Source organism: Pecten maximus, chromosome 15, assembly GCF_902652985.1.
Source record: "Pecten maximus chromosome 15, xPecMax1.1, whole genome shotgun sequence".
In the NCBI taxonomy this organism is placed as follows: domain Eukaryota; kingdom Metazoa; phylum Mollusca; class Bivalvia; order Pectinida; family Pectinidae; genus Pecten; species Pecten maximus.
The window spans coordinates 18,462,330-18,523,277 of NC_047029.1; the positions used below are offsets into that span (position 1 = coordinate 18,462,330).

The 60,948-nt window shown below is 37.4% G+C and overlaps 3 protein-coding genes across 3 annotated transcripts; 2 read left to right on the plus strand and 1 right to left on the minus strand.

Moving 5' to 3' along the window:
* Positions 1-5,208: 5,208 nt before the first annotated feature.
* On the plus strand, positions 5,209-6,891 carry LOC117343098 (serine/threonine-protein phosphatase 6 regulatory ankyrin repeat subunit B-like). Its single transcript, XM_033905408.1, has one exon. It carries the CDS (start codon positions 5,579-5,581, stop codon positions 6,869-6,871), a length of 1,293 nt encoding a protein of 430 aa, XP_033761299.1. The 5' UTR covers positions 5,209-5,578; the 3' UTR covers positions 6,872-6,891.
* Positions 6,892-28,841: 21,950 nt separating this feature from the next.
* LOC117343102 (26S proteasome non-ATPase regulatory subunit 11-like) lies at positions 28,842-45,981 on the minus strand. Its single transcript, XM_033905411.1, is given in 13 exon segments — positions 28,842-30,130; positions 30,500-30,551; positions 32,173-32,208; positions 35,834-35,959; positions 36,486-36,609; positions 37,021-37,165; positions 37,784-37,850; positions 38,280-38,407; positions 39,325-39,382; positions 40,977-41,048; positions 42,798-42,922; positions 44,021-44,122; positions 45,879-45,981. Coding segments are annotated over 13 exon segments (1,257 nt in total). The 5' UTR covers positions 45,958-45,981; the 3' UTR covers positions 28,842-29,987.
* A 362-nt stretch (positions 45,982-46,343) lies between these two features.
* LOC117343101 (isopentenyl-diphosphate Delta-isomerase 1-like) lies at positions 46,344-56,511 on the plus strand. Its single transcript, XM_033905410.1, has 6 exons — positions 46,344-46,453; positions 50,068-50,240; positions 50,576-50,668; positions 51,496-51,626; positions 54,579-54,771; positions 55,579-56,511. The coding sequence occupies exons 1-6, from the start codon at positions 46,365-46,367 to the stop codon at positions 55,716-55,718; spliced, it is 819 nt and encodes a 272-aa protein (XP_033761301.1). The 5' UTR covers positions 46,344-46,364; the 3' UTR covers positions 55,719-56,511.
* Positions 56,512-60,948: the final 4,437 nt, after the last annotated feature.

Genomic DNA, 60,948 nt, shown 5'->3' on the forward strand with positions numbered 1-60,948 from the left:
TATACAACGACTGGTATTTATAAAATCGTTACGTAAAAATTACTCTGTGCCCGAAAAGTCACCTTCCTCCTGTATGTGCTTCCGGTTGAAAACGGACATGTGCATTGGTTGTCGTGTGTGTGTTGAAAAACCGCGCGATGCAAAAGTTTTAACACAACTGCAACACACATTACACGAAAATCCTCAATGCAACACTTTTATTCTTTCTTTTTGAAGCCTTCAATATATTCTGTAGATCTTGTAATCAAGACCATTACAGACTCCGAAATATCAGACGTTTTCTTTGATATTTGCTTACAACGTTACAGATAAGACCAGCTCACAAATGACCTGTGTGATAAGCGTGATTATTTCAATTAAAAAAATTGGTATCCCGCTTCTTGTTACTTATATCTCTACTTCCTAGCTATGGTGTTTACACGACGCAGCAAATTCGTTAATCAAGTAATCGTTCGCATTGAAATATAATAAATTATTTTAAAATTTAGTTAAAATATATCAGATTTTATATCCAAATATTCCTAGTTCTGTTCTTTAATATTACAAATATTTGACCTTTGGCACCAACTCTGTTTACCTGTTGACGTGGTTGATCTGATGTTAACAGTACATGTTCTACATGGTTATGTTATATTGTCTCAGGCGATATGACAGACGTCGTCTGTGTTATCATGTATCAATCAATTATAACTGTATACTTAGGACTATATAAGGCTACATATTTTTGTACTATTTTGTGAAAGAAGAGAGAAAAGTCATTTCATTATACCATTATCACGATTTCCAAGATAAATGTCGACTACTGACAAAATTGCAACAAGGTTTCGTGAGATGTACGTTGATGAAGACCGAAGGAAAGTTGTTGAGTGTTTGATACTTGGTGATATGTCCACGGATATGAAGTTTGACGTGTTTGATACTTTGTGATATGTCCACTGGTATGACGTTTGACGTGTTTGATACTTGGTGATATGTCCACTGGTATGACGTTTGACGTGTTTGATACTTGGTGATATGTCCACTGGTATGACGTTTGACGTGTTTGATACTTGGTGATATGTCCACTGGTATGAAGTTTGACGTGTTTGATACTTGGTGATATGTCCACTGGTATGAAGTTTGACGTGTTTGATACTTGGTGATATGTCCACTGGTATGAAGTTTGACGTGTTTGATACTTGGTGATATGTCCACTGGTATGACGTTTGACGTGTTTGATACTTGGTGATATGTCCACTGGTATGACGTTTGACGTGTTTGATACTTGGTGATATGTCCACGGATATGAAGTTTGAGTGTTTTATACTTGGTGATATGTCCACTGGTATGACGTTTGACGTGTTTGATACTTGGTGATATGTCCACTGGTATGAAGTTTGACGTGTTTGATACTTGGTGATATGTCCACTGGTATGGAGTTTGACGTGTTTGATACTTGGTGATATGTCCACTGGTATGACGTTTGACGTGTTTGATACTTGGTGATATGTCCACTGGTATGACGTTTGAAGTGTTTGATACTTGGTGATATGTCCACTGGTATGACGTTTGACGTGTTTGATACTTGGTGATATGTCCACTGGTATGACGTTTGACGTGTTTGATACTTGGTGATATGTCCACTGGTATGACGTTCGACGTGTTTGATACTTGGTGATATGTCCACTGGTATGACGTTTGACGTGTTTGATACTTGGTGATATGTCCACTGGTATGACGTTTGACGTGTTTGATACTTGGTGATATGTCCACGGATATGAAGTTTGACGTGTTTGATACTTGGTGATATGTCCACTGGTATGACGTTTGACGTGTTTGATACTTGGTGATATGTCCACTGGTATGAAGTTTGACGTGTTTGATACTTGGTGATATGTCCACTGGTATGACGTTTGACGTGTTTGATACTTGTTTTTGTTTTGTTTTCCACTTATTCAGGCTCAAAACTGAACGGATTCAACAAGGGGCCCTTTAACAAAGGACCCTTAACTTGGCCATTCACAACAAGGGTGTCGTCTTGTTTATTTTACTAAAATAAGTGAACGTTCACATTGTAGGATATCAAAACTAAGTTTTGCGTGTTATTAAGAATTTTATTCAACTTCTCATGTATACATATATCTTGCAAATTTTGTATATAAAATGCATAAATTTGGCATTGATCTTTTATGTTCCTGAATGTTCTAATTAGAACCATCACCTAGCTAGGGACAGCATTAATAATTTGTCTATAGATAAACTCATATAAATAACAGAGCTTTTTGTTTCTTTGTTTTTTCTTTTATTTTGTTTGTTTGTTTCAGTAGGAGTGTATATTTTTGTTTTCTGAGATATAGTAACAGACATACAGTGGCCGTTTACTATTACTATTACTATCAATATATATTATACATAATGTACAAACGGCAAGCCAGTTTATGCCGTGGTGCGGCTTCCGTCTGTCTGTCCGTCTTCTCAAAAACCAAGAGGCACAAAGACAGAATGGATATTGCTCATGCTTGGGTGAAGGGCTAACAAGTTTGTTCGAATGAATGACCTTGACCAAAATTCAAGGTTAGTGGAGTTCAATATGTAAACATTTTTAAACGATTTCTTCTTTAAACTAACCAAGATGTCCATGGACTTAATATTTGGCCGGTAGCAAGCTTGTGTTAAGGGGTACCATGTACCTGTTCTGATAAGGGCTCTGTTACCTGTTCTGACAAGGTCTGTGTTATCTGTTCTGACAAGGTCTGTGTTATCTGTTCTGACAAGGTCTGTGTTATCTGTTCTGATAAGGGCTCTGTTACCTGTTCTGACAAGGTCTGTGTTACCTGTTCTGACAAGGTCTGTGTTACCTGTTCTGACAAGGTCTGTGTTATCTGTTCTAACAAGGTATCTGTTACCTGTTCTGACAAGGTCTGTGTTACCTGTTCTTACAAGGTCTTTGTTACCTGTTCTGTCAAGGTCTGTGTTACCTGTTCCAACTAGGTCTCTGTTACCTGTTCTGACAAGGTCTGTATTACCTGTTCTGACAAGGTCTGTGTTACCTGTTCTGACAAGGTCTGTGGTACCTGTTCTGACAAGGTCTGCATGTGTTACCTGTTCTGACAAGGTCTGTGTTACCTGTTCCAACTAGGTCTCTGTTACCTGTTCTGACAGGGTCTGTGTTACCTGTTCTGACAAGGTCTCTGTTACCTGTTCTGACAAGGTCTGTGTTACCTGTTCCAACTAGGTCTCTGTTACCTGTTCTGACAAGGTCTGTGTTACCTGTTCTGACAAGGTCTCTGTTACCTGTTCCAACAAGGTCTGTGTTACCTGTTCCAACTAGGTCTATGTTACCTTTTCTTACAAGGTCTCTGTTACCTGTTCTGATAAAGTATCGCGGCGTGATTCCAAATTAGTTATTGCTCATAATGAATTATCAAACCAGCCTGATGGTTACTGTCAGAAAGACTCCCCAATGACACACAAGTAATGTTTACGCTCACTGCCCTATAAAAATACAACAATAAAGGTCAATAATTTTGTATTACGGATTAGTCTCCCAAACAACGTATCGTCACATCGTACATGGTGTGACTTTGCTTGGTTTTGGTTTGGTTTGTTTTTGTTTAACGTCCTATTAACAGCCAGGGTCATTTAAGGACGTGCCTGGTTTTGGAGGTGGATGAAAGCCGGAGTACCCCGGGTAAAACCACCGGCCTACGGTCAGTACCTGGCAACTTCCCCACGTAGGTTTCAAACTCGCAACCCAGAGGTGGAGGGCTAGTGTTAAAGTGTCGGGACACCTTAACCACTCGGCTACCGCGGCCCCTTAAAGACTTTGCGCACTACTGTAATTGGAGATACAGTATAGATTTATTGTGACATTTTGTGATTTCCAGATGTTCGCTAGATTCTGAACGAATAAGGAATTTCAATAGTAGCCATTATTGTAACCAATTCGTAACATTTTCGATTGATTTTGCTACAGAAGACGAATCTGTATAGAAAACAAACTTATTTTCCTTTGTTTTTAAATAGGGCTGTGCGTATACACCTTATACTGCTTAAAAGCGGATATCATTGTCTTTCTGACAATTTAAACGTAGATACATTATTTTGAGTTTTGATAATTCAACAGTAAAACTCATGGCGAATCACACCTCGATGCCGAGTTTAAGTTTAGGAGCAACTCTGTGCTGGATTCACAGTTGTTAAGGAACTAACCATTCTCCGATAAATCAGAGATCTATGTATAAAAGGAAGGAGTGACGAACGTGCCGGGTTTCGAACTAGCGACCTTACGCTCTGAAGGCAAGCATCCTTCCACTAGGCTAACGGGAAATTCCCACTAGTCTTAACTAGTAAGGTGACCTAATACTCTCTACTTTACAATACTCCCTCCTTCACAAAGTCTTCGCCCCCCAAAGACGATCACAACCCAGGTTCTTTAGCTCCATGGAAGCCTCTCAATCTCCTATTACTTTCACTTGGAATTGTTAACGGCACCGAATCTGTAATAGGAAGGAGGAATGAAAAATGCCCTGCCACGAGGCTGAAGGGAAATCCCCACTCGTCTGAGCTACATGTAGTAAGGTAGCCTAATACCCTCTATACCTTATACTTTATACTTGTAACACTAGTATATTATAGGTCTTTAGATAATGTTGTTATATATTCTTAAATATTTCTAAGTTAAGACTTCGAACTTTTTCGGCATAGCCGTATAATATTCTTTTGGCCTCGGATATGACGGGACAGGTGGCGTTACTGGTCAAGTTAAAGTATGTGATTGGTCAATGTAGCGGTAAATGCAAAATGCAGGAATGCAGTTAATAATGAAATAAAGTTAAGATTGAATGCAAGCTGAATAAGTGGATGTATCTTTACAAATGACACATAAATAAAATTATTTTCCTGATTCAAATGCAAAAATGATTCAAACTGATATAATAGTTCACCAGCAGTTTTAGATTATAACCACCAGCATTAAAACTATGTCGTTTATCTTTTTAAAAGATATTTCTTGTTTCGTCAGGTTTTTCTTTAAAAAAAAAGTGATTTTGTAGCTTAAAGTGCACCACTACCTTCTGTGATTAACTCGGCCCGCCATCTTAGAAAGACCATTCATAGTCTTGGGAAGTAGTATTGGAAGGGGGACAACTCCAACTTCTTTGTAACTTCCAAAAATCAATATTATTCATTGATCCAGCTACTGCTTTGAACTGTGTGTAGACCGCAAGAGTTGTTTTTCTTTGCTGCGTGGGAAACACTGAGCGCCCTCTGTCGGCCGAATTACCTATCTACGATTATTATAATTTATGTGTCCGACTCCTATGTGCGTCAGTAATGCTGGCGATGTAGTGAAAGACAAAAAAACGTCATGTAATTTTCTGTTAACAGCCGCCATAACAGATCCAGGAGAGGAGACAACTAGGAAAGGTTTTCAGCCCTGGTCTATCACCATGACACGGGTTACAAACGATTGTAAGCAGCGGAGCTAGAGGAGGAAACGGTGAGCTATATTTCTGGTACTGTTTACATCCTGTGTGTTAAACAGAGGGCATATAGATTTCTTATACACACGCGTGCGCGCCCTAACAAAACAGGCTCAATGCTGCTCCGAACACAAATCGTTGGTGTCGAGTTCTACGATGCCGTATTGAACAATGAACTACAGCTACTGAAACGTTTGGTAACCCAGCATAAGATAGACCTTAATGCTAAATTCATTGAGGTGAGAAAGAAAAACCACGCTGATTTATGTCCCATACATCTTGCCTCGTATCGAGGTTACACGTACATGTTACAGTATCTCATTGAATCCAAGTGTGACGTCAACCAAACAACAACTACCTTAAGAAGGACAGCCCTTCATTTCGCTGTCTTGCGACACAAGATGGCGTGCATGTTGTTATTAATTGCAGCAGGGGCACAACTGGACGCGAAGGACACGTTCAGTAACTCGCCTTGCCATTACGCAGCAGACGATGGGTACTGTCAAATGTTGGATGTTTTGATACGAAGGGGAGTCAATGTTGACACTTTAGATATAACATCAAAGACGCCATTGATGAAAGCGGTGAGAAATAATAAAACTGATGCAGTTCTGAGACTGCTGAGGGCTCAGTGTAATATTAATATTACTGACAGGAACAGCGATATGGCCCTTCACTATGCCGCTAGGAATGGCTGTGCCGACGTCCTCGACATCCTGATTTCCGCCGGAAGTCTAATAGATGTCCAAAATTATTGGGGACGAACACCTCTGATGGAGACGGTCTGTTATAACCACAAAGATGCTGTTGCTCGTCTGCTCAAAGCCAGCTGTGATCTAAATAGGCGGGAATTTAAAACTGGTGACACCGCCCTGCATATTGCCATTAAGCGGAATTACACAGAGGTCGTGGGTCTTCTTCTTGCCGCAGGCAGTAGACACGATATATACAATCACCAAGGGGAAACAGCTGCATATGACGCGGTTGTTAGCAACAAGGTCGAAATTATCCGCCTTATGGTTATTCATAATTGTGACCTAGAACAACCAGGGAAGTACTTTTCTGATGGGGTGTACAAATCTCTTTTCCAAATTGCAGCAGAAAAGGGTCATTTCGATATCTGCCGTCTTCTAGCTTCATTTGGTTACGTTGACTTCAGAGCACGTGGGTATATTTACATGAATTATATCCCTCCGCGTCTTGTCACAGAGCAGGAGGATGTCGTGCAATGGTTACGACGTAAGATGCAGACTCCTACCTCTTTACAGCTACTCTGCAGGAAGTGCATCCGCAAACGACTTGGACACAAAATAGTCCACACAGTCGAGTGTTTACCAATACCAAGAGCTTTGAAAGAATTTGTGCTGATAAAAGATATGGACGAGGAAGAAGAAAAGAATCTGCGGTGATCGGATATAATTGTACAATAGCGAGTTAAATGCTATTATTTCTTTTCGAAGTTTTGATAGAATTATTTTGTAAACAAAAACAAATACCTAAAAATAAGCGTGTTTAAACAAAAGACCATTTTCAGATTGAAGTATAAGACTGTAAGTCACAACTGTGACTTGACTTATTTAGATAAGGTTCCCTTTCTCATAAAATAAAATTTCATATCAAACTATAGAAAACGATATTCAGAAAAGACACGAACTTAATTAATGTAAATTAAATTGCAATTTCGAAATTATCACAATTTTCGAATAGCGTATTATTATATCTTTGATCCAGACACACTTGAAAGTTAGTCCGTGTTTATGATATTTTCAATGTGGACATCTCACAATCTCGTTCATTATAGATTCACTAGATGTCCATAGCCAGACAAAAAAGGCATATTTCTTAACGGACGCCTCTTTTGTTCCTTTTTTATTCGTCAAAGCTTCGAAGATCAGTCATGGCATTAAAGCTCGTGTGAGAATTTTTGAACAACTTATTTTCTTGTATTGTTCTTATAAATGTTAATTGGTGATCCGTTCAAGGTATCGCTGTTAGGTGAACATTCCACTTAGTAACTTGTTGATAGTGAACACTTCATTCACGGTGATTGGTTCACAATGAAATTTCATCTATTTTAGTGATAATTTCAAGTTTTTTAATGAGTGAATTTGCGACATTGTGACCAGTTTACGGTTTTTCTTCTTAGTGCGTGTCACTTAAAATTTAGAGATCGGTTCAGAATGTTGTTACCTCGTGAATATGTCGCTAAAAATTGTGACTTGTGCACGGTTCTGTCAATAGGTGAACATGTTGATCGATTCACGGTTTTGTTATTGTGAACAGGGATACCTGTTGGCGGTTTTGTTACGGGTTGAACATGTCAGTGAGCTGTTGGCGTACGATCTCGTTACTGTGAACATGTCGCATAGATCTGGGTTCTATGTGAACATGTTGCGTGGATCTCGGTTCTGTTTGAACATGTCGCGTAGATCTGGGTTCTTTGTGAACATGTCGCGTAATTCTGGGTTCTATGTGAACATGTCACGTAGATCTGGGTTCTATGTGAACATGTCACGTAGATCTGGGTTCTATGTGAACATGTCACGTAGATCTGGGTTCTTTGTGAACATGTCGCGTAGATCTGGGTTCTATGTGAACATGTCACGTAATTCTGGGTTCTATGTGAACATGTCACATAGATCTGGGTTCTATGTGAACATGTCGCATAGATCTGGGTTCTATGTGAACATGTCACGTAATTCTGGGTTCTATGTGAACATGTTGCGTGGATCTCGGTTCTATTTGAACATCTCGCGTAGATCTGGGTTCTATGTGAACATGTCACGTAGATATGGGTTCTATGTGAACATGTCACATAGATCTGGGTTCTGTTTGAACATGTCACATAGATCTGGGTTCTTTGTGAACATGTCACATAGATCTGGGTTCTTTGTGAACATGTCACGTAGATCTGGGTTCTATGTGAACATGTCACGTAGATCTGGGTTCAACGTGAACATGTCACGTAGATCTGGGTTCTTGTGAACATGTCGCATAGATCTGGGTTCTTTGTGAACATGTCGCGTGGATCTGGGTTCTATGTGAACATGTCACGTAGATCTGGGTTCTTTGTGAACATGTCGCATAGATCTGGGTTCTTTGTGAACATGTCACGTAGATCTGGGTTCTATGTCAACATGTCGCGTGGATCTGGGTTCTATGTGAACATGTCACGTAGATCTTGGTTCTTTGTGAACATGTCACGTAGATCTGGGTTCTATGTGAACATGTCACGTAGATCTGGGTTCTATGTGAACATGTCACGTAGATCTGGGTTCTATGTGAACATGTCACGTAGATCTGGGTTCAACGTGAACATGTCACGTAGATCTGGGTTCTATGTGAACATGTCGCGTAGATCTGGGTTCTTGTGAACATGTCACATAGATCTGGGTTCTTTGTGAACATGTCACGTAGATCTGGGTTCTATGTGAACATGTCGCGTGGATCTGGGTTCTATGTGAACATGTCACGTAGATCTGGGTTCTTTGTGAACATGTCACGTAGATCTGGGTTCTATGTGAACATGTCACGTAGATCTGGGTTCTATGTGAACATGTCGCGTGGATCTGGGTTCTTTGTGAACATGTCACATAGATCTGGGTTCTTTGTGAACATGTCACGTAGATCTGGGTTCTATGTGAACATGTCACGTAGATCTGGGTTATTTGTGAACATGTCACGTAGATCTGGGTTCTATGTGAACATGTCACGTAGATCTGGGTTCAACGTGAACATGTCACGTAGATCTGGGTTCTATGTGAACATGTCGCGTAGATCTGGGTTCTTGTGAACATGTCACATAGATCTGGGTTCTTTGTGAACATGTCACGTAGATCTGGGTTCTATGTGAACATGTCACGTAGATCTGGGTTATATGTGAACATGTCACGTAGATCTGGGTTCTATGTGAACATGTCACTTAGATCTGGGTTCTATGTGAACATGTCACGTAGATCTGGGTTCTATGTGAACATGTCGCGTGGATCTGGGTTCTATGTGAACATGTCACGTAGATCTGGGTTCTTTGTGAACATGTCACGTAGATCTGGGTTCTATGTGAACATGTCACGTAGATCTGGGTTCTATGTGAACATGTCACGTAGATCTGGGTTCTATGTGAACATGTCACGTAGATCTGGGTTCTATGTGAACATGTCACGTAGATCTGGGTTCAACGTGAACATGTCACGTAGATCTTGGTTCTATGTGAACATGTCGCGTGGATCTGGGTTCTATGTGAACATGTCACGTAGATCTGGGTTATTTGTGAACATGTCACGTAGATCTGGGTTCTTTGTGAACATGTCACGTAGATCTGGGTTCTTTGTGAACATGTCACGTAGATCTGGGTTCTATGTGAACATCTCACGTAGATCTGGGTTCTATGTGAACATGTCACATAGATCTGGGTTCTATGTGAACATGTCACGTAGATCTGGGTTCTATGTGAACATGTCACGTAGATCTGGGTTCAACGTGAACATGTCACGTAGATCTGGGTTCTATGTGAACATGTCGCGTAGATCTGGGTTCTTGTGAACATGTCACATAGATCTGGGTTCTATGTGAACATGTCGCGTGGATCTGGGTTCTATGTGAACATGTCACGTAGATCTGGGTTCTTTGTGAACATGTCACGTAGATCTGGGTTCTATGTGAACATGTCACGTAGATCTGGGTTCTATGTGAACATGTCGCGTGGATCTGGGTTCTTTGTGAACATGTCACATAGATCTGGGTTCTTTGTGAACATGTCACGTAGATCTGGGTTCTATGTGAACATGTCACGTAGATCTGGGTTATTTGTGAACATGTCACGTAGATCTGGGTTCTATGTGAACATGTCACGTAGATCTGGGTTCAACGTGAACATGTCACGTAGATCTGGGTTCTATGTGAACATGTCGCGTAGATCTGGGTTCTTGTGAACATGTCACATAGATCTGGGTTCTTTGTGAACATGTCACGTAGATCTGGGTTCTATGTGAACATGTCACGTAGATCTGGGTTATATGTGAACATGTCACGTAGATCTGGGTTCTATGTGAACATGTCACTTAGATCTGGGTTCTATGTGAACATGTCACGTAGATCTGGGTTCTATGTGAACATGTCGCGTGGATCTGGGTTCTATGTGAACATGTCACGTAGATCTGGGTTCTTTGTGAACATGTCACGTAGATCTGGGTTCTATGTGAACATGTCACGTAGATCTGGGTTCTATGTGAACATGTCACGTAGATCTGGGTTCTATGTGAACATGTCACGTAGATCTGGGTTCTATGTGAACATGTCACGTAGATCTGGGTTCAACGTGAACATGTCACGTAGATCTTGGTTCTATGTGAACATGTCGCGTGGATCTGGGTTCTATGTGAACATGTCACGTAGATCTGGGTTCTATGTGAACATGTCGCGTGGATCTGGGTTCTATGTGAACATGTCACGTAGATCTGGGTTCAACGTGAACATGTCACGTAGATCTGGGTTCTATGTGAACATGTCACGTAGATCTGGGTTCTATGTGAACATGTCACATAGATCTGGGTTCTATGTGAACATGTCGCGTGGATCTGGGTTCTATGTGAACATGTCGCGTGGATCTGGGTTCAACGTGAACATGTCACGTAGATCTGGGTTCAACGTGAACATGTCACGTAGATCTTGGTTCTATGTGAACATGTCGCGTGGATCTGGGTTCTATGTGAACATGTCACGTAGATCTGGGTTCTATGTGAACATGTCACGTAGATCTGGGTTCTATGTGAACATGTCACGTAGATCTGGGTTATTTGTGAACATGTCACGTAGATCTGGGTTCTTTGTGAACATGTCACGTAGATCTGGGTTCTTTGTGAACATGTCACGTAGATCTGGGTTCTATGTGAACATCTCACGTAGATCTGGGTTCTATGTGAACATGTCACATAGATCTGGGTTCTATGTGAACATGTCACGTAGATCTGGGTTCTATGTGAACATGTCGCGTGGATCTGGGTTCTATGTGAACATGTCACGTAGATCTGGGTTCAACGTGAACATTTCACGTAGATCTGGGTTCTATGTGAACATGTCACATAGATCTGGGTTCTATTTGAACATGTTCGAGATAAATTAATTGTTAGATGTTTTATTTCTACTAAATGAATTGTTTCGCTGTTAATATTACAAACTTGTAAAGTGTGAGTGTTTTGTTACTGCTGTGGAGGAAACGAATTAAGCTTTATAACTTAAGTGTGTACGCTACCTTACTGTGACGCAACGGTATAACCTCATTTTTAATTATCCCATGAAAACAGTCTAATTCAAATAAATTCCGATTCGTTTACTGCACTTTGCCTCATGTAACTACTGCTAAGTTAAAGGAGGGATATAATTCAGTGATACAATTTAGTGGAGGGGGAGGGGGAGGGGGGGGGGGGGGGGGAGGATAAGGATAATTTATGGAAGGAGAGATAGGATTTAGTGGAAGGAGAGAAATTTAATTTATTGGAAGAAGAAGGATATAATTTAGTGGAAGAAGAGAACTTTTGACGGAAGGAGAAAGATATCATTAAATGGAAGAAGAGAGTTATAATTAAGTGGAATATGAGAGATATAATTTAGTGGAATGAGAGAGAAATAGTTTAGTGAAATGAGAGTGATATAATTTAGTGGAATGAAAGCAATATAATTTAGTGGAAAATAGACTTGAAAGATGTCCAACGAAAATTTGAAAAAAAAGAGAAAAAGATACGCATCTAAGGCAACATTTGAAAGTTTAATATACGAGAAGTGAAATAAACAATAACGGTAAGGTAATATCATCTGTCAAACATCAATAGAAAGCCTTTTGGCTAATTTAGATGTATACAGAATATTTACAATTTATTGATAAAATTAATGTTTAATGTTCAAATATATTTTGGTGAACAAACTTTATGCAGATGATACTTGTACTAACGTTAGGAGATATATACCCAAGATAACGTTAGGAGATATATACCCGAGATAACGTTAGGAGATATATACCCAAGATAACGTTAGGAGATATATACCCGAGATAACGTTAGGAGATATATACCCGAGATAACGTTAGGAGATATATCCCCAAGATAACGTTAGGAGATATATAGCCAAGATAACGTTAGGAGATATATACCCAAGATAACGTTAGGAGATATATACCCAAGATAACGTAAGGAGATATGTCACCAAGATAACGTTAGGAAATATATACCCAAGATAACGTTAGGAGATATGTCACCAAGATAACGTTAGGAGATATATAACCGAGATAACGTTAGGAGATATATACCCGAGATAACGTTAGGAGATATATACCCAAGATAACGTTAGGAGATATATACCCAAGATAACGTTAGGAGATATATACCCAAGATAACGTTAGGAGATATGTCACCAAGATAACGTTAGGAGATATATACCCAAGATAACGTTAGGAGATATGTCACCAAGATAACGTTAGGAGATATATATCCAAGATAACGTTAGGAGATATGTCACCAAGATAACGTTAGGAGATATATCACCAAGATAACGTTAGGAGATATATACCCAAGATAACGTTAGGAGATATATACCCAAGATAACGTTAGGAGATATGTCACCAAGATAACGTTTGGAGATATATACCCAAGATAACGTTAGGAGATATGTCACCAAGATAAAGTTAGGAGATATATATCCAAGATAACGTTAGGAGATATGTCACCAAGATAACGTTAGGAGATATATACCCAAGATAACGTTAGGAGATATATACCCAAGATAACGTTAGGAGATATATACCCAAGATAACGTTAGGAGATATATACCCGAGATAACGTTAGGAGATATATACCCAAGATAACGTTAGGAGATATAACACCAAGATAACGTTAGGAGATATATCACCAAGATAACGTTAGGAGATATATACCCGAGATAACGTTAGGAGATATATACCCAAGATAACGTTAGGAGATATATACCCAAGATAACGTTAGGAGATATATCACCAAGATAACGTTAGGAGATATATAACCGAGATAACGTTAGGAGATATATACCCGAGATAACGTTAGGAGATATATCACCAAGATAACGTTAGGAGATATATACCCGAGATAACGTTAGGAGATATATACCCGAGATAACGTTAGGAGATATATACCCGAGATAACGTTAGGAGATATATACCCAAGATAACGTTAGGAGATATATACCCAAGATAACGTTAGGAGATATATACCCGAGATAACGTTAGGAGATATATACCCGAGATAACGTTAGGAGATATATACCCGAGATAACGTTAGGAGATATATACCCAAGATAACGTTAGGAGATATATACCCGAGATAACGTTAGGAGATATATACCCGAGATAACGTTAGGAGATATATACCCGAGATAACGTTAGGAGATATATACCCGAGATAACGTTAGGAGATATATACCCGAGATAACGTTAGGAGATATATACCCGAGATAACGTTAGACTTCCTACTTAGATATACTTTTTAAAGTTGAATACGAGAGTTCTTTCAACGCTATAGTCAATCTTATTAGAATACTACGTTCATAGGTACACGTATTACTTAACGAAGCCATTAGCAGGTTATTTCTAAGCAGATTGGATTGCGTTTAACATTTGTATATATTTTCAGCTTGAAATAAATATTTTATATAGTCATCAATGATATACATTACATTAGGAATACATCGTCTGACTAATTACATCCATGATATTTAAAAGTAATTGAAAGCATATACCGTCTTAAAAACAGCAAAAAACCGTCGATAAAACAGCGACCAGCTACATTGATTGCTACCGTTCCATTGGAATATTGCATTATAATTGGTCGCTTTACCGGCCATATTGTGGGAATTACACATGGATATAAATAGTCTATCTACTTTGATTGGCTCGCTAGTATCATTTAGTTCAATTCAATTGGGAAAATTAATTGCAAACAAAATATGATTGGTACATGATTATTGGACATTGTTCTGCTATTCCACACACCGCGGCGTTGTTGTTTCAGAGAGGCGTGATAGAGACTATACAGTACCACGTGACCAACATTCATGTATAAAAGTTTTCAGGGAAAAGACTCTCAGGTGGAATATAATGCCATACGGTAATCTATTTTCACTGACATGGACACACTGAACAACAAATTATATCTCTCATGAATGAATTATCAGCGTAACTACCGGATATTCTACATACCATCTGTCTCAAACCTATAACTGATTCCTAATAAATAATGCTGTTGGTATCTGATAACCCTCTTGGCATTCTGGAAACCTAACAAATGACTGTTGTGTTCTTGTTAATTTTTCTAAGCTTATGTTGAAGCATAATGAATTAGTTTCTGAAATCACAAAGTTTGATCACTGGGCAAGCTTTCTTACTATTCGGTATAAAACACATTTTTAAACTTGATATCCAGTTTTCACAATATCTGTAACCGGAAGTCTTTTGACAATATGATCATGTTGACCTTATCAAAGTTTCCTTATGATTGTATTTCGGATATTTGTCCAGAATCAATTTACACATTTACATATCGCTCAAAGATCCAAGTAAAGGTCCCGAGTCTTACTACCAAATCATTTTCCCAACTAAACGTAAACTTTCGTATCTGAATCTCTGATGATCTATATTTTCCAAAGCTTCATTAATATATAAACTATTAGCACGTATTTTTTAAAGCTTGATTTGTAATTAATTTCAGTTGCACAGAAAATATGGACGTGTGTGACAGCAATTGCGTAAAAGGAAGTGTTCGTGTTACAACATGTGTGACGTATGCGTGTATGTTGTGTATTCGATATGACTAATCATTAATATTACCATATGTGATATTGTTTTTTTTAATGTTTTCGATCATGTTCCTATTCGCCGATACATTGCACAGAGTGTTGACGAGTTCTATGTTGATGTGGTGAATAGATTGGGTGGAATTTGAACTTTACACAGAGGTTAATACGAAAATAATTTTTTAACAGGGTCTCATCCAGTGGGAATGTAATTATGAGTGCTCGTAATGGTTAGAAAATGTATTTTATTTTCATAACTAAATGTTATTTTAAGATATATCTATATAATGTTACAATCGTTCCTAGTGACTGAATAGTTTATTTCTACTTTTAAAAATCATTTATACTATACATTCATTTTTGTCTTCAGACCAGATGATTCATCGAGTCTTTTATGGACATCAAAGAAAATATATTGCTGTGACAAATGTTTTACAAATTATACAGTTTTAATTATCTATTTAGAGTGTTATGGTGGGAACATTTTTAATGTTCTTCTGAGCACGGGATCGCCAGTTTGAACGTCTCCGTCCAACAGTTATATGTTGTGCAAACATGTTTAGAGACGTAAGTCAAACAGGAAAAGTATTTAAGATATTTAAAGATTTGAATTTACTCCAAAATAGTTCTATATCTGTCTCAAAATTAAAAAAAAAAAAGATTTTTTTTTTTAAGGTGGGACAACTTCAGACAATTTGTATGAACACGTATGACAGGGACCGTAGTGTAAATGATTTGCGTAATTAAAATATCTACTTCAAAGTAAGAATACGTATATATTTAATTATATAAACATATACGTGTGTCCACATCTTCTATGCATCATGGATATAAATCCCAGAAATGAGCTAACTATTCTCGTCGTGGTACTAGAGGTATTGTATGATTCATCAGTGTATAATGTGTTGTTTTAATTAACTTTGATATGTGTACATGTACGAACAATGACATTGTTTTAAGCAAATTTCAAAATAAAATCTAACGACATTTTATTGTTTTATTTTATTTTTATTTTTCGTGGTCGTTTTTAGCTCACCTGGTCCGAAGGACAAGGTGAGCTTATGCCATACCGTTGCGTCCGTCGTCCGTCGCCCGTCCGTCCGTCAACAATTGACTTCTTCTTCATAACTGCATATCAGAATTTGACCAAATTTGGTCAGAAGCATCCCTATGGGTAGGGGACTCAAAATTGTACAAATGATGGGGCTGACCCCCTAGGGGCCTCTGGGGCGGGGCCAAAAGGGGTAATTTTTGCGCTATTGATATAAACGACTTCTTCTCTGAAACCAAGCAATGGCTATCGCTCATATTTGCCTGGTAGCATCATTATGGGGTGGGGATTCAAAATTGTACAAATGATGGGGCTGACCCCCCAGAAGCCTGAGGGGTGGGGCCGAATGTGGTCAATTTGGCTATATTGATATAAACGTCTTCTTCTCTGAAACCGAGCAATGCCTGTCACTCATATTTGCCTGGAAGCATCACTATGGGGTTGGGATTCAAAATTGTACAAATGATGGGACTGACCCCCCCCCCCCCCCACCCCCCAGGGGCCTAAGGGGCGGGGCCAAATGTGGTCAATCGGGCTATATCCATATAATTAATTGACTTCTTCTCTGGAACCAAACAATGGATATCTCTCATATTTTACTGGTAGCATCACCTTGGGGTAGAAATTTGAAATTATACAAATGACGGGGCTGACCCCCTGGGGTCTGAGGGGCGGGGCCAAAAGGGGTCAGTTTTACAGAATTAATATAAACGACTTCTGCCCTGAAACTAAGCGATGGATATCGCTCATATTTGCCTGGTAGCATCACTATTGGGTGGGGATTAAAAATTGTACAAATGATGGAGCTGACCCCCCAGGGGCCTGAGGGGTGGGGCCAAATGTGGTCAATTGGGCTATATTGATATTAGCGACTTCTTCTCTGAAACCAAGCAATGGATATTGCTCATATTTGCCTGGTAGCATCACTATTGGGTGGGCATTCAAAATTGTACAAATGGTGAGGCTGACCCCCCCGGGGGTCTGAGGGGCCTGGCCAAGAGGGGTCAATTTGGCTGAATTGATATGAACAACTTCTTCTCTGAAACTAAGCAAGGGATATCGCTCATATTTGCCTGGTATCATCCTTTTGGGTAGGGATTCAAAATTTTATAAAGGAAGGAACTGACCCCCACTCCCCCCGGGGTGCAGAGGGCGGGTTCAAAAGGGGTCAATTGGTTTAAACAACTTCTTTTCTGAAACTAAGCAAGGGATATCACTCACATTTGTGTGGTAGCATCTCTATGGGGTTGTGCCAAAAGATACTTTTATTTCATGGATTAATGCATTTTTTTGACATAAAATCCTCACGTACCCATATGAAATGCCTATGATATATTGACATAGCAATACCAGTGACAAATATACTTAATCATCATTCTTGTTTCGTATCTCATGAAATCCAGGTGAGCGATACAGGCCCTCTGGGCCTCTTGTTTCATTATTATTTTTCTATAATCATGATGTACCAGAACATGGCAATGAAGAAGCCCGGATCCGAAAACCATACCTGTTAAGTTCTATTTAACCATAACAGGTACTATAGTATTAGGACATTTTGCCTAGTGCACGACTAAATATCGTTCATGCAGCGGGGGTTTCCTCAAAGCTGTACACGTGCGAAAATGCAACTTATTTCCAATTATGCCGACCGACCGGTTCCATCAGACTGCAGAATCTACATCACACAATATTGAAGTAAATACAATAATTTGGTGTCTTTGGTCAGAACTTATTTGTTTCCAATTTTGCATTTTTTTAGAATTGTCGGCGATGTATCATTTAAAAGGAGAACATGCCCTCTCGTAGTTACTGTATTTACCTCCCTTTCAAAAGACTTCCAAAACAAAACATATTGTAAATTGTTGTTTTTTTTCTGTCGAATTGTGACAAATAATGTATACATAAAGTGTTACGAGATTGAAACCTTGTAAAACATTTAGACAATTTGAAAAGTTTTATTTACACACCACTGAAAACATTCCCCCCCCCCCCCCCCCCCCGTAATAACTTGAGTTTCCTTGGGTTGATCGAACTCAAAATCCATGCTGTGCTTTCGTAATGTAAGTGCTTGCTTGGGATTGTTTTTCTGTGTCAAAGGTCAAAGGCTAAGGTTACTTTCGCTAAAAATAGAAAATATCAATTTCGATGCAATAATATAAGTTTTCTTTTGCCAGTTAAACTGATACTTCAAAGTTATCTACCTCAAACTACAGGCCGTGCTTTCTTATTGGAAGTGCTTGCTTGGAATTGCTTTACAGTGTCAAAGGTCGAGGTCACTGTTACAATAAATAGAAAATCAGTTTCCAAACAATAACTTGAATTCCTTGGGCCGATGTAACTCAAACTTCATACAGTGCTTCCTTAATGAAATAACTTGCTTCTAATTGCTTTTCAGCGTCAAAATTACTAAATTAGTTACTAAATAAAAGTAAACACATCACCTTCCATGCAAATTCTAAACTCAAACTTCTTTCACTACTTCCATATTTAGTGTTACCTTAAAACTGATTTACAGTTTGAAAGGTCAAAGGTCAAGGTCACTATTACTACAAATAGAAAATCAATTCCCTTAAAAAAAAGCTTTCTTACTGAAAGTGCTCGCTTGTTTGTGATAAACTTCAACCTCGGTGATGTAGGCAAATGGCTTCTTGACGATTACGGAGGATAGCAAGACACATGGCGGGGCCCTTGATGATTATGGAGGATATCTAGACACATGGCGGGGCCCTTGATGATTATGGAGGATATCTAGACACATGACCTTGGCCCTTGATGATTATGGAGGATATCTAGACACATGACCTGGGCCCCTGATGATTATGGAGGATATCTAGACACATGAGCTTGGCCCTTGATGATTATGGGGGATATCTAGACACATGACCTTGGCCCCTGATGATTATGGAGGATATCTAGACACATGACCTGGGCCCCTGATGATTATGGGGGATATCTAGACACATGACCTTGGCCCTTGATGATTATGGGGGATATCTAGACACATGACCTTGGCCCTTGATGATTATGGAGGATATCTAGACACATGACCTTGGCCCTTGATGATTATGGGGGATATCTAGACACATGACCTGGGCCCTTGATGATTATGGAGGATATCTAGACACATGACCTTGGCCCTTGATGATTATGGAGGATATCTAGACACATGACCTGGCCTCTGATGATTATGGAGGATATCTAGACACATGACCTGGGCCCCTGATGATTATGGGGGATATCTAGACACATGACCTGGGCCCTTGATGATTATGGAGGATATCTAGACACATGACCTGGGCCCTTGATGATTATGGAGGATATCTAGACACATGACCTGGGCCCTTGATGATTATGGAGGATATCTAGACACTTGACCTGGGCCCTTGATGAGTATGGGGGATATCTAGACACATGACCTGGACCTTTGATGATTATGGAGGATATCTAGACACATGGCTTGGCCCTTGATGATTATGGGGGATTTCTAGACACATGACCTGGGCCCTTGATGATTATGGGGGATATCTAGACAAATTGCTTGGCCCCTGATGATTATGGAGGATATCTAGACACATGACCTGGCCCCTGATGATTATGGAGGATATCTAGACACATGACCTGGCCCCTGATGATTATGGAGGATATCTAGACACATGAACTTGGCCCTTGATGATTATTGGGGATATCTAGACACATGACCTTGGCCCCTGATGATTATGGAGGATATCTAGACACATGACCTTGGCCCCTGATGATTATGGGGGATATCTAGACACATGACCTTGGCCCTTGATGATTATGGGGGATATCTAGACACATGACCTTGGCCCTTGATGATTATGGGGGATATCTAGACACATGACCTTGGCCCTTGATGATTATGGGGGATATCTAGACACATGACCTTGGCCCTTGATGATTATGGAGGATATCTTGACACATGGCTTGGCCCCTGATGATTATGGAGGATATCTAGACACATGACCTGGCCCTTGATGATTATGGGGGATATCTAGACACATGACCTTGGCCCTTGATGATTATGGGGGATATCTAGACACATGACCTTGGCCCTTGATGATTATGGGGGATATCTAGACACATGGCTTGGCCCCTGATGATTATGGGGGATATCTAGACACATGACCTTGGCCCTTGATGATTATGGAGGATATCTAGACACATGGCTTGGCCCCTGATGATTATGGAGGATATATAGACACATGACCTAGCCCCTGATGATTATGGAGGATATCTAGACACATGACGGGGCCCTTGATGATTATGGAGGATATCTTGACACATGGCGGGACCCTTGATGATTATGGAGGATATATAGACACATGGCTTTGCCCCTGATGATTATGGAGGATATCTAGACACATGAACTTGGCCCTTGATGATTATTGGGGATATCTAGACACATGACCTTGGCCCTTGATGATTATGGAGGATATCTAGACACATGACCTGGGCCCTTGATGATTATGGAGGATATCTAGACACATGACCTTGGCCCTTGATGATTATGGAGGATATCTAGACACATGACCTGGGCCCCTGATGATTATGGAGGATATCTAGACACATGAGCTTGGCCCTTGATGATAATGGGGGATATCTAGACACATGACCTTGGCCCCTTTTGATTATGGAGGATATCTAGACACATGACCTGGGCCCCTGATGATTATGGGGGATATCTAGACACATGACCTTGGCCCTTGATGATTATGGGGGATATCTAGACACATGACCTTGGCCCTTGATGATTATGGAGGATATCTAGACACATGACCTTGGCCCTTGATGATTATGGGGGATATCTAGACACATGACCTTGGCCCTTGATGATTATGGAGGATATCTAGACACATGACCTTGGCCCTTGATGATTATGGGGGATATCTAGACACATGACCTGGGCCCTTGATGATTATGGAGGATATCTAGACACATGACCTTGGCCCTTGATGATTATGGAGGATATCTAGACACATGACCTGGCCCCTGATGATTATGGAGGATATCTAGACACATGACCTGGGCCCCTGATGATTATGGGGGATATCTAGACACATGACCTGGGCCCTTGATGATTATGGAGGATATCTAGACACATGACCTGGGCCCTTGATGATTATGGAGGATATCTAGACACATGACCTGGGCCCTTGATGATTATGGAGGATATCTAGACACTTGACCTGGGCCCTTGATGAGTATGGAGGATATCTAGACACATGACCTGGGCCCCTGATGATTATGGGGGATATCTAGACACATGACCTGGGCCCTTGATGATTATGGAGGATATCTAGACACATGACCTGGGCCCTTGATGATTATGGAGGATATCTAGACACATGACCTGGGCCCTTGATGATTATGGAGGATATCTAGACACTTGACCTGGGCCCTTGATGAGTATGGGGGATATCTAGACACATGACCTGGGCCCTTGATGATTATGGAGGATATCTAGACACATGGCTTGGCCCTTGATGATTATGGGGGATTTCTAGACACATGACCTGGGCCCTTGATGATTATGGGGGATATCTAGACAAATTGCTTGGCCCCTGATGATTATGGAGGATATCTAGACACATGACCTGGCCCCTGATGATTATGGAGGATATCTAGACACATGACCTGGCCCCTGATGATTATGGAGGATATCTAGACACATGAACTTGGCCCTTGATGATTATTGGGGATATCTAGACACATGACCTTGGCCCCTGATGATTATGGAGGATATCTAGACACATGACCTTGGCCCCTGATGATTATGGGGGATATCTAGACACATGACCTTGGCCCTTGATGATTATGGGGGATATCTAGACACATGACCTTGGCCCTTGATGATTATGGGGGATATCTAGACACATGACCTTGGCCCTTGATGATTATGGGGGATATCTAGACACATGACCTTGGCCCTTGATGATTATGGAGGATATCTAGACACATGGCTTGGCCCCTGATGATTATGGAGGATATCTAGACACATGACCTGGCCCTTGATGATTATGGGGGATATCTAGACACATGACCTTGGCCCTTGATGATTATGGGGGATATCTAGACACCTGACCTTGGCCCTTGATGATTATGGGGGATATCTAGACACATGGCTTGGCCCCTGATGATTATGGGGGATATCTAGACACATGACCTTGGCCCTTGATGATTATGGAGGATATCTAGACACATGGCTTGGCCCCTGATGATTATGGAGGATATCTAGACACATGACCTAGCCCCTGATGATTATGGAGGATATCTAGACACATGACGGGGCCCTTGATGATTATGGAGGATATCTTGACACATGGCGGGACCCTTGATGATTATGGAGGATATATAGACACATGGCTTTGCCCCTGATGATTATGGGGGATATCTAGACACATGACCTGGACCCTTGATGATTATGGAGGATATCTAGACACATGACCTGGCCCTTGATGATTATGGGGGATATCTAGACACATGACCTTGGCAATTGATGATTATGGGGGATATCTAGACACATGACCTTGACCCTTGATGATTATGGGGGATATCTAGACACATGACCTTGACCCTTGCTGACCTGCCAATGTTCTAGTTTAATTAATAATAATTTAGACGAAGGCAAACATGAACAAACAAAAATTCTGGAGACTATTTAAAAAGGAAATCAAGTCTGCTTGTTCCGGAATAGGAAGTGTGTAATTCATCTACGACACCCAGTATATACAAATACCCTGCGTGGTTAAGTTACGTCCTCGAGGTCAGTGTGGTGATAACGGAACTACCTGGTTTATCAATAAGCTCTCATGCTGACACCTCGGACTTCACACAATACTTTCCAATGGGATCACGATGTCCATCATCAGACTTTCCCGTGTATTCATCCACATGTAGACCCGAAACTCTAGATTTGTGTGCTGTTTTGTTAGAAAATGCCCCAGTGCAAGGTCGGATACAGGATTTTCAGTTAGAGAGAGAGAGAGAGAGAGTCGAACTTAACCGTAGGCTAATACTTACTACCAATGGCAAGAAGCTGACACTTTAGAGGAGACGACAATTTAGGTTGGATGTTTCTATGTCTAGTAGTAGGTATACATTTGATTAAATGGAGAGTTGTGCTGTCCACGTCCTTCAGTCCTTTACAGCAATGCCCTCGCAATGCAAAATTGATCATCATACGCGCAGCCAAGTTATTTTGTATGTGTATGCAGAGAAATGAAATGAGGGGTGGATGAGTACCGTATTATGATAAACAGTTAAGTGTTTGGACAATTTAAGTCCGTCATTTAACGATGTCCGGGTAGTTAAGTTGTCCTGTTTTAAACGACGAGCCTTGTACAGCATTTAGAATGATAATTTGTGTTGACTTTGCCTTACTTTGCACGCTTGGAACACGTTTACATAATGTCAGAATATGTGTTCAATAATCATACGTACATTACCATGATCAATTGGACAAAGCAATACCCTTCCTGTGGGAAGGGAGGCCCAAAACCTGAGATCTACCTTGAATTTAAGACGCGTCACCGTAAAACGACGTTTTGGGATGATCATTGCGGCAATGGGCATGTATAGATAATTTATTTATATATATATAAGTACAGTTGTAGTTATAAAAGTTTCAATAAAGTTGAATTCAATTTAATATAAATGATACTTTCAACTGTACCGTTGGTCATAACATAGCACGACATGGGTTCTAGAGTTAAGTTAGAAGTTGGAATTATAACGTTTATCATTATATTCAGATAGGGGTTGAGGTTTTAGCCGAGCCTAGGACACTCTCTCAGATAGGGGTCAGAGTTCAGAAGCTTAAATATTAGGGAGCTTTGTTCGTGTGACAACCCAGGCAAGCCAGGAAAATCACACTTGGCCTCGTTTGGAGACGTTAGTTTGATCACTGTTTAGCAGCCTTATATGGGTTCCGTGACAGCGTTGGTGTGCAAACATATTGATTTAAAAATACACTAATTTACTAATTCCATCGAAGATCAGACAGCGGGTACATATGTAATATCACACTTTGTACCCATTTGAAAATTAAATTTCTGTATCTATCTGCGTTCATAAAGCTATGTTTCATTATATTCCATAACATTCCTTAGCATACTTACAGTAACGTTCACTTGGACGTTTGTAAGTAAACAATTTCCTTGAAAATATTAATTAATTTCTGCATTTTACCAAATGTCTGGTAGAACGGAAAATTCCAATAGTGAATTTTGTACTGTATGCGCATATATAACTTCGATCCAGTTCTTTTGGTGAATGTTTTATGATTTATTTTAAGATAACACTAAGACATATGTAAATGAGACTTCACCATGGTTTCCGGTTGTAAGTAGTCCTTTATAGGAATAGCACCAAAGGGAGGATGGGTGTCTAGATTAGACCCCAGAATTTTTTTTAAACGTTACTATGCCCAAATTTGACATCGTATTTAAATGAGATCGTATCTCTAATTTCCACTATTCGTTCATTCACTACATGTTACGTTTAACAGCAGATAATATAGAAAAGGTACAACAACTTTTTTTTCTTTAAATTTTCCTTTGTTAAAGACTTAACGGTTTTGCATCAGAGCTCATTTTAAAGTTATCGAAAAACTTTGAAGTCTATATTAGTATATATATCTGGCACCTTTTTTATTTGACAACTAATTTTGAAATTATTTGGCTTCATTTTCATTTTCCAATATTTTGTGTAAACCATTGGATATCAACACTAATTTTTGTGTGTTATTTAGAATTTGTTATAACTTCTCATATACACATAACAATTATATCTTATATATAAATTTGGCATTGATCTTTTATGTCCTGAATGTTCTAAAATGTTAGCGTAAGCATTTTGCAATTCTGACAACCACCAGGGAGCTATGTTAAATCAGGTGTACCAGTTTGACTTGTTTATCATGCATGCACATTTACACATAGTCCCTATCACTCCTGTGTAGTTTGACTTGAAGCAGTTCACATGTTTATGAGGAGTTGACTGGACAAAATTCCCCCTCACCCAAAAAACGAAGTATAGTGACCTGGTTAATATGATAACCATAAAATTACAACATGATATAGATTACACACATCTACAATGTATACGGGTTATTGCCATAAACTTTGTTGAAATTCCTTCAGTAGTTTAGGAAGAGTAGCCGGTACATCGTTGTCTACAGACGGACAGACGGACAACCTGATTCCAGTATACCTCTTAACTTCGTTGCAAGGGGTATAATAATAACAGACACAACAATAAGTCAACAACACAAACACAACAATAAGACACATGCACAAACAATAATAAGTCAAGTACACAGACACAACAATAAGTCACGTACACAACACAACAATAAGTCAAGTAAACAAACACAACAATAAGTCACGTACACAACACAACAATAAGTCAAGTGCACGGTCACAACAATAAGTCAACAACACAAACACAACAATAAGTCAAGTAAACAAACACAACAATAAGTCACGTACACAAACACAACAATAAGTTAACAACACAAACACAACAATAAGTCAACAACAAAAACACAAAAATAAGTCAAGTACACGGACACAATAAGTCACGTTCACAAACACAACAATAAGTCAACAACCCAAACACAACAAGTCAAGTACACAAACACAACAATACGTCACGTACACAAACACAACAATAAGTTAACAACACAAACACAACAATAAGTCAACAACAAAAACACAAAAATAAGTCAAGTAAACAAACACAACAATAAGTAACGTACCCAAACACAACAATAAGTCAAGTACACAAACACAACAATAAGTCACGTACAGAAACACAACAATAAGTCAGGTAAACAAACACAACAATAAGTCAACAACACAAACACAACAATAAGTCAAGTAAACAAAAACAACAATAAGTCAAGTAAACAAACACAACAATAAGTCACGTACACAAACACAACAATAAGTCATGTACACAACAATAAGTCAAGTACACAAACACAACAATAAGTCAAGTAAACAAAAACAACAATAAGTCAAGTAAACAAACACCACAATAAGTCACGTACACAAACACAACAATAAGTCACGTACACGGTCACAACAATAAGTCAACAACACAAACACAACAATAAGTCAAGTACACAAACACAACAATAAGTCACGTACACAAACACAACAATAAGTCAAGTACACAAACACAACAATAAGTCAACAACACAAACACAACAATAAGTCAAGTAAACAAACACAAAAATGAGTCAACAACTCAAACACAACAATACGTCACGTACACAAACAACAATAAGTCAAGCAAACAAACAACAATAAGTCAACGACACAAACAACAATAAGTCAAGCAAACAAACACAACAATAAGTCAAGCGAACAAACAACAATAAGTCAAGTACACAAACACAACAATAATTCAAGTACACAAACACAACAATAATTCCAGTACACAAACACAACAATAAGTCAAGTACACAAATAAGTCAAATAGATAAACACTACAATAAATGAACTATCAGATCAGCACTATTTTGTTATAATTATCAGACCTGATGATCAGCAGTGATTGAAATTATATTTACTGAATAAATATCTGGCTCATTCATTCTTCCATTGATAAGTGGCCGAGATGAAGAGATCCACCGGTTAACTGTGATGGTGATACATGTAGCTAACTCATACCTTATATTCTGGTAATTAAGTTTGGATGATAAAATTCAAGCATGCCAAGCAGACAAGCCGTTTGAAACCTCAATTGAAATTTGATTTTGGAAGGATAAAGTATAGCCATCTTATATTGGGCACGGAAATCTGAATTATAATACACTGTACATAAAACAAATCCTCATGCCATATGTACAATTTCTAGGTCGGCTTAGACAGTACCAGTATTATCAAAACTGACCGCTTTGTGTTACTTCCCTCCAACTGTGGATTGTACAGCGTCAGTATGGCTAAAGCAAACTCCATTATATTCACTAGTCCCATGAACGGGAACATTATCATGTTGATACTGACGGGAATTGCATGTTAGCGACAAAAATGAAAAACAAGTTAAACTGTATATGGGGCGTCTGAAACAGTGGTTGATACTAAGCTTGGCCATTGGAGAAGATACTTTTGGATCAAAATCATCGAAATCAGTCAAAGGAAGGAGTCACAGTGAGGTTTACTTTAAATTGTTGGACGATCTCTATACAGGAGACGGGGTCAATGTAAAGCTTGAAGAACAAACTCTTGTTACAGTCACAGGGAAGTCTTTATACAGGTATGTAAAAGATCACCCACATGTATCAACAAACTGTCAAATGTACACACATACAGTCGACAAAAGCCTATATTTAGAACACTCATGACACCCAGGTATTCACATGTGTACCGACAGTGTATTCAAATAAAATGATGTATAGGTGATTTCACAATTGGTCGATAATGATGGCTTGTTTCACCCAATAAGACAAACAGTCCATTATGTTGGACATATAAAAAGTTATAGTAGCAATATCATCTATTTGAACGTCAAAGTAATTGTATGATTATACTTATCAAATCTGTTTAGCCATAGGACCATGCTGACTCTGCAAAGCTTCAAAAGTGACATAATTATGTAGAGATCCAATCGGTGTGTGCAACCTGCTTGCCACTGGAAGTCAATTTGACAAATCTGCCCCCATTGACATTGTATATGGGCAAGGCAATTTCTTTTCACTAATTTCTTATTGGGTATCTTTCCAGAAACCCGACAAATATTTTGATCATAGGTATTTTGATTAACAAAAAGGAATCGTGTGTTAACAAATTTGACTTTTTGGAAACTTTGTCATAACTCATCTCAGGAACACAAGCAAAATATCTTGACTCTAGGCAATTTAATTGATAAGTTGTTTGAAATGTTTTAGCAAAAGTTGATCCCGGAGACCTAAAATATAGGTCAAGGTCACTTTTTTCACAAACTTTATTGGTTCCATCTAAGAAATCTACCAGCGGTATATCTTTTTTCTAGGCTTTTTATCCAATTAAAGGTTGTCCAACTTGTTTTAGCCCGTGACCTTGAATATGTCTTAAGGCCATTTCTTTCCAAGGAATGTACCAGCCATATACCTATGCTCTAGGCCTTTTAGTTAATCAGAAGTTTGAGTGTTTTAACAAAGTTGACCCCTGTGATCTCCATATGGGTCAAGGCCATTTTCTTGTTTTAAGTTTTATAACTTTGTTAAGTGTCATCCCAGAAACTAACCATTTAAACATCTCGATTGCAAGCCTTTTCAAAAGTTTGACCCCTGTGAACATCAAGGTCAAGGTCATGTCTTTTCACAAATTTTGTTGAGGGTCATCTGAGGAACATATCAGCTGACCCTCACAACTTTTGGCCGTTTGGATTTTGAGAAGAAGTCATTTAAAGGTTGACACCAGACATACAAATGACGCACCACAGCATAAGCTCACTTGGCCCTTGGGGCCAGGTATGGGGCCAGGTGAGATCAGAAAACAACGCTTTACTGAAAATTCATACCTATTTATTTTTCAGATATGCTAGACAATGATGTTGACAACTTTTTTACAATCAAAGACTTGGATAATAAATCACAAATGATTTTCATGAAAAAATCTCTCCATAGAACTCTCACATCAATATAGTACTTTGAATTCCTAACTCTTAGAAAAGGTATGCATTCTCATATCACATTCATGCAACCTTACTCCAATGGGTCCTTTTCATGAAACTAAACAAGCATATCCCATAATGATAATGATATCCTACCCCAAAGATCATTGTTAAATAAATTCTGCTACAGTAGCTTGTTTAAATATGATAAAAAGAAAATCCTTTTTGGCCCAACAAGATAGAAATGATTTATGATACATGTTCTTACTCAAGCTTTGATGGAATCAGAGCTAAATGCAAAGAATAACCAACCTTAAACTGTAAGGGTTGGTCCCTAAAAATCACTTCAAATCAAGCAACAGATTTATTTCAGAAAGAAACAATCAAAAGGTTAGCAGATTATGCGAACAGAATTTTTCATTCATAAGAAAATTTGGTAAATTATTTTTTGAAAGTTGATATAACACGATTTACCAACTTTATGTTAAGAGAATTGATGAAATGTCTTCTGTTGTAACATTGTTCTAAATCTAACATACAAATACAGTTAATTAGCACTATATCTGTACTGGTAGCGTTTCAATAAAATGAAATTTTCAAAGTGACAATTTACTAAATGTTATGTATATGTATAAATAACAGGAGGTCCATGGGCCTTAACAGTCATCCTACTGGTCAGATGACAGTTATTCCCGTGATACAAAAGTGCTTTGAATTGCCGATACTAAAATGTAAATGTACTGTAACAGCACATCAAAGATGTTCATTTTTAACCATGTTTGGTCTGAACACAATACATTAGTTTTTAACTGTACTGTGAAATAAAAATATCTTTAAGAAAAATATTTAAATGTACCATGGCAACAGAATTTCCACCAGTATCTGAGGGTATTCACCAACACAGAACCTACAGACGATCAGTCAATATCAATTCTGTAGAGGTCCACAATGGTACTAATAGTTATTTCGCATCTGCCGAATTTCACAGAATATTTGATGTAAATGTCACGGAAACAAATATGACTAAACATTGATCTGTACTAAGTCAGCTTCTTGGCCTTGTTATACAGAGCATCAACCACTTTCCCCATATTTTGTATCGTCTCCAATGATGTTTCATAGGTCTTGTCCACGGGTGTCTCGTCAAATACTACCAGCACTCCTGCACCTTGGTCCAAAATACCTGCACAGATGACAAGACATTTTTATGCTATAAACCATCAATTATCATGTTCATATTTTTATGTTAAGAACAACAGACAAATTACATACATTAACCAGCTGTCTTACTTTTAATGCATTTAATTAAGAAACAAAAATCTAGGATGAAATAGTGATTTGTTTCTTTATTAAAAGCAAATTGAAATTGTCTGAAAAAGATTTAAATGTGTGCAGAAATATTAATGTAGTTTGTGTATATTAACTATATAAAAGAATGACCATTCTGTATTTAATTTAATGATAGGCATATTGCCGTTTATTGAAATAAAAATTTGGTATGAGAACATTTATCAATTACAAGCTTCAAACAACATATCAGTTTTAATGTTACCATGGAATTTTTTATCCAGGATCATCTGTGAAAGCTTCTTCTCTATCGTATCCTGCAGAAAGGAAAAAGCAAACAGAAATAAGTATTTATACAGATATGATTCCCAAATGTTTCCAATTTTTTTTTTTTTTTTTTTTAAAGTTTCATCAATATTCGTCCACAGCAAAGCAATACAGAATTTATGGAATGCTCTGAAGCTTCTTAAGATTTTGACTTTACATCCAATAATGCTTTCCAAAGACAAGAGGCCCATGGGCCTTAACGGTCACTTGAGATTTGAAATATTTCAGTTAATTTAATTGACCCGTTTTGGCCCCACCCATCATCCCCTGGGGGTCAGTCAGGGCCAACATGTTAACCAAATAAGATTGAATTCCATTACAAATCCAACAAATTATAGTCTAAAATGTGATTTCCCTATATAAACTATAGTAAAGTTTACCCCCTCCCCAGGGGCAAACTTGAGACCCCTGGGTCATGAAATTCACAATTTTGGTAAAGTACTTTAAAACCCTTCCATCTATGAAGAGTGTTTGATTCCATCATATCTGAGAGTAGAAAAGAAGAGTTTTGAAATTTCAGTCAATTTGACCCTTTTTAGCCCCATCTATCAGCCCCTGGCGGTCAGTCAGGGCCAACATGTGCATACCATCAACCTGCCATCACAAGCTGACAATGTTAACCAAGTTAGAATTAATTCCAATAGGAATCAAACAAATTATAGTAAAAAATGTGATTTCCCTATATAAACTATAGTAAAGTTTACTCCCTCCCCAGGGGCAAACTTGAGACCCCTGGGTCATGAAATTCACAATTTTGGTAAAGCAACTTAAAACCCTTCCATCTATGAAGAGTGTTTGATTCCATCATATCTGAGAGTAGAGAAGAAGATTTTTGAAATTTCAGTCAATTTGACCCTTTTTAGCCCCGCCCATCAGCCCCTGGCGGTCAGTCAGGGCCAACATGTGCATACCATCAACCTGCCATCACAAGCTGATAATGTTAACCAAGTTAGAATTAATTCCAATAGGAATCAAACAAATTATAGTCAAAAATGTGATTTCCCAATATAAACTATAGTAAAGTTTACCCCCTCCCCAGGGGCAAATGTGAGACCCCTGGGTCATGAAATTCACAATTTTTGTAAAGCACCTTAAGACTCTTCCATCTATTACTCAGGCCCCTAGGGGATGGGGACCATATAATTCACAATTTTGGTTGACCTTTAGCCATAGAAGCTTCCTGCTAAATTTCCTTGAATTTGGTTTATGGGTTTTGGAGAAGAAGTCGAAAATGTAAATTGTTTATGGACGGACGACGCACGACAGACGACGGACAAAAGGCGATTAGAATAGGTCACTTGAGACTTTGTCTCAGGTGATCTAATTAAACCACACAATTTCATTCCGTTGAGAATGATATATAACGACCAAATTCTATACTGGACCATCAATGCTATACTGGACCATCAATGCTATACTGGACCATCAATGCTATACTGGACCATCAATGCTAACATAAATCTCTGCATGCTGTAAACATATGACAGGTGTTGTGTTGACAAATACAAGGTCTTATATATAGATACAAATGTACTTAGCAATATCGTTTTTAGAATATGGTCAATGTTCTTTTTACCAATACCACTATTCCTGTCCAACACTAGTACTTACCACTGGTAGCTTGATCAAGTTGGCAACATGCTGAACCTGAAAACAGAACAATAAAGTCATTATAAATACATTTACACATCCAATAAATGCATTCTTAAAACAACTTAAGTCCTATATATAGTCATTAGGGTGTTTAAATGGTTCTCTTGTGCATTTCATGAAGAAATGTCAAGACATATACTATTTTGTTAAGGATACTTGTGGGATTCAGAATAAGAGGCCCAACAGGCCTGTATCACTCACCTGCTTCTAAAGCAACTTTGAAGTTGATCTAGGTCATTGATGCAGATACTAAGCTGATTACCACTTTATTCAATTATCAAGAGTAGCTAGCCTAGGTGTATTCATTTAAATCAATTTTGTAGCCCTTCACTCCAGCATATTATTGGGCCCAATATCAGGTCTCTTTGTCTCCTGGTCATTAAGAGATCAGTGTTTAAATACTTTAACACATTTGTCTCCTGTGACCTTGAATGAGGTCAAGATCATTCATTGGAACAAACTTGGTAGCCCTTCAGGCAAGCATGTTACATGCCTTCTATCAGGTATCTGGGCTCTTGGTTAAGAAGTCATTTAAAGATTTTAGCCTGTTTGACCCCTGTTGACCATGAATATATGTAAAGGGCATTAATTTAAACAAACTTGGTAGTCCTTTACACCAGAAAATTCTGATTAAAATACAGAACATCATGATATACTACGTTATGAAGACCGGACGGTGGCCAGTAACAGGTCATGTTCAGTTGACCTCAATGGTTATGTCTTGTTTATGCATGTTCTGCAGTGTGTGCAAATTTAATTATCAATTGAAACAGTGTTGAAAATCTTAATTAGCCTCCAATATATTTGTTATTTTGCTTCTTGATTTCCTTCTTGAATTTTGTCCAGTACATCTATGAACAAGAGGCCCATGGGGCCTGTATCGCTCACCTGGTTGAATTAGACCAAATGTCAAAATAATGTTCATATTCAATTTGTTTTATTTGTAAATCTCAAACAATGCTATATATGGTTATAGTGTGGGAATCGGAACTGCTATAAAGATTAATGAAGTCCAGACTATCTAAGGTCTGAAAGTCCTCAAGAATTGTTTTTAGAACATGCATTCATCACTTTATTACTAGTAGCAATTTAAAGGAATTACCTCTATTTCCCCTATTGGGCCCCGCCCCTTTGGCCCCTTTGGGGTCAGAGTCACCATTTATGCAAAATCTGTTCCCCTTCCTCCAAGGATGCTTCTGACCAAATTGGGTTCAAATCCATTCATAACTTAATAACTAGTAGTGATTTAAAGGAATTACTTCTATTTCCCATATTGGGCCCCTCGGGGGTCAGAGTCACCATTTATGCAAAATCTGTTCCCCTCCCCCCAAGGATGTTTCTGACCAAATTGGGTTCAAATCCATTCATAACTTTATGACTAGTAGCGATTCAAAGGAATTACCTCTATTTCCTGTATTGGGCCCCGCCCCTTTGGCCCCTTTGGGGTCAGAGCCACCATTTATGCAAAATCTGTTCCCCTTCTGCCAAGGATGTTTCTGACCAAATTGGGTTAAATCCATTCATAACTTTATGACTAGTAGCGATTTAAAGGAATTACCTCTATTTCCCCTATTGGGCCCCGCCCCTTTGGCCCCTTTGGGGTCAGAGTCACCATTTATGCAAAATCTGTTCCCCTTCCCCGAAGGATGTTTCTGACCAAATTGGGTTCAAATCCATTCATAACTTTATGACTAGTAGCGATTTAAAGGAATTACCTCTATTTCCCCTATTGGGCTTCGCTCCTTTGGCCCCTCGAGGGTAGGTCACCATTTATGCAAAATCTGTTCCCCTTCCCCCAAGGACATTTCTGACTAAATTTGGTTCAAATCCATTCATAACTTTATGACTAGTAGCGATTCAGAGGAATTACCTCTATTTCCCCTATTGGGCCCCGCCCCTTTGGCCCCTCGGGGGTCAGAGTCACCATTTATGCAAAATCTGTTCCCCTTCCCCCAAGGATGTTTCAGACCAAATTGGGTTCAAATCCATTCATAACTTTATGACTAGTAGCGATTTAAAGGAATTACCTCTATTTCCCCTATTGGGCCCCGCCCCTTTGGCCCCTCGGGGGTCAGAGTCACCATTTATGCAAAATCTGTTCCCTTTCCCCCAAGGATGTTTCAGACCAAATTGGGTTCAAATCCATTCATAACTTTATGACTAGTAGCGATTTAAAGGAATTACCTCTATTTCCCCTATTGGGCCCCGCCCCTTTGGCCCCTCGGGGGTCAGAGTCACCATTTATGCAAAATCTGTTCCCCTTCCCCCAAGGATGTTTCAGACCAAATTGGGTTCAAATCCATTCATAACTTTATGACTAGTAGCGATTTAAAGGAATTACCTCTATTTCCCCTATTGGGCCCCGCCCCTTTGGCCCCTCGGGGGTCAGAGTCACCATTTATGCAAAATCTGTTCCCCTTCTGCCAAGGATGTTTCTGGCCAAATTTGGTCAAAATCCAGTTAGAACTTTTTGACTAGTAGCGATTTGAAGCAAATGTTGACGGACGACGGACGGACGGACGGACGACGGACGCTGCGCTATGACATTAGCTCACCGGACCTTCGGTCCAGGTGAGCTAAAAATCCACAAACTACCTTTACTTTGTTCACTAGTTAATAATGAGACATATATTCAGGCAATTTCATCATATATAAATTAATAAAAGAATTAACCTATTAATTATATTGTTTAAAAATTTATAATTACTGATCATTGCTTTAGAGGGGAAACAGATTCTGGCAAATTTTGCCAGTTGAGTTATGATTAGTTGCTTGAAAGGTCATCTGAACATGACCCCTTACCGGCCACCGTCAGATCTTCATAATGATGATCTGTATTTTAATCCGATTGGCATATGACAGGCCCAATATTAGGTATCTGGGCCTCTTGGTTATTAAAAGAATTCATTTGAAGATTTTAGCCTCCTTGACCCCCTGTGACATTGAATGTAGGTCAATGTCATTCATCTGAAAAAAATTTTGTATTCCTACACTCCACCATGCTACAAGCCCAATATCAGGTCTTTTGATCTCTTGGTTTTTGAGAAGTTGAAGCTGGGCAGACGGAAGTCGCACCATGGCTTAACCTCATTTGCCCTTTGGGCAGGTGAGCTAATAATGACAAATGTGTCCAAAACTGCAAAAGTGTTTTAACCCTCACCTTTCACTACAACGTCAATGTTTAATTTTCTTTCTTTTTTTTGATGAATACCAATGATCAGAGTTACTAAAGAAGTTACCATCTCATTAAACACAACTTGATATCATGAGTATAATGCCTACCAAGTCTCAAAGAAATGGAATGTAGGATATAAGGACAAAAACTAACACCAAAATAAGTAAAAGAGAATAACTTTTGCAAAAAATGGTAAAATCAAAATGCCTCTGAGGGAACACAACTGTATACCATGATTATATAGCCTACCCAGATTCAAGGAATTCAGTTGAAAAATGTAGGAGATCTCCAAAACAAAAATCAAATGCTGAAATAAACAAAGGGCAATAACTTTTGCAAAAAAAAACCCTTTGATGGAAACAAAACATCATGATTACAATGCACACTTATAATGCACAAAAAGGCTTTCTCTTCTTCTGTTGTCAGTAATAGTTGGTATCATACCTGAACTTTAGAGAAAGGTTCTATAATTCTACAGAGATTCTGTTCTAGTAGGTTGTCATACAGAGTCTTCAAATGGGCATTTACAATTGGATCATCTTCCAGCTGTGGCTTGAATGTTCCTAATGTCTGCAAGAGAAACATATTTTACCAGTCATATATCTAAGGGCTATTTGTGACAAAGCCCCCCCCCCCCCCCCCCACACACACACACACTTTGTTATACAGAAGAAAAGAAAAGTAAAATATTAAGGGTGTTACATTTCTGACAAAGAGTAATGATGACAGATTAAAAACAGAAATAGGCTGTTGTTATATTTTTATACAACAGCAAAAGTTCCATACTTTATGCTATTACTACCCTTTAAAACTTTGAGCTACCTTTTTTTTAATCTTTTAAATTCAAAGTGAATAAATAATTAGTGGCATCCCGATACAATTCTTTCAAACTCCACCTCTATATTTGGTTTGTAATTTAAGCTTCCTGTCTTATTATGCTGTTATTATTTTTTTTAATTTGTTGGTGTTGATAAGATCATATTTCTATACCATGAACGCCATTTTATGCATTTTTGTGAGAAACAGTGCAAAAAAATAAATTACTTAGTGAAGACAACTTTCAATGTATGTTGTATAAAGATATGGTGACACCTACTTTCTGGAACTCTGCAAGAGAGCGTTTATGACTGGCTGTGGCTATACTCTTCATCGCCTCCACCTCCGGACCACTATACTTCAGTGCCAACTTTCCACTAACAATGGCCTGTACTTCATCAGCTCTGTAACAAAAGCCAGACAACTGGTAAACATTGCCATGATGAAGTTTGTAGGTGTCACATATCAAATGTTGTTTTCATAGTAACTGTATAGAATTGGACTTCAAAAAAGTCCAGCATGATAACTACAGAAAACTAACAAAAAATGTCTTCAAAATATGCAACAAGATTATTCCTGATTGGAAAGTCTTAATGTTAGAAAGTAACAATTCTGAAATTATAACTTCAGCTACAAGTTCTTTCTCAGTCATTGATTAAAAGCATCGGTACGTAACTACAACAAATACGCAGACATTTCTAACTCAACGTAAAATTTCCAGTAATATTTGATATATTTTGCAAAATATTTCCTGAAACTTTTTGTAATTTAGCTGATCATTCTTCAGCTCTGACAATAAGATCTGTTAAACTTACGTATTCAGCATAATCTTACACATGAGCATGTATTTAAGAGCTACCACAGCTTTGGGACTGTCGATAGAGTCGTATCCCTCAAACGCCTCGTAGAAATAGGAGTAGGCTGTTTTGAAATCTTTCTCATCAGCAGCATGAAGAATACCTGAAATAATAAACAACATTTAATTATATTGTTCTCTCCATGACACATAAATTTTGATAATCACAACTTACCAGAAGCCCATTAGGCGTGTATTCTTTAAATGTATCAAATTACTTTTTTTTTTCTTTTTTCTTTTTTTTATATTTATATATATTTAGTGGGCTTTCAGATTAAAAATTAATTGTATCATACTACATAATTAGCAGATAAAGAAGACAATTCACACCACACATTTGCTATAGATTACTAGATTCAAAGATTCAAAATATTTGAAGATTTTGCTGCAGCAGCTACAACTTTTCATTCCCTTTTCAAATTTGTAAACCGGTATTCATCATGATACACCTATGATAAATACCTATCATATTTTTATCAAAATGAAATTTAGTTTTTGACAACTGATACAAAGATACTTTTCTTTGCTAATACAGCCACACTTTTCCCCAGCAAGCCATTCTTTTTCCCAGCATGACTAGATTTTTGAAGTCTGCATCCACCATTTTTTAGCAGGAACCGGCTGGATCAGTGAATTTATACTGATTGGCAGATTACATGGAAAGGATGATACTTAAACATTAAGGAAGTGTGAAGTTGTACTGACTGGACAGCACAGCCTACCTGACTGCATGTCGAGGGCAGCTTGGAGCTTAGGTGGACAGTAGATACCATTGGCAGTTGTTCTCCCCTGACGTCAAGGCAGCTCTGAAGCAAAACCATTTAATTTATCTTAAAATTTTCACAAGACTTTACCAGCAATCCATACAATCCATAACAAAAAGGGTACTTCTTATCTTAGAATTACAGTTAGTACTTTAAAAGTGTTTGAAAACTAATAATAATTAGAAACTAAAAAACAAGGAATTGGGTAGGAAATTTTCAGAAGTAATTTGGGGAATTTGACTAATAGTTATGGAATAGTTTCTTTTGGGAATGTGGTTGATTGTCTGCACCAAATAGTCCCAAGAAAAAGTCATGTTAACTTAAGTGTCAATATGCTAAATGCTGTTCCATTTACAAAAGATAGGAATATAGATTGTTATCTTAAAGGTTATTGTATTTGATAGATTGTTACACTTTATTACAAACTTATTTTCCCTGTAGTAATGTATAACACAGGAAGATTGGATTACCTGGCTTTTGGCAGATTGGACAGAGAGTGATAAGTCCTACTCTCTAACAACTGCACCTCCACCAATAACGCTTTGTCATCCAATTTCTTCAGCTCTTTTAGTAACTGGGATGCTGTATAAACAACAAAGATTCCAGAACATTTGTTAGCATTTTTACTGAACTTAAACGGATAGACATAGGAGGGCTTGTTTACAGTATCGGCAGGTACTAGTAGATTCATTACATATGTATATGATCCATGAAACATGGGTTCCTGCACTTTTGAACAAAATTTTCATTTCTCGTAACAATACCTTTTTTGAATATTTTTTCCTGGATTGTTATGAGCTTTGCATTGATATGAAAGTAAAGTAACTTACTGTATAAGTAATAAAATGGATTTTTTTCCTGTCTGAATTATTCATGGCTTGCATTAAACCCTTCTATTTGTCCCTGTTTATAATACCTAATAACTTAACTGTCTAATGCTTGACTTTATTGTTTCCTGTAGCAATTCAAAATCTTAGACAAATTGAATATAAAAACTAAAACTTATGCAGACTACAATCTATAATTAAAATTTTGTAAAAGAGAAATAACTAACTATCTTCTTGAAGGTTTAGATTTTTTTTTTCTCTTATTTTTTTTTTTTTTTTTATAATGGGAATTTGTGATAATGTTTTTTTTCTATGATACATTCATGTAGAAAACTAATTTAGTTGTTAAATTTCCAGAGAATGATATTTCATGGTACATGTAATTCCAGTTGGACTAGTCTATGGGTAACCAACGCCTTGTAAACACTTTGCAGTAAATACATCTATACATTGTGTGCACATGAAATATTTGTTGGGAATTTATTTCGGCACTTTATCTAATGACTGTAAATATAGCAAATTCCAATCCCTGAGAATATTACTAATGCCATTTGTATACAGTAATTTTCACCTCACCATGTCTGGATACCAAACTTACACAGCTTTCATACAGGGTACATGTACAAATCAGAATCAATATGAAAAGTTCAAGGAATAATTGTAACTACATACCCAATAGTAGTGCTTCTTGATAAGCTTTAGTGTCAATGTACAAAGATATAAGTCTAGACTGGAAAAAAAGAAGTAGATCAAATTTCATAATAATGTATAAGTAACATAAGACAATAATAAAGATAAATTTAATAGTATAGAGACAAATAATCACAACCAATGAAAGTTTGGATATACAGTGGAACTTCGTTAACTCGAACTCGGATAACCCGAATACCCCGCTTAACTCGAAGTACCTCGCCGGTCCCGGCCGAATTCTCTCTTTAACTTAGTAAAATAAACTCGGATAATTCGAATTCGGATAACTCGAAAAACTCGGATAATACGAAGTAAAAATTTGGTCCCAACAATAAAAATCCTACTTGAAATGTTCGAATAACTCGAAGTATAAGTTTCGTCGATCGGTGGCAAACGCCGACATTTTTTAAGAGCTAAATTCCGTTTGTAATACTGAACATATCGGCACTACTAACCTACATGCTATTATAAGTGTTTCATAAATTCATAAAAGAAATTGTCGGTTGAATCTTATAACAACAAGTCTTGGTGATAAAAAGTACTGCTTTACTTACATCAGGTAATTTCCCAAGGCGGTCGCCGATATCAGTACACACGATAGTCAACAACTCATCTACCCGTTCGCTCAAGCGGAACTAATCTCTGACACACCGGTAGATCTACCCGGCTGATGTTTTTACAGGTGTAGAAATGACACAGTCACCGGCGCCTATTAAATCTTTAAACTGCTGAAACAATAGCGTTATTACTGCCGAGGTGTTCAGAGTACAACTGTAACGGTCAGTGCTGTCTATAAATCGGGTAAAACGCCAACTCAGTTACAGTAACATTTTATACGCACATGCGCAGCCCAACTTCCGGTGCTAATACACATGGAAATGGCGTGGTTATCAATAAAAAGTAAGTAGGCCGATCAAACAGTATTTTATATATGTCCAATAAAAGGTAATGGTTCTGTTACGTTTTGTATGCAATCTGTGTTAAACTTAAACGGTTATTTGTTTTGACATTAATAACTTGTTATTTTGTCGAATTCCGTTTTATCGTTTACCTTTTGTAAACATGACTTGCACATCAGATCGTTATTGAAGTGACTAAGTGAAAGAAACTTTATCGTGACTGTATATCGGCAAAACTACACCAAATTACAAGTGACATAACGAAACATTACATATATATTTACATGTATTGACCAGTCTTCACACTAAACTGATGAGCGACAGAGCGAAGTTATAATGATTATATAATGTTGACAAATATTGACCAAACTTTTCACCAAAAACGATAACTCGCTTAATTCGAACACTCGGATAACTCGAAGTTTTTTCGTGGTCCCGTCGACTTCGAGTTAACGAAGTTCCACTGTAGTCAGTTTTCATCTTTCATCGTTAAAATCTATTCAAATAATCTATTTTGTCTTTCATTTACAATGATTTATTTTCATCTCATTTCAGACTTTTATCAATTGGTAACAAAAATCTTTGTCTATAAATTGTCTATAAAAACACAGACAAGAGATAGATTCTCTAAATGACTTGTATTATATCAATTACTTGTATTATATCAGATTAAAGTAGGGAAATCACAAAGAAAAAATTTCTCACATTCAATACCTGTCACAGAAACATTCTTACCTCCAGCGCCTGTCGTAGAAATGTTCTTTTCTCATCTTTTGCCCAGTTTATACATTCTTTGCATAATTCAACCTGTTGTGAAGTAAAAATTATTAACAAGTCAGGAAACAACTCCAGCAGAAGTCCAATTAACTCTAGATGATATTCTGTAAATGAAGGCTGTTTTGAGATGTTGAGATAAAGTTTGACTTACACTTTTTGAGCAATGGATGCAATTGTATATGAAAATAAAACTTTAAAGATAAATGTTGACACCAGCGCTGCTGCTGCCGCCAGCGTCGTTGCAACCAGAGTCTTGCTTCTTGACTTGGTCTCAGGCGAGACAAAAAACCTAGTTTGTTGATGTCATTGAGTTTTTCCTATATTATTCCCAGAGTCCATATTAACCTGTATTAATTTCCACTAAATCTACCAACACTGTATTTTTGCGCCTACTCTTAAGGATGACTATTAAAGACTGCTTGTCTATATAACCTTAGTAAAAACTATTTAAAAAATAAAAAGATTTCCCTATCTACCTACCTATTTTTTTCCTAGCATGTTAGCGGAAACACATGTATTATTATTTTAAGCCTCACCAGGATTAAGTGATACATTCCTATAAAAAAGCAAATTGTTCAACCTGATAATATAGTGGACTCTTAACCAGACTTGTCAAATCTGGATTTTTGCTTAAACCCGTCATATCATTTACTCCTGAAAAAATTCTAAATAATCGTTCTATAGTAGTTTACCACACCACCAACAGAGGGCGATCTGATGATGGTGGGCATAAAAATAACATGAGTACCATCATTGGTTCAAAGCTTGACTTGCATTTGTATACGTATTTCACTATATCTCAAATTAACATGAGGGCACGACTTAATTAACTAACTGGAAATTAAACTGCAATAAGTGTACAGTCTAAAACTTATAGAAATACGAAATGACTTTCGTGAAAACTGGAGCACATCCATTTTTTTGTCCGATTGTTGCAGTCGAATAACCGAAAAATACGGCTTTTCAAACCCAATTAACGATTTTTTTTAAACATGATTTAAGAGAAAATGGTTTTGGTTTTTGAATTTTTATCCAAATAAATGAGATGCTGTACACTGATAATGTATAAGCAAATATATCAAAATGTAAAATGGACAAAGTATATATTAGATTTTGCATTATAGTCAGCATTGAAGTTATCATTACTATGAAACAGAAACAATTTGACTCCAGGACATAATAGTTTACTCCAACAGAAACCCCGTAAACCAAATATTAGAACCTTGGTATAATTATAAAGGGGTTAGTGATGCCTTTCAACACTTGCACCAAAAGCTTAACATTTTGATTTTAGAAACCTGGACACTGATGCTGATGTCAAGGTGACACCATAAGTTCCCCCCTCTCCACGAGGTGAACTGAAAAGATTGCTGATATCTTCCTATTTGGATTCATTGAAAAAAGATAACAGAAAACTTTATCTTTAAGATGAAGGCGTTTTCTATTCTAAATATAGCCAAAGACCTTTTCAAGCAAATGTTGTGAATTAAAATGGTTAATTGTCCATGTTGTCTCAGTTGACAATATAATAAAGCAATAACAAATGTGACAGCTGTGTTATATCTTTTGTACCTATTTTGCCTTATAAAATATATCCTATTTATCTGATACAGTCTATTATGGATTCATTATTACAGATATCTAACACCACTATATTACAATTAAATAGTACATATCATGATATTTAAGCAGACTCTCTAGAATACAAAGCTCTCTACAAACCATCCAAATTATACAGTCCCAATGGAGTTTAGACTGTATTCACTATTCAGTATTTACCTCCTTCCCTGTGCCAGCTTCCATGTCCAAGAACAGATCAACTAGACCTCGCACCAACTTGGCCGCCTTTGCCTTACTTACAAGGCCAAGGAATGGTCGTGTAAATTTGACCAAACCAGCAAGTTCTGAAAGGATATTGCAGGAGTTAATTACATTTTAATTACAAAAGGATATTGCAGGAGTTAATTACATTTTAATTACAAAAGGATATTGCAGGAGTTAATTACATTTTAATTACAACTACACTAGCCTCTTTTTAAGGATCTATATAATAGAAAAATAAGAACAAGAGGCGCAATTGGCCTGTATTGATCACATGTCTTATCAACTTGCAAATTGATTCAAGCATAAGAGAAGGTTAGATTTATACATTTAAACCAATTTTGTAGCCTTTCATTCCAGTATATTGCTTGCCCAATATTACTAAGGTCTCTGGGTATTTTGATTATTGAGAAGCCATGTTTTAAAAATTTGATATCTGTGACCCTAAAGGTTGGTTAAGGTCATTCATTTGAACTGATTTAATAGTCCTTCACCCCAGCATGCTACCAACCAAATATCAGGTCTATGAGCTCCTTGGTTTTTGAGAAGTCATTTAAAGATTTCAGTATTGTTAACCCCTGTGACCTTGAATGTGGGTCAAGGTCATTCATTTAAAAAAACTTGGTAGCCCTTAATACAATCATTCTACATGCCCAATATGAGGTCTCTTGGCCTCTTGGTTATTAAAAGAAGCTGCTTGAAAGATTTTATCATATTTCGACCCCCTGTGACCTTGAAAGTAGGTCAAGGTCATTGATTTGAACAAATTTTGTAGCCCTTCATCTTTAGCACAATATCATGACCCTGGGTCTCTTGGTTGTTGAGAAGAAGTTGAAAATGTAAACTGTTTACAACACACGATAGACAATGGCAGGCAAAATGCAATTGTAATGTAGGATATTTGCTACTAAAGTTTAGGGAGGGCTTATTTGTGAAGTTTTTTAGCTTAATATTTTTAAATTGGTGATTCTGCAAAAATGAAGAAAGGGACTCATTTTTGGTCAGAAGCTTATATAATTATTTTAGGATAAACATGATATAGTATTTATTAAGTTTAAATATAACTTATGTAGTAAATTACTAAATATACATGTAAAGCATGTACAGTTGATGCCAAAGCAAAAAGTTAGAGGCTATGCATATATATATATATACATAAATTGATAATTTAATGTCATTACCTTCAGCTTGCTTGGTTTCAGCTAACAATGATCCTAGTTCAAGAATTGCCTGTTCCTTTACTCTTAATACATCTTCACTGTTGGTATCCATGTCTCTTTTTACTAAAATACAAAACAATTCATTGTTCCCCGGTTTTGAAAGTGACTTGTTCCTTAAACTCATCAGTATTTGTGCCAACCAAAGTGGAAAGAAGGCAACTGTGAGGCTTGCTATAATTATAAGTGTCAATACGATGTGTGGTTTGTGTGAAAAATGATTTGTTTCTGCAGTAACTGTTTGAAAATGCACCCAGGCACATGTTGCTCACTTTCATCATGTCTTAGAGAGTCGGAAATTAGATGTTAACATCAGACAGATATAAAAACAAGAGGCCCGAGATGGCATGTATCGCTCACCTAGTTGAATTCGACCAAAAGTCAAAATATGTTAATGTTCAATTTGTTAATAGCTTTATTTGTTGATGTTAAACATGTACAATGCTTTATATGATTAAGGATTGGGGGTTCCCAATGGTTTCATTTCTAATCAAAATCATCACCCAGATCCAAGGATGTGCTTTAATTTTATTAATATCAAAGTGCAGAAGTGTTATCAATATAAAATATATCACAATTTGCTGTCAAAGTGTTTGTATTTTGAGTATGAAAGTAAAACACACCGCAGGGAAGATCGGCGGAATTTCCAATTTTCGAAAAGTCCCTGTGGGGTTTTCGAAAATGCAGATAAATGACAACAATGTGCATGATAAACAAGACTATATCCTATAAGCATGAACGTTTTTGGATAATGTAGTAACTTTTGTAGTGGCCTATAAGCCACATAAAACGATGTGCTTTTTGAGTGCGTTTAAAATTACGATGTTTTGGTCTGACGTAATGGCGGCTTAATTACAAAACTAGGTCATGTCAATAGGACCCAATGGATTTTCGAAATATGGATTAATGACAACAATGTGCATAATCATCAAGACTATATCCCATAAGTATGTTAGTTTTTGGATAATGAAGTAACTTTTTGTAGTATGTGGCCTACATAAAACGATGTGCTTTTTGAGTGCGTTTAAAATTACGATGTTTTGGTCTGACGTAATGGTGGATTAACCAGAACATATCAAATAAGTTCCAGTATATCGATACACACATGCGCAAAGCCCAATTTACCTGTGCTCGCGTGTGTTTGATAGGGGACAAGGTGCTCTCGATAAGGGATGCAATTAAGTGATCACGATTAAAGGGAGCCACCACTTGTACGGGAAATTAGCGATGCTTCTTATCTCTCTATATATGTCTCTGCTAAAGGTAGATTGGCGTCAGAACAAAAAAAAAGCCAGAGACCTTCAGCTAGCTGAAGTAATATGTAAGGTATAGGTCCTGGTGTTGTGTCATGCCAGATTTTATTGTGTTCGCACCAAAATCGATATCTTAGCAACACCAAATTGTGTCGGAGAATTCCAAGTTTTCATATAGCAGTGCGCTCTGGCCCTACTCCATACATGGCGGCAGGGCTAGAGGAAACTCGGGCTAGGTCCTCACCTACTACTTGTTTACATTTTGTCCTAGCCAAATTACCTAGATAGCCTGATTTGCCGGTGCTCCCAGGTCTGATAACAATTAGGTAATCTGGATAAAATCATTTGATATGACAGTCAATTACGTTACTTTGGTAATGGATAAAATGCTTTCATTTAAATATACTTATGAGCCATACAACGATTTTGCCGGCATGTGTGATTCAGCGAATTTGATAAAGCATGGGAAACCTGAGAAGTTGTTTTCAGTTCAAGTATATGGAACTTGGAGATAAAAGGACACTGACGGAGTAGAGTCGAGCAGAATATTCAAGAAAACTTATACTGACCGAGACTATTAAGTATATCAATCGCTCCATTCTTGTTTGTGGTACGGAGGGCCACAGCTCTTTCAAGTTCGGCCGCCATCTTGAATCAAGCTCTTTCACAAATTACCTCCCTTAGTTATAGTGTATTCCATAAACGGAAGGATGTTGTATATTATTCGTTTTTATTATTTTTACCATATATATACTTTTATACAGTCATGGATGGTAAGCAAAGTATCCAGTGCCTTGTTTTGTTTATTTTGGTTGTTCATTTATTAAACAAGGACAGACCAGGATTTTTTTTTTTTTAGACGAGCCTTGACAACGACTAAAAAGGCCTGTATCAACATTTGCAAGTCCTCCAAGATATATGCCTAAACATTTCATTTAAAATAAAGGAACCGGTTTGTCCGCATATAGATCTATAAACACATGCACTAGAACTGAACTAATCAGAAACAGACTATAACATATCACTTCCGGTTACTTTCGTTTTGAGCTGCCGAGATGATCTGCTGCCTTGTCTCAAGATTAAGCAACACATATTGCAAGCGATCGTTTGCAAACACACTGATAAATCAGTATGTGATGTCCAGGTAAGAATGATAGATGAACAAACAACTTTTATGAGCACCCAACAACTGATCCTGCACAGCATCTGACTTATTGTTATCAGCTGATCAGCTGAACTTGTTTCACTATTTACATTTTCTTCTTTCAATACGGACGAAGGTTCCAAGGTTGGAGAGATACCAGTCCTTGCGCACATGTATTTGGGGTAAAGGCCTAAAGGGTGCCAATATAAATAATTGCAATGACTTTTATATAATTACATAGAAATATAAAGAGGCACAGTTGTAACGTGCACTTGGTACGCCCCAAGTATCTCCTGGGATAAGCTGTGCCTTCAGCGCACTTGACTGGTCTATTCACGATCGGTATGGAATCGGTAATATTTACAGATGATTAATCTATATGCTATATACAAGAACAAATGAAATGGTCGTGCTGCTTGCCACGGAACCTCTAAAAGCACAATACAAATATAGCTATAGTAGTCACTGACGCTCACACCCGCCTACCGTGCGTGCTCTTGCCGGGCACTGGTACAGGGCAGTGGCCAAAGTACTTGCACAGCACACCGGCTACCTCGTGCACCGGCAATGCCAGGTCAAGCACGCCTATCAACTACAAGTGCTACCGGCACTGGTACGACGCAATGGCTATCTAGCGCACCAGCTTATACGGGAGCACAGTAGCCACACCGTGCACCGGCCTCCTATACACACTGACCTCCCTGCTGTCTTACGACCACTGGTCACTTACTCAGAGACCACTACCTGCTACACTATCGAAAGACTTGTACAGTCTTTCCCCAGAGGTAGCACACCACAGTAAGACAGCCTGGCCATATGGGCAATTTTTTTGTTAAGCAAATAACTCCTGTATTATGATATGCATAAAAAATAAAAAAATAAATGTACACTATAATTGGTATATTCAGTATGAAGTAGTGCATACAGGCTTCACATTTATTAAAACAAAAATCAATAAATTGGTTCCGGATTTTAAATATCTGGATTTTCCAAACGTGTGTTTACACAGGAAATTTAGTTTTGCCTACAGCGCAAAATGGAAGCCCACAGAAAAGGTAAGATAGCGGAAAAACTTAATTTACAACATATGTCCGAACAAGATTAATTCTGTCTTTGGGATAGAGATGTTTAATTTTAAATGGGTTTCAGAAAAAAAATTGTGTAGAGAATTGTGCAATTTTGGGTCAAATATCATAATATTTCGCAATTTTTGAGATTTTTTTAAGCTGTTACCATGGTATTCACAGCTCTAAAAATCACAGAAAATATCAGTTTACTTATCCTTCAGAGCTCTATTAAAATTGCAAATGTTGTACAGATTTCAAATATATATACTTTATTAGAGGTTATATGTAAGGTTAACTGGCAATGTTTACATATCTAAAACATGTGCCATATTTTTCAGAATTTGGCATTTTTACTGTACACTGCTACCAGAGACTTATTCAGTCTTATGCAGTATTACCTGTAGTCTGTAGTCTATCCCAGTCATACAACAAGCCAGCTTCCGTCAGGGTTTTCTCCTCCAGAACGAGATAAACCCACTCTTATATACAGATGGTTTAAATCATATCTGGGTAATTCAGGTTATCCCATTTCTTGTGACGGCACCTGCATTCTGGTCTTACGAGCGCTTTCATCCTATACCTAATTGTATGCACAAAAAATTGAATGCCACATGACAACGATTACACATGGTTTACTTACACGATCATGGTAAGCTAGCAATACATAACATACACGTAGCACATGAGGCAAGGTACCAGAAACAAACACGTACAACGATTAACTCCACTATACTAGTCCATTACACAGTGACACAGCATCTGACCTAGCCCTAGAGTTTCCTTTGGCCCTGACACCATGTCTGGTGTAGGGCCAGAGCGCACTACTGTATGAAAATGTGGAATTCTCCTACACCATTTGATGTCGCTAAAATTCGTTGCAAATACAATAAACTCGGGTGTGACATAACACCTACCTTACAAATACGGTTAAATGAGATATTTATTTACCCTAGAACTCCGGCCCATATAGTCTCATCTAGGTGTTTTATTCTGTCAGCGTAGACCCTGGCTTTAGGCTAGTCAAAATTTCATACTGTTGACCTGCCATTTTGTAAGTGACAGTACAACTAACCACTCAAATCAGAACGCAATGGACCGAAAAGACCTGTTATCATTTTTTGTGCTTTTCTTCTTACAGATATAAGTTTAAATCAAGAAAACTAAGCTTATTATTTCCCAAAACCTATTACAGTGTATATTAAATTCAAAAAATCGTTATCTTGAAATTTAAAGCAGTAAAATATACAGAATAAATGTTGTAATTTTTTTCGCGCACTGATTAGGGTAATAAGGCCGCCCACGACCTACATGGTTAGCAATATGGCATCAAGTCAAGTATGAAATTTTGACTAGCGTAAAGTGAGGGTCTATACTGACAGAATAAATCACCTAAATGAGACTAAATTGGTGTTCTAAATGTGTTAATGCGGTGTCGGAGAATTCCACGTTTTCATATAGTAGTGCGCTCTGGCCCTACACCAGACATGGTGTCAGGGCCAGAGGAAACTCAGGCTACATCTGACCTACCCCTAGCTGCGATAACGTTCAATTGTAACTCTGGACAACGGACGGACAATGGAGAGATGGTTGTCACCAGAGCTATGATGCCCTGCAATTGGTAAAGTGTCGCAAAACAATGAACCTCCAAATATACTACTAAAAAACGGATGTCATTTAACTTTGCAGTAATATATGGTTTAATTAAGCATTTTTAATGCAATTTATCAATGTATAAGTATAACGTCACAAATGGAAATTTTTAATTCGCATATTCCTATATATTATACTACTGATGCATATATATGACTTGTCTCAGTAATCCACCATGATACTTCTCGGAGAACTCTCACAATGATGCTAATCCAAATATGTAGTTCTACACACACCTCAGTATCAATCCAGTATTCTTGTAGGTCCTGCATTCTGCCAAAGATAAGTTTCCAGTTTGGTACATGTATAACATTGGTTATCATGGAAACAAATCGTCAAAATCATGTATTTAAGCATTTCTACGGTATCTCTAAAACTCAGTTTCAAATAATTCCATGAAACATTATAAACACATCTCATAAAATTTTGTAGGTTTCAGACTAACAAAACATGTGTAAGGTAGTGGTGTGTTTTCCTCTGATTTAAGGAGTGGTTGTCTTTTTTTTCATCATTCAATCTTGTAATATGGAATCTCCTGAGTAAGAGTTTTTCATTTTAATTGTATTTTGATAGAAGAATGTTGCTTTGTTATAGTGTATACATTGTTTTGTCTTGTTGTAATCCTGTTTTAATGAGTATCAAGATAAAACTTCACAAAAAAAAAAGAAAAGTATATCATTATATCCAGATTTATTTTCTTTAAAATTTGGTATAGATTGTATTTTCCTCACTTGGGTAATTTTGTAATCAATGGACCCAGGAATGTATATTTTCCTCATTTGGATAATTTTGAAAATAACTTGAAGTCAGCAATATACAAATTGTCTAATTAATTATTCATAGGTTTTTAATGCAGCACAGATGTTCTGCAGTATGTGAATTACTTCTAATTGACAGGACTGTTGCGAATGAGGTCCAGTTTAACACACAGAATGATCCGTTACTTAAAGGTCTGGATAATGTCCAAGTGAAACTGATGAAGGAGAAGTGTATTCTGGTCGATAAGGATGATAAAGTTACTGGATGTGCTTTAAAAAAAGACTGCCACCTTTTAAAAAATATTAACAAAGGTAAGTTATAAATTGAAACAGACGTTTTATAAATTATTTGAAAAAAGGAGAAATTGACAGTTTTATAATAATTATTTTTTGGGTGGGAGAAGGGTATACATTGTATGGAACCAATTGCATTTACTTTTCTGAGAGAATGTTTTTTTACCAAGATTTTCCCCAAATCATTTGGTCTTTTCCAAATTAAACTGTTTATTTTGGTAAAAGATGATTAAAATTTTCCTTGAGATATATTTTTTGTTTTGTACAAAGGCTTTGAATAAGCTTGAATGGTAGTCCTTCATTAAGTGTCCGTGAAATGGTTAGATGATCATCAATATGTAATATTTTTACAGGTATGCTCCACAGAGCCTTCAGCGTATTTCTGTTTAATAATGACGGGCAGCTCCTTTTGCAGCAGAGGTCAGATAGAAAAATTACCTTCCCAAGTAAGTTACCTGTTTTCATATACATGTAGTTTTACTGTATACACACCGATCAATTTAAGACACACTTGGAGTTCTAGTGTCGATGAAATATTAGCAAGATCCATTTGTTCCTATTTGTTCCTAAAAATGAGTTGATTTCAAATGGGAAAATTCATTTATTTAAAAAAAATTCACAGCCTGGGAAAAGTGTTCCTGGAACTTTTACTGAAATTTCTACATAGGAATGACAAAAATATAACGATGAAAATAACAAATATAGAGGTGATTTAAACATATCCATAAAAATAGCACTTTTTACATATCATTTGAATCTTCTTTTTTTTTATTTACATATTATTTTACTCTCCTCATTTACACAATTCATTTCTTATTACATATCATTTGACTCTTTTTATTTAAATATCATTTGACTCTTTTTATTTACATATCATTTGACTCTTTTTATTTACATATCATTTTACTCTTTTTATTTACATATCATTTGACTGCTATTATTTACTGTCTGTTGTGTCTTTTTTATTTGCATACCATTTGTAGGTACATATGTATGTAGGTATGTAGGTATAGGTACATATGTATATAACAACATATGTATGTAACACCAAAGTTTGTCAGCACTCTAGCGTCTTCATTCTTTGAATGATTGTCATCAAATTTCACACAATTACAAAGGACCATAACATCTCAGACAAGTTTGAGTTTCAGGGTTGTTAGGTCAAGGTCAAGGTCGCCATTACTATTTTTAGAAAATTCTTGTCAACGCTTTAGTGACAGGGCTATAAGGGGATGTATATTGCATTAGCAATACTTGGTATGTTTGTTTGCAGATCATTTTACCAATGCGTGCTGCAGTCATCCTTTATACACAGCAGAAGAGTTAGAGGAGAAAGAAGCTTTAGGAGTGAAAAAATCAGCTCAGAGGCGTTTACATCAGGAACTTGGAATACAACAACACGAGGTAGAATGTTTTCTTAGTTCTGGTAGGTTATATCATGAACTTTGAATCACAGAAAAAAAAAACATTTATCAGAGGACAAAGAACATTGTTAAGACTTTGCTTAAATCCTTGAAAAACTAAAACCATTTTTGATGTAGGAAATATTGTATTGAATTGTCACGAGAGAGAATATTTCAATTTAGGGATATATGCTACTCACATATTGTAGCTTTTAATCTCATGAGAGAGTTATCCCCCTTTAACACTATAATTTGTTAAACAAGAACCACTTGAAAATGATAGAATGAAATCAATAATCGGAACTTTTCAAAAATCAACTTGCTTCACTTATTATTCACACATGTATTTATGTTGGGATCAATTTTACATATAATATACTGGCCAATTAGTCTTAGTAATGGATAACAAAGATTATCGAAATATGCTACCACAACTAATTTTTTCCAAAAGAACTTGTCCTTTTTTTTCATTTTTGAAAGAGTTAAACGCTGTATACATATTACATTGCTTGATCAAGTTTTATAGCAACCGGCTCAGTGCACAGCTATCTCTCTATTATACTGTACATCCCTGTAGTCAGAACTAGAAACCATAAATAGACCGGTGGCCCACGATGTGATATAAAGACATTAAACGGTATATCATAGACTGGTACATCTAGGCCAGAGAACAATGCATGCCCAAGAATGATGTTTCAGGTTTTTACCCAAACCATGGTACACAGTTATATTATCCACATTATTTATCAATTCTATGTGTCAAATTCTCCTTATTGTTTTGCACAACTTAAGATTTGAATGAATGTTTAAAACATTCACTGTAGACTCAGATTTTAAGCCCATCATCATCATCAGATCGTGGGAAATTTTAATTGCCCTACCTCTGTGGTCCATGGTCTGTCATCCGTCCGTCTTCCATCCATAAATGATCCTTGTTATCGCTATTCTTGAAAAGCTCTGGAGTAATATCCCTCTAACTTCATATGAAGGTTCATCTTGGTTCCTAGTTGTGCCAATATATTGTAAAGTCAAACCTCGATGATTAGAACTTCGTTGATTCAAATTTCTCGCTGTATCGAACTTTTTGCTTGGTCCCGAATTTCCTCACTATATAACGCTACTAACGAACCTATGTATGAATCGAATTTTTATAAATCGAAGTTTTCGATGTATCAAACTTTTTTCATGGCCCGTTAGCTATGATATTATAGGTAATTGACATCTCATGATTCGAACAAAAAGTTTACCTGTACTGATCACTGGACAGGTGTTTGTCGTGACCCCCGCGGCAAGAGTTCACACCCCTCCCAAAAATGCGCTGACTGACAATAGGGATAACGATAGCGTGCGTTGTCACTCCCGATCATTGGGTTAATTAATAATCAGACTAAATTGATAGATAAATGGTATATTTAGAAGCCATGGCATTTAATCACTCCGGTAAACCATACCGGTAGTCGTCTTTGATGATCTCCGCCGCCATTGAAATCAGTGGTTGGTGAGTATATTTAACGGAACAGTAAAACAAAAGCGGATCAATTTTAAACACAAACAATTAGCGATGTCTTCACTCATATTCAAAGTGTTTCAAACTTATACATAAATATCCATGTAAATCAGTTATTTGTCATTCAAGCATGCATTCTTCAACTGATCGGCATTCTGTATTTTATATGCCCATAACGTAAACACATGTGCCTTTAGCAGATAAACGTTAACATAAGTGTGCATTGTACTTTTGTTTTATCTATAAGCCGGGATATAAGTGCTTTGTAACATATACATAGTTTGTTTGATTAAAAAATGCTAAGGTATAATTGATGAAAAGTATTTTTATTTTGTTGGGTTTGGGGTAAGTTAACTAAACATTTCGATGTGAGCCTGACAAGCGACAATCAACACGAAGACACCGAGGACATATAACGTTAACAGATATGGTCATTATCAAGAAAACATCGATCTATTGTCAACCATGAATAATTTGAAGTCCCGCTGTTTCGAAGTTTTTCTGTTAGTCCCTTGAACTTTGAAACATCGAAGTTTGACTCTTTAGTTTTGATTCTGATCGGGAAAACAAAATGGCTAACAGGTGGCCATCTTGGATTTTGACAGTTAAATTTGTTATTGATACATTTCAGAAAGTTTTTAGATCTTCCTTGGACTACAATGTAGGCTCCCCATGTAATCAAATGATTTAGATGAAGAGGGGAAAGAAGGGAAAAGTAGAGAAACGACCAGTCTTTCACAGGACTGATAAAGATCATTCAATGGTTGGCACCAAGATGAGGGATCTTGTTGTAATTGATTTCAAAATTGATTTTAAAATATAAAATGAGTCTACATAGTTTTACCTGTCAGCTTCCTAAAGTAGAACTTTTATATCTCTTTACATATCTGAATCGTGGATTGGGAGAAAAATGTTAAATTCCTATGGACCTTATAGGTCAAAGGACTGTCAGGACTCATGGGCCTCTTGTTGTTTTTACAGGACTCATGGGCCTCTTGTTGTTTTTACAGGACTCATGGACCTCTTGTTGTTTTTACAGGACCTATGGGCCTCTTGTTGTTTTTACAGGACTCATGGGCCTCTTGTTGTTTCGACATGACTCATGGGCCTCTTGTTTTTACAGCACTCATGGGCCTCTTGTTGTTTTTACAGGACTCGTGAGCCTCTTGTTGTTTTTACAGGACTCATGGGCCTCTTGTTGTTTTTACAGGACTCATGAGCCTCTTGTTGTTTCTACAGGACCCATGGGTCTCTTGTTATTTTTACAGGACTCATGGGCCTCTTGTTGTTTTTACAGGACTCACGAGCCTCTTGTTGTTTGTTTTTACAGGACCCATGGGCCTCTTGTTGTTTTTACAGGATTCATGGGCCTCTTGTTGTATTTACAGGACTCATGGGTCTCTTGTTGTTTTTACAGGACTCATGAGCCTCTTGTTGTTTTTACAGATTGACCTTTCAGAATTTCAATATCTCACAAGGATCCATTACAAGTCAGGAAACGTGCCCATTGATGGTGTCTGGGGTGAACACGAGATTGACTACATCCTAGTAGTCCAGAAAGACGTTGATTTGCATCCTAATCCTGATGAAGTGGCAACGTGGAAATATGTCTCAAAGGAGGAACTGGAGAAAATTGTCGGTCAGTAATTAGTTGTCTCCCTTTAATTGTTTCCTTGTACAATTTTTACAGTTTAGTTGTGTTTTTTGCCAGCCACATTATACACCCAAAGCTGAAGAGAATCTTCTGTTTAATCAGTTACAATATCCCACTGCTACATTAGTATTTGGATGCATTAGAAGATTTCTTGGTTGCAATCAATGATTTGCTTGAAATGTAATCTAGGGATAAATCAATTTAACTAAAGCCTTAGGGAGTTCAACCAGAACATTTAAAACAATATGGAAGTGAGCAATGTTTAATTTACTGGTATACTTTATTTGGAAAAAAACATCCCAAGTACAGGTATGTAAAATACATTTTAGTGATTTTGATGGCATTTATGTTATTAAAAATATTCTGTTTTCAGAGAAAAACGGGATAAAATGATGAAATGATTGCATGCTTAAAAATTTACATATTACAAGTTTTTGCTTGAAAATTATACAGTTGTGTAAGTGAAATTTGAGGGGGAATGTTATGATGGAGGTATATCTGTCTCCTGTCAAGAAATTCTCCTTTGAACATTGAATACCTACATATACTACATATATAATATATAAAACATATATCTTATATAATAAAATCACAGCATGTGTGATCATCATAGTACCAAACGCTGGATCCACTGACATCATCTAATTAAAAGTATTCATTTTCGAATCCTTCATTTCTCATTCAAAATTAACAGAAACTAATGAAGTACAGGAACATGAACATTTCTGGTGGACTAACTATTTGTCATTGGAGGTTTGGTTGTTTTACGGTATTTATGTTTTTTTTGTTCAGGGGAAGCGGAATCAACTGGAACTTTACTGACGCCCTGGTTCAAACTCATCGTGGACAAATTCTTGTATAAGTGGTGGAGTGACCTAGATAACTTATCAAAGCACATCGATTACACCCACATACATCGCATGATTGACTAACCATCGGAGACTACCGGGGATAAATAATAGTCAAATTTATTCCTGGACCCAAACTTTGGGGGAAATAATCTAAGTCAGCAATGTGTTTGAAAAGGTGAAACATGTAATTATTTGAATAACCGGGCTGTTTGCTCTTCATTTTTATCAGAGTTGACTTTAAATAAAAAAAATTGTCTTAGTTTGAAACTCCTATAGTTTCCTTCCCTCCCTAGGAAATTGTTTGAAAATGATGTACATCGATGTGTAACGTTTCTACTATAGAATAGGTTACACTGAAAAACACAGATGGTTTTACTAGCTTTGACAATATTTTTATATTTTTTTTATTTATTCATTTTATTTATTTTTTATTGATTTTATGTTTACTATTTTTTATTACTTATTAACTGAAGTTAGAATTAGATACAAATTTCATATACTGTACATGATATGATGGGTATGGATTTCTTTTATTTCTTTTGAAAAACATTTAAGGGAAAGATAACTTGATACATCAAAGATTACTTCAGTTAGATATCAGATGTTATCTGGTTTTGCGAAGAAATTAAAAAGTGTAAAATTATAATGTGTATAAATGTACAGCACGAGTTTATGAAAATGAGAAATAATTCTCTATGGCCATACATAGTAAAAGAAACATGAGGCAATGTCTGTTGTGAGACTTTTTAAGGAGTTTCAGTAATTTGAACAATGTAGTATGATCTGATATTAAATGCTTGTCATATTGAGTATGAGCCATTTTTATTGCCAAGACTTTGTTATATATAGCCTACATGTCAGTACTGGTGTACTATGTTATATATAGCCTACATCTCAGTACTGGTGTACTAGCTGGCTAATTAACCTGACTATACATCAAGCAATGATAACTTTCCTGTTTAGATGGTAATTAAACTGTCATCCCTCATATTTTTTTGTAGGGAAAGGGAAGAAATATTCAACATACATTGGGATCTATTTTTTATACATGTGTATAAAACTATTTTCTACACTAAATGAGGAAGAGGAGGAAAGTTTTTATAAGAAAATTGCTAAACAAATTGGAACTCATTTCCATAGTCAATAAAACACATAGACAGTAGTGTGGTGTCGAGACCCAAGGGTAAGCTAGAAACATTCAGGGCTGTTGTCTGAGGATTTTGTTTTAACCCACAGTGACTTGGCATAGTTATAATATATATAAATAGAGTGTTGCCTGAGAATTTGTGTCAAGTCCCTGTGGTGTAACCAGACATCATTTAGTGTGTATTAGAAAGTTAATGCTGGAAATTTAAAATGAAAGCTTCCTCACTTCTGAGCCCCACTCGATTTGCACTCTTCTCCTTCTAGAATATATCTTCCGGTCACTCAATTTGTAGCTCTTCTGCTTCTGGAAGATCTTCTACCTCTTCCGTCTCGAAGCTGGAAGATTTATCTTCCAAGATGGCGGCGACCATGTTTTAAGTGTGCGAGTGATGAGTTTCACTAGAGAAGGATTTATGACACATACATGCACATGTTTGTGTCATAGTGTATGAGAAAACTTAAAAACTTGTTTATTTTGGGTTATATTCTCCCGGTTTACTCGATTTACATATAACGGAATGCGATCTTCTAAGAAGGCTTCTCTTCCGAGAAGAGTGCAAATCGAGTGGGGCTCTGGGATAGTGTAATCTGTGTCTCTGTGGAGCTTGTTACAAGCACCACATTGAATTATAAACAAATTATATGTGTTCACATGTTGGTGAAGAAATGCTTTGCCATGCAGAGACCTCTACGACTATAATATCTCTGGTTTTGAATATGTATTTTGTATTTTTAAAATTCACATTTTTGATATTTCTAAAATTGTTGGTGCTGATATGAAAAATCTAAGCTGAAATTATTTTTCATTCATGTTTTGCATTTTATTTGATCTATATGTTCATGAATATTGAAGTGTGTGTGTAATATGTTACCTGATGCTGTGAGAAGTACATTTTCATGTCCCATTTTAGAGGAATGTTTATCTTCGATATATATTGTATATACTGTATAATGATGTATTATTCAAAAGCTGCATGCAAATATATATATGTATTTTATTTCTTTTGGTATTAATATCTAAAATCAAAGAGTCATGGATAATAATGTGAAGCAAAACATCAAGTTAGATTATATAAAAATATTTATGTAAATGTTAATCATGAAACTTGATGTACTTGTAATATTAGGTACATCTGGTAAAATATTTCATTATATTAGTTACAAAGAATTCCTATTGTATTCAATGCATTTTTTTTTCATATTGAAAAAAATAATTTATACGATTATAAAACTTTATAAAACAATTTGTTTGCACTGTCTGCCTGTCAATAAATAAATGAATCTATAAATATTTAGTTTTTTTATATTTAAAGTTAAAAGAAAACATCCACTGAAAGTCAAATCCCTCTAAGACACGCAATGAAAGCCAAGTAGAGATGTTCGTTTATCAACTTGAATGTCGCCTAAGACACATAATGAAGGCCAAGTAGAGATGTCCGTTTATCAACTGAAATGTCCCCTAAGACACATAATGAAAGCCAAGTAGAGATGTCCGTTTATCAACTTGAATGTCCCCTATGACACGCAATGAAAGCCAAGTAGAGATGTTCGTTTATCAACTTGAATGTCGCCTAAGACACATAATGAAAGCCAAGTAGAGATGTTCGTTTATCAACTTGAATGTCGCCTAAGACACATAATGAAAGCCAAGTAGAGATGTTCGTTTATCAACTGAAATATCCCCTAAGACACATAATGAAAGCCAAGTAGAGATGTCCGTTTATCAACTTGAATGTCCCCTATGACACGCAATGAAAGCCAAGTAGAGATGTTCGTTTATCAACTTGAATGTCGCCTAAGACACATAATGAAAGCCAAGTAGAGATGTTCGTTTATCAACTTGAATGTCGCCTAAGACACATAATGAAAGCCAAGTAGAGATGTCTGTTTATCAACTTGAATGTCCCCTATGACACGCAATGAAAGTCAAGTAGAGATGTCCGTTTATCAAATTGAATGTCCCCTAAGACACATAATGAAAGCCAAGTAGAGATGTCCGTTTATCAAATTGAATGTCCCCTAAGACACATAATGAAAGCCAAGTAGAGATGTCTGTTTATCAACTGAAATGTCCCCTATGACACGTAATGAAAGCCAAGTAGAGATGTCCGTTTGTCAAATTGAATGTCGCCTATGACACATAATGAAAGCCAAGTAGAGATGTCCGTTTATCAACTTGAATGTCCCCTAAGACGCGTAATGAAAGCCAAGTAGAGATGTCCGTTTATCAAATTGAATGTCCCCTAAGACATGTTACAAGAGGCCCAGAAGGCCTGTATCGCTCACCTTTACCCAAAAGGATGCTACCAGTCAAATATGAGCTGTTTCAGAGAAGAAGTTGTTCATATCAATTTAGCAAAATTGACCCCTTTTGGCCACACCCCTCAGCCTCCTGGTGGGGTCAACCCTATAATTTGTAAAATTTTGAATCCCCACCCCATGACCATGTTACCATACAAATGTGAGTGATATCCATTGCTTAGTTTCAGAGAAGAAGTTGTTTATATCAATTTAACCAAATTGACCCTTTTTGGCCCCGCTCCTCAGCCCCCTGGAGGTTAGCCCTGTCATTTGTTCAATTTTGAATCCTTAACCTAAGGGAATGCTACCAGTCAAATGTTAGAGATATCCATTGGCTAGTTTCAGAAAAAAGTTGTTTATATCAATTCTGCCAAAATGACCCTTTTTGGCACCGCCTCTCAGCCCCAAGGGAGGTCGGCCCCACCATTTGTACAATTTTGAATCCCGACCCCAAAGGGATGATCACAGTCAAATATGAGCAATATCTATTGCTTGGTTTTACAGAAGAAATTGTTCATATCAATTTAGCCAAATTGACCCCTCTTGGCCCCACCCCTCAGGCCCCTGTGGGGTCAGCCCAATCATTTGTACAATTTTGAATCCCCACCCCACCCCATAGTGATGCTACCTGGCAAATGTGAGCGATATCCATTGCTCGGTTTCAGAGAAGTCATTTATATCAATATAGCCCAATTGACCACATTTTGGCCCCGTCCCTCAGGCCCCTGGGGGGTCAACCCCATCATTTGTACAATTTTGAATCCCCACCCCATAGTGATGCTAACAGGCAAATGTGAGCGATATCCATTGCTCGGTTTCAGAGAATTCATTTATATCAATATAGCCAAATTGACCACATTTTGGCCCCGTCCCTCAGGCCCCTGGGGGGTCAACCCCATCATTTGTACAATTTTGAATCCCCACCCCATAGTGATGCTACCAGGCAAATGTGAGCGATATCCATTGCTCGGTTTCAGAGAAGAAGTCATTTATATCAATATAGCCCAACTGACCACATTTGGCCCCGCCCCTCAGGCCCCTGTGGGGTCAGCCCCATCATTTGCACAATTTTGAATCCCCACCTAATAGTGATGCTACCAGGCTACCAGGCAAATATGAGTAATATCCATTGCTCAGCTTCAGAGAAGAAGTCGTTTATATCAATATAGCCCAATTGACCACATTTGGCCCAGCCCCTTGGGCCCCTGGGGGGTCAGCCCCACCATTAGTACAATTTTGAATCCTCACCCCATAGTGATGCTACCAGCCAAATAGGAGCAATATCCTATGCTTGGTTTCAGAGAACAAGTCGTTTATATTAATAGAGCCAAATTGAACCCTTTTGGCCCCGCCCCTCAGGCCCCTGGGGGGTCAGCCCCACCATTTGTACAATTTTGAGTCCCCACCTCATAGGGATGCTTCTGACCAAATTTGGTCAAATTCTGTGGAATTTTGGAATTTCTGTGCAAGACCAGTGGTTATGAAGAAGAAGTCAATTTTTGACGGATGGACGGACGCAACGGTATGGCATATTAGCTCACCTTGGTCCTTCAGACCAGGTGAGCTAATGAAAGCCAAGTAGAGATGTCTGTTTATCAACTGAAATGTCCCCTATGACACCCAATGAAAGTCAAGTAGAGATGTCCGTTTATCAAATTGAATGTCGCCTAAGACACATAATGAAAGCCAAGTAGAGATGTCCGTTTATCAAATTGAATGTCGCCTAAGACACATAATGAAAGTCAAGTAGAGATGTCCGTTTATCAAATTGAATGTCCCCTAAGACACATAACGAAAGCCAAGTAGAGATGTCCGTTTATCGACCTGAATGTCCCGTAAGACACCTTATGAAAGCCAAGCAGAG

What these genes read in the sequence shown, in the direction of transcription:
- LOC117343098 (XM_033905408.1), top strand. Translation starts at nt 5,579, where the DNA reads ATGCTGCTCCGAACACAAATCGTTGGTGTCGAGTTCTACGATGCCGTA.
- LOC117343101 (XM_033905410.1), top strand. Translation starts at nt 46,365, where the DNA reads ATGATCTGCTGCCTTGTCTCAAGATTAAGCAACACATATTGCAAGCGA. An exon ending in TTTAAAAAATATTAACAAAG is followed by an intron (nt 50,241 to 50,575) that starts GTAAGTTATAAA and finishes ATATTTTTACAG; the next exon opens with GTATGCTCCACAGAGCCTTC. An exon ending in TTGGAATACAACAACACGAG is followed by an intron (nt 51,627 to 54,578) that starts GTAGAATGTTTT and finishes TTGTTTTTACAG; the next exon opens with ATTGACCTTTCAGAATTTCA.